This window comes from Equus caballus, chromosome 5 (assembly GCF_041296265.1).
Source record: "Equus caballus isolate H_3958 breed thoroughbred chromosome 5, TB-T2T, whole genome shotgun sequence".
Taxonomy (NCBI): domain Eukaryota; kingdom Metazoa; phylum Chordata; class Mammalia; order Perissodactyla; family Equidae; genus Equus; species Equus caballus.
In genome coordinates, this window is record NC_091688.1 from 79,065,648 (window position 1) to 79,137,736 (window position 72,089).

General features: G+C 41.7%; 1 long non-coding RNA gene across 1 annotated transcript; it reads left to right on the top strand.

Moving 5' to 3' along the window:
- Positions 1-27,068: 27,068 nt before the first annotated feature.
- LOC138924126 (uncharacterized) lies at positions 27,069-43,118 on the top strand. Its single transcript, XR_011438819.1, has 2 exons — positions 27,069-27,161; positions 41,154-43,118. It is a non-coding gene; the product is annotated as an uncharacterized lncRNA (long non-coding RNA).
- Positions 43,119-72,089: the final 28,971 nt, after the last annotated feature.

Here is a 72,089-nt window from a genome sequence, read left to right on the forward strand (position 1 = left end):
TTTCATAGGCTCATCTTCTATATAAAAAGTCACTAATAACCCCTTGGTGTAATCAGATGATGAAGCTTTGCCATAAGGCAACACCTGTGCAATTAGAACTGCAGATTCTTTTGCACGTTTCATTAATTTCCGGATTTTGTAAAGGCACAATGACTACACTAATAATCTAGTCTACTTGACTCCTTGTCTACCAGAAACAAAGTGTCTAATTAGATAAAGGTAATTAATTAGAGATAAATGGAGCTAATCAGGCTCAGTTAACACTAATTCTCTGAATTAAGACATTTTGGGACACCTACTATCCTGCTGACTTTGATATTTTGCATTAAGAATAAGTTCTAGAGGAGTCAGAAAATACTGGCATTTGAAAATTGAGCAGTCTTTTGAGGGTGTATTTAGGCATCGGAAGCTAAAGGAGAGTTTTCTTTCACATTGTGCTGTTTCGCCACCTTTCTATTGCTGCTTAAAGAATTCACTTTGTAGTTATGCCAATCTGTGCAAGTCTCCATATAAATTTTAATAACCTTTGCTATCATTTTTATTATCATCTGTCTAGCCCACCAATGGAAGAAAATCACAAGTTGTTCTCTCTTAAATAAAGACTTAACTTGTTACATTAAGGAAATGTCAAGACTCATCAGCCTATATCCTAAAATTCTGATCCTTTAAAGAGAACAAACACCTAAAATTCTGATCCTTTAATTCAGATTCTTTAAAGAGAACAAACCTCTGCTTTGCAGCGTTGGACTGAAAATTCAGTGATGTGGGGAAAAGAGCATGGGCTTTGAAGTCAAAAGACCTGAATTCAAATTTCTGCCCTCTGTCCTACTAAATGAGTAATCTTAGAAAGATGCTTAACCTCTCTGAGTTACTTTGATTGTAAAATGGAAATCATACTGATACTAATCTTACAAGGTTGTTGTGAACATTGAGTGAGGTAACTCTGTGTAAAGGATGGTTGTTCTTACCCATTAGGCTGGGATTAAACTCATAACCTAGCACCATATGGTGACTGACTACAAGATTAAGTATCAAAAATGTTATACTTTTATCTCAACCCCATGATAATCTTTTGGTACATTTATACATGTAGAAAGGGACAGATTAAGAATTTTCTCCCAAATAGTCAAATCAGAAAAAAAAAATCCCAAAAATACTTTACTTGGAGAATGTGGATTATCTGCCTTGGTTTTCTACACTGATATAATTATCCCGCTTGGCAAATTGCTCCACTCTGGATGGTTTGTCCCAGAATTGAACTCTGAAATGTAGCTTAATATGAAGTGAACATTTGAATCTTTCTTCTCTAATGTCTTTGGGACATGCCCCTCCCTCTTTCTGGTCTCTGTCCTGACTTATCTGGACCATTCCTAGATTGCTCTAATAGTCTCTTAACTAATATCTCTGCTTTCATTTCTTCTCTTGTAATTCAGTGTCCTATAATTCAGGGTCACCAGTTTAATCTTCCTCACAGAACACTTTCCTCCTCCTCTCTCTTGTCAAGATCATAAGAAGATTCCTTGTTAAAGTAAGATTCTATCACACAGGCAGTCAAAGCATCTGTATCTGGTCCATGTTATTTATCCAGCCTATCTCCTGCCCTTCCCTGCCGATGGAGCCTTTTGTTCAAGGCAAGCCAGCCTTTCTGTTCTTCACCACGCTTGTCTCTCCTTTTATGCTCTTGTCCTCATGTGAAAACCTCTCTCTTCTTTCAAGACTTTCCAGTCTTCTTTCAAGACTTATTTCAAATCCTGCATTTCCCCTGAGGCCTTTCTTGACAACTCTGGCCTACCAAGAGCCAGAGTTGAGAGAACTCTGTATAGACGAGAAACATTCTCGTTTCTGAAGGCCCACAGCAGCTCTCAATGGCACACACTGATGAAAGATCTGAGGTCAACAGCGAAGGCAACCCTCGATGACCATCTTCTTCCCCAAACGCTAACCTTCACACAGTGTGGCCCTCCAGGGGACTCGGAACAAAACAATACATGTGTGTAACTTATCTGTGAGGTGTGGCTTGGCCTGGTCCTTGGCTAGTCAGGTCTACATGACTTGTGCAATAACCCTGGGGCTGTTGGCCCATTTTGGGCTGAGCCTTCCTGTTTGGAGACGAGACCACCTCTTTAAGAGGCCTGCGGTATGTCCCTGAGGCTTTGTGTCTGGCTTGCGGAGCATTAGGCTTTTATAACGTGCAGTGAGGGAATGCCAGGAAGTGACCATTAGTATTTCATGACAATTAGAATGTCTAGCAAGCAATGATACTACTTCTCCAGCATACATTTCAGAAAGGGCTGAGCAAGCATGGGCTGAGGTAGCATTAATTATAGACCTTTAATAGAGCTTCTTGGTGAAAGCTCTGTGTGAGAGGTTTTCCATGGAGAGTTCATGCCAGAGAAATTGAAACTCATATGCATTAGATGTCCAGATTGACTGATTGTGGTTGTTGCAAAAATGTCCACAATTTCCTTGCTTACATATGCACTGTTTGGTAGCACCCTCCGCAACACTGACTCTGAACTTGGCTGTGTGATTTGCTTTGGTCACTGAGACAGTAGCAAACATGTGACAGGCAGAGACTTAAAAAATGCTTGGGTGTCAGAGCTTGCCCTCTGGCTGCTCTGGGAAACTTGAACAGCTCTATGAATGAGCCCAGACTAGCCTGCTAGATGGTGACAGACATGTAGTCCAGAATCCCCTTTTCCTCTGCCAATAGTGAGCCAACCCTGGAAGTCAAGCAGCCCAGCTGACCAGCAGCTGATCACAGAAACACATGTGAGTCCACATGAGACCAGCAGAATGACACACAAAATTGAACCAAATAGTTATTGAATTAAACTTTAAGGTCTGGGGTCATTCGATGCACAGCAATAGATAACTGATACACTGTGTAGGCTATCCATTTCACTCCTTAAACTCAGAAGAAATCTAGAGGGCATAAAATATTTGGTCTCTAATCTTGGGAGATATATAAGCAGGAGAGTGATAGTACCTTCAAGAGACATAGGGAAGCAAAGAAGGCTTCTCAGTCTTGGAAAATAAGAAAATGGGTTTCGTTTTTGTCATTTTGGGTTAGTATGGATCAAAGCTCTAGTCAGGACTTCTAGAGAGGTATTAGGCTGAAGTTGAAGATCTGCATGTATGGGATAGGATGAGAATGCAGAGAAAGAAAGACAGGCTGGGGATAAAACTTGGTGGGATTCCCGCTTTTAGTGGCCTGTTAGAAAAGAGGCAAAGGAGTCAGAGAAGGAGAGGCAGGAGGCACAGGATGGTGTGGTGGAAGCTCAGCCTGGGGACAACTGCGGGAAGAATTGAGTGGTGAGTAGAGCCGATCACTAGAAAGGGCAAGCATGACAGTAACTAACAGTTGAAATGGAATTTATAGGTTACAAAGCCCATTTACCTACATCTCATTTCAATTTAGCGTCATCAATGGAGTCGGGATCATTATTATACCCATTTTGCAGAAGACAAAATAGGCACAGAGCCCTTAAGTGCTTTACAAAGATTACCCATCTGGTAAGATGGCAAATTCCAAATGTCTTAAAACCCATTCTGGTTTCACCTACAAGAGATCTGTAGAGCTGTAGTTGAATCTGGCAAGAGGAAAATCAGCAGCAGCCTTGAAAGAAGCAGTTTCAGGAGAGCTGGGGGTGGGGAGGATGGTAGTTGGATAGGAGCAAGATTGCGTGGAGATGACAGAAAGGGTGTGGGAGCTAAGGAACAGAACGCTGTTGAATGGAAGAAGAATGACTTGAGAGGAAGTAGAGGGGACCCAAGGTTTGAAAGGAGGGTCAGAATGACCAAAGCAAATTTGCAGATAGAAGGGAATGATCAACAGAGAGGGAGAAGTAGAACGTGAAAGCAAGAGAGAAAAGAAACAAAAGGGAAAGTAAAGGAGAATAAAAATAAAATAAATAAAATGAGAAAAATTTTAAAAAGCAGTGCCTGAAGGAGTAGATGCCAGTATCTGATGACTTGGGCGGGGCTGAGAGGCTGGGGGAAGGAGGAAGAAGAGAAACGACAGTGGGAGATTTTCAGGTAAAGAGGAGGGGAAGTGAATCAGTTTTCACCAGAATCCTCAAATCCTGAGATCATTTCACTCCAAGAAGGGCAGTGTGCCCTCTCAGGAAATGCCTGGCGTGGTCTGCCTCTATAATGAGACAACTGAAAGATTTCTGGAACTGCCTTCATAAGGCGTATCGTCCTTCCTAGGCAGAGATATTTAACTGGCAAAATTAATGGAAAAAAATTTCTTAGGATAAGGATTCTGTACGACTATTCTGTGTGTGTGTGTGTGTGTCGGTGTGGGGGTGTGTGTACACAATGGGCGAGAAGAGGTACTCTGGGCAGGAAAGAGGAAGTCTGAGTCCTGGGAGATGGGGCCCAGGGAGTGAGGGGCAACAGAATCAAACTAGTTATTCACTGCTTTGCTTGGAATCCAGGATGGTCCTGAGAGGTAGGGCGGATGCCCTCTTACATAGAAGAAATCCCGATTAATAAGTACCTTTTCAGGGCCAGCCCCATGGCTGAGTGTTTAAGTTCGCACATTCCGCTTTCATGGCCCAGGGTTTGGTGGGTTTGGATCCTGGACGCTGACACAGCACCGATCATCAAGCCATGCTGAGGCGGTGTTCCACATGCCACAACTAGAAGGACTCACAACTAAAAATACAACTGTGTGCTGGGGGTACTTGGGGAGAAATGGCAACAGTTGTTAGCTCAGGTGCCAACTTTAAAAACAAAAAACAAAGGAAATTGTGACCCAGTTCCTGGAAATTTACCGTCAGGACTTCCTCCCAGTGACTCAAGGCTTCTGATTACTGCTTCAAGACAGATGCTTCTGGGAGGAGTAACCCACTAAACCCTATGGCTTGTTAGATTTTTCCTGAGAGCAAGTTTTGTTACATGATGAGGATGAGGGCAGACAGGGAAGAACTTGCCTCTGGATGCAAACAAAATATAGAAAGAGAACAGAAATCACCCAAGCCTACTACACTCCTCCCATCCTACTGCTCATGCAAGAAGTTCTCTGCATCCTCCTAAACCTCTCTGACCTTAATACCCACCACCGGCAGAAGCGCTCAACTACTCTCTCAAGGTGCGTCTGCAAGGTGCCTGGTGCATCATCGGTGCTCAATAAATATGTGGGTGAACGAATGACTAGCTTCTTAACTGGCTTCTGCCTGTGGGTTTGGTCTCCCGCAACCCATTCCTCAGCATGCTGCCTTCCTAATGATGCTTCTAGAGCCCAGTTTGGCGTATTTAAAGCCCTTCATGGCATCTTGTTACTTACAGGATCAAGTCCAAACTACTTAGCTTGGAATATAAGGCCCTTTGTGTTCCAGCTCCTGCAGCCTCTCCCTTTCCCAATCTGGCATCTCACAGAAAACCCCACGTGTACAGGTACACGTTGCCACCCCCCCTGCCCAGGCTCAGTTCAACTGAATTGAGCTACTACTGCATCCATGATCACCTGAGATGTTTGCCACTATACCTTGCCTTAGTTGTTTCTTTCTGGAACCCTCTTTACCCTATCCTGTGTCCACTTAGTAAATGTCTATATGTCCTTTCAAGGTCAGTTTAAATGACTCCTCCTCAATGAAACCTTCATGAGCTCCTAAACTGAGGTACCAATCTCTTTGAATTGCCCTCCCTATGTCTATTTCTGTTATAGCACCTGTCACAACTGAACAGCATTTGTTTATGGACAGCAGTATCTCTCCACCAGATGATGGTGTCCCTGGAAAGCAGAACCATTTATATCTTATTTGTCATTATATCTTGACACCAGGCATCTGCTATGTTCTTAATAAATGTTTAATTGAGAATTTACGTGGAGACTGCTTAAGGCCAAATTCCCTTCCTTCTCTCTTTTCCCAAGAATTGTCCTGGTATAGCATTATCTCAGTTACTTTCTTTGTAAAACAAGAGCATGATTATAACTGAGTCTGTTAGGTTGCCTAGCTAAACATCTGGCCCCAGAGTGAAACCCTGCAAGGGGCCATCCACTTCCACTCTCTGCCTCTGGAGACGCCCTTAAAGCCACATCTAACGCCTGGGAGGCTATAGGAGGCACCTGCACCCTCCCCCTGCAGGGGCTCTTGGGCGGGAGGCAGCCTTTGTTTCCCTCACAAGTGTGCTCTGACATGGTTTGCATCTGGCCTTGGAGGGGCAGGCAAGCGAGGCCCACTGGAAAGATGCACAGTTACTGTGAGGATCCTGCCCACGGCATCATTTCTGTTTTCCCTTGTCTTGGAGGTTTCTGTTTGCTTGAGATGTTTCCAAGTGGGCTTCCTTCTGCTATAAGTTCAGTCTACCATCTGGTCCACAATCCACTGAGTTTACAGACACAACTATTTTCTAAAGCTGCCCAGCAAGGTGTCCCCAGCATAGAACCTCTCTCCTTAGAGACAGCAGTACGTTTTCCATTCTCCTCTGGGTTTCCTGAGAAGCCAGTGGGCTGGCTTCGACGTGACCTGCCTGTTCTACTGCCTATTTGGGAAGGAGTGCTCACTCTCCACATTACTCATGGAGACAGAGTCAGCTTTTCAAAGGGGAAGAGAAGCACAATGAAATAGCACGGGGTAGACGAATGTCAGCAACCACTGCCTTCTGCCCTGGAAGATCATGTTCTGAATTCTCTTCCACTGGGCAGCTTAATCCTTCTTATATCTAAAAGTGACATTGCCAAAGGCAGCAGCTTCCTAGCTACTGAATCAAAGTATGTGCTAGGAGCCAAAGTCACTGCTTCCTGGATGGTTTCTTTTCTTTTTTGGTGAGGAAGATTGTCCCTGAGCTAACATCTGTGCCAACCTTCCTCTACTTTGTATATAGGTTGCTACCACAGCATGGCTTGATGAGTGGTGCATAGGTCCGCACCTGGGATCTGAACCCACAAACCCTGGGCCACCGAACTGGAGCACGTGAACTTAACCACTACACCACAGGGCCAGCCCCTTCCTGGATGATTTCTACAAAACCCAGTCCTTTCATCCTGGTCTAGTACAGACGTGTGCTTCAGTGAGCAGCAAGCACCTTTCCATTGATGTGGACTGATATTATCAAGGGCCTAGTTTTAAAGGCCAGGAAATGCCTGAATCTTGAAACTCGCCGAGGCAACTGAGTCAAAGCCCCAAATACCGGATTAGAGCTGAAACGACCTTTTGGTTTTGGTTTTACAATTTCTTTTGGTCATGTCCTGTCAATTACTATACAAGATTTGTGACTCAGTTATATCCTCTTATTAAGTGAATGTTCCTATTGAGCTATTGGTTATTTAACAAGCCACAGACATCTAGCAGAAACAAAGGGTTTATTTGATAAATTTCTTCACAGGAAAAAGGCATTCTCCTTCTAGCACACTGAAAGAGTTTGCATAAGTGTTCTACTTATAGGCCAACTGAGCAAGGGAAAAGATTGTTGTGAGAGAAATTTAACTGCGTTGCAGTTGCCAAATATTTAATACTTTAAAGAGGAAGTTCTAAAATTTAATAGTTGATTTTATTATTACTCTTTGGATATAATTAACTAGGGATGCACTTTAAACTGCTTTATTCTGGCTATTGAAATGGATTTTATGGTTTACACTGGGGGAGAAAAAATTCTGTCAGACCATGGGCCTCTCCCTTGGTGCACATTATGAGTCTTTTTAGAGACAAGCAAGCAATTTTGCTGTCATTGGTCTTGTTCAAATAGAGTATGTTTATCTATGCAATACTCTTGGGAAAGGGTGTCAAAAAAGGATCACCGGTTAGCAGCTGACATAGCTCCTGCATACACGTCGAAAAAGCTCCTCAAATAGCAATGAACACATATATTTCATTTTTTATGTGGCTGATAAAATGTTGTATCATTAAGTCAAAAGAACATATTTGTCCCATCCAAGTTGAGTTTAGAACTAGCTCTCACTTCTAATACAAATGAGGGCCCCGCAGCCCCACAGAGCATGCTCTGCAGAAACCAAACAGCCGTTCAGGACTTGAGGGAAAGCAGACCGACTCTTTAATCTGCTGTCGGCATATTCCCGTCAGTTCCCAGATACTGAAATATCAATATATCTGGGCTACAGAGAAAGCTAAGTCTTTCTGAATGTTTGGTTTAAGTTGTGGGTTATTTCAAATGCCAAATTTTCATCTCTTTGCGTTATCCAGTTGGAGCATGCATTCACTCATTCATTCAACAAATAAATATTGAACAACAAACAACAAATATGCAACAGGCACTAATCTGGACTCTTGCAAAAAAGTGTACAAAACAGATGGTGCCTGTGCTCAAGGAACTTACAATCTTGGGAGGATGATAAATGAACAAGGATGCAGAAAATCTAATCACAAATCAGAAATGCTATGAAGAAAGAGATTTAGTGTTGAAGTCAGAGAGAACTGAGTCAGAGAGAACAGTTTTCTCACATATAAGATGTAAATAATGAGACCTACTTTACAGAGTTTGAGGATTAAATGAAAGTGTAGACACATTTGTGAATGCAATGCTCAGTATGAGATAAGAGATGAATCATGGCTGAGTACACAGGGAGGACCCATGGCGTATATGTTGGTGACTGAAATTGGGTGAATTCCCCCAGGGCTGAAATTCAGCCTTCACATTTTGAGGTGTTGTCACAGCGAACAGGAGCTAGTCATTCTTGCCATTTATTTGGAAGTGTAAGCATGACGGTTTACCACTTAGCTTCTCCTCAAGTATTCACCTGGTGTTTGGCTTACAAATTCTTCCAGATCTTTGGAATGGCATAGTTGTCCTTGGGGCCTTTTCAAGGAACCTCCCCCCGTGGAAAGTCACCCTCTCACTCCAGTTTTGTTGGAAGTTTAGGTTCTTTTACTATCTGATTCCTAGGGATTTTTTTACTTCCTGAGACCTAGAGAGATCCTTGAATTGGGATACTCTACCTACCAGAGATTTATTAACCACTTGCTATGTGCCCCAATTTAATTTAATGCTTAAATAGCCTTGTGAGGTAGGTATTATCATTTGCATTTTTTAAAGATGAAGAAACAGAAGCTCAAGGAGGTTAAGTAGCTTGCCCAGGGTTATAAAGCTAAAAGTGACATAGACAGAATTTGTGCTTATCTCAATTATTTTATTAACCCGTTTATTGAGTACCTGCTATCTTCCATGCCTATCCTGGAATAGATGATGGATTAAAGGAGACAGATGGGGGGGAAGCAGACAGTTAACTAAGTAATCAGGAGTGTGAGGATGCTGTGAAGGAGAGACAGAGGAGAGTAGGAACATGTGACAGGGGACCTACAACTGGAGGCTTCTGTGAGGAATACCATTGTGATCCAAAGAGTGAGGCAGCAAAAGAGGGTTGCGGGGTGAGGGGGTCACTGGCTGGGGAAGAGGCTGTCCTAGGCAGATGGAACAGCATGTACAAAAGCTCTGAGGCAGAAAAGAACATGATATGTTTTCAGGGAACTGCTAAAAGGGAATTGTGCCTGGATTTTAAAGACCAAGGGGGACTGACATAAGATGAAGATGTTGAGAAAGTTTAGGGGCCAAGTCACATGGGACCTAGTTGGCTTTGTTAGGAATAAGGACTTTATCCTGATCTCGAGAAGTCATTAAAGGACGTTAAGCTGGGAAATGGTTTAATAACATTTCATTTTTTTTTTTTTGAAAGATCTTGCTGACTTCTTGTGGAGAATGGAGTGGGAAGCAGGAAGACTAATTAGAAGGCTATTGCAATAGTCCAGATAGGAAATAATGGTAGTTTGAACCAGAGTGGTGATGGAGGAGATAGAGAGAAGTGAATGTTTTCCAGTGATATTTAGGAGGTAAACTTTTTGATTGAATCTTTAGGAGTGCTTTCAATTGCAAGTAATAGAAACTGACTTAAAAAGTAGAGGGAATTTACTGGCTTATGTAACTGCAATATGTGCAGGTAGGACTGGGTTCAGGCAAAGCTCAATGAAGTCTCTAGCAGACTGGTTTCTGTTTGACTCTCTGTTTTACCTTCGGCCATATATGCTTTATCATAAAATGACCACCCTCATGCTCCCATGGTGGCTGCCAGAGGCTGTAAGGCTACGTGCTTCTTCCTTTACATCCTGTTGGAAGAAGAGAGTATCTTTGTTCTAGCATTCCCAGCAAACGTCTCAAGTCTCACTCTGATTTGACTCTTAAGTCTCATACCCATTTCTGAACCAGTTGTTGAAGCTAGGAAGATGGAATGAGCTGACTGACTAGCCTAAGGCAGGAACTCTGCTCCTAGAGCTGTAGAGTCCGCTTTCCTGAAACCGCGTGGTTCACCAAATGGAAATGGAGACTGTTGAGAAAAGAGAAGGGAGGAAAGTATGCTTGGATCCAGCAAAGGTCTTCTCTTTTAATGGACTGGAAGTCAGGGTCTGGAGAGATGGAGGTCCAGAATGCACTCTTCTGGTGGTATTGCTCATTGAGGTGGGGAGCAAGAGAAGCAAGTTTATGGAGGAAGATGATGAATTCAGCTGTGTTTGCAGGGCCTGAGAGACTTCCAAGGAGAGGTGTCAACTAGGCAGGTGGATGGGCCGGCCTGCAGCTCAGAACAGAGGTCCTGGCTGAAGAGAGAGATTTGGGTATTGTTAACTTACCTGATCCCCAAACTTGTGCTCTAACCAGAAGGCATATTTTACCTTATTTTTGAAGTTTGTTCAATTGCCACAGCAACTCTCAGTGGCCAGGGAACATTTAATCACATAATGGTTACATATGTCTCACTTATATGTTCTTTAATGTTCGTAACTATTGCTTTCCCATTTTATAGATGTGAAAACTGAGACATAGAAAGGTTACATCTAAGCTCATAGAGCTAAGGAAGAGTAGCACTGGGATTTGAACCAGGACAGTCTGACTCCAGAGTTCTTATTCTTTAATCTCTGGACATACTATTCTGCCCTCAGTTATGGAAAAAGGAGGGAAATGGCTAAGATGGTCACTCACGCAATCAGTTTCTCACGCAGAGCAGAATGGCTGCTCCCCTGGGATGCTGGTCTTTGCGTCTGAACTGCTTTTGAGGCAGCACAGCCCTAGAATTGAGCATTCCTTTTGCACTGATCGTCTTGGACACCAGCATGGCTAGTGGGGAAAGAAGTCGTCATAGTCAGAGATTTGAACAGCTGAGCAAAGAAAATGACATAGGCAACGACAAGTGGCTTTATGATAGGGGATTCTGGTCTTCTAGAACCTTCTTTTGTCCCATTCTTGCTAACTCCTCATCCTTCCTAAACTGCTTTTGACAGCATGACAGAGCTGGGAAATGCTGAAGTGAGGGTGTATGGTTCTGTTTTTCCTTAAGCAAAATAGAAATGATAGTTCTATTCTGTCATTTTGTATTATCTGTGCCTCTTTGTTCCCATTAGTATGGATAATTAAGAGCTAAGGATAAACCGTCTTTTTTGTTATAATACTTTTTTTCCACTGAAGCATAATATCTATAGCTTTTTCCTCCCCTCAATGAATGATATAAACAAGCACGGGGAAAACAACCCTACACTGTGTATTAAATAAGCAAACCTCTGAACTACCCAAATTATTTAGTGAGAGGATTTTCTTTCCCCCTGAATCAGATGTTGATCATAATGGTCAAAATAATCCTTGGCACTTCCTCTAAGCTTGCTCATTATCATTCAATATGTTCAGCAGAATTATTAAATTTAAAATAATACGGCGCACCTGGTTGAGATGACAGTGAGAGATTTGGCTTCCTGTCTCTTCGTTAAGGATGAATTCAGCCCAAGGGTGTACTATGAACTTGGCAAATAGCATTATAATAGTGAGAGAATATTGCCTATTGGGTAGCAGGAGTTGATGATTAAATTTAAGTGTATACTGTCCACATAAAACAAATAATGCTCTTTTTTTAAACTTTTACTGTGAACATTCATCACTGATGCTGAAGATGCACAGTTGCTAATTATTGTGTTTTTAACTTGTAATATACTGTAAATTTTGTATAATACTACTGTGACCTTATACAGAATAGAAAAGATGACAGGAGGCCTATAATTATTGTATGGGGAAGAAATGCCTATAATTATCTACTATTTTTAGGACCAGTGTGCATGGCCTCTTAATTTACATAAGCTTTAGACATTCACACATTTTCTGTCTTTGCTTGTGGATGATAAATTTTGCTCAAATGAAATCAGAAGACATACCGTTAGATGAGGAGTTAGCCAACTGGGAGTTTGATTACAATGAACAACACGAGCTTTGGTGCCAGCTAAAAAAGGGAGCATTTATTTGGATGGGATTTATTTAAGGCAAGATTCAAAACATTAAAAAAAACCACACACAACACCATATTACTATACTGGGGCCTGATAACGTGTGATTATTTTTTAGAGAATTGGTTAAATTATCTCTTGGAAAAGCATTAACCTAACAAAGAAAAAAACCTCTAGGATATTTATCACATGGAGGGTGATTATGACAGCGTGTTCTTATTAGAGATGAATATTTTGTGCTCATTAGGGTTACCCCTTTGAGTGCTCAAGAATGCAAAATGCAATGCAGTGAAGTACTCTAGTCCTATTGTCCTGTGAGCACTTGCTCTTGGCTGGGGGGCTTCATTGCAAATTAAAGGGCGTCCTTTAAAAGACCCAGCCCACCAGGGCTTATATCAGAGCCACTGGGCAAATCAAAGCGACTGGGAGGTTTTCAATTCAAACACTCCAAGGATGTATCTGCAACAGTTGAAAGTGATATTAGCAACCCTCAGGCCTCCTGGTGTGGGGTGGTAGGTGGGAAGGGCATGGATGGCCCTGGTCCCTGAAGAGTCTACAGGGGAGCCCCACTTAAAGGAAATTCAATACACAAGATTCTAAACGGAAACTATAGGCAAACTCAAACTTGAACTCTCTACTTTATAAAGGGATTTTTCACTATAAAAATAATTAAAAGTGACTTCCCCCAAAGTAGCAAGTATTCTTGAAGCGCGTAATATACAACTATTTTTGTCTTATATGCTTTTTAGAAAATGATTATTACTTTTATTAGCTTACTGGATATTACACACATGCAATTACAATATAAAAGGTTGCATACAACTATTAAAAATACCCTAAGAAAGATATAACTTCACCCTTCCCTCATATTTTTAACTCTAAGGCATGGCAGAAAAGCAAGTTAAAAGTTTTGGGGGCTGGCCCGGTGGTGTAGTGGTTAAGTTCACACACTCTGCTGCGGCCAGCTGGGGTTCGTGGGTTCAGATCCCAGGCACCGATCTACACACTGCTCATCAAGCAATGCTGTGGTAGCATCCCACATACAAAACAGAGGAATATTGGCACAGATGTTAGCTCAGGGACAATCCTCCTCAAGCAAAAGGAGGAAGATTGGCACAGAGGCAGCTCAAGGACAATCTTCCTCACACATGCACACACAAAGTTTTGGTTGGTTTATTGGGGTTTTTAATGACCATGTAATGGATAATTCTAAATGATCAGGAGTTGGCAGGATGTTTAGATATGAATCATGTCCAAGAACTCAGAGGCTGTACACACCTGGGCTAGTCAATCTATAGCTTTTGCAATATGCATCTTTAAAAGATAAGGACACTTTTTAAAAAACGGAATCACAATGCTATTGTTACACCTAAAAATTTTAACAATTCCTTAAAAGCATCATCTATCAAGTCAGTGTTCAGATTTCTCTGATTGTCTTATAATGTCTTTTTCTGCGTTAGATTTGGTTTTTTTTACTATTATTATTATTATTTCATTTGTTTGAATCAGAATCCAAAGAAGGTTCACCTATTGCTTGGGTAGTATATCTCTCATGTCTCTTAATCTGTGGGATCCTCTTACCACTCTTTTTTTCTGCCTTGTAATTTACTTGTTACATAAACCCGTTCATTTGTCCTGTAGAGTTTCCCACATGCTGGGTGTTATTAATTGCATCCTTGTGGTACCATTTACCATATTCTTCTATCCGCTGTATTTCCTGTGAGCCACTACTTAGATCTAAAAGCTCAGTTAAATTTAGATTTGAATTTTGTTGTTGTTGTTGTGGTTGAGGAAGATTAGCCCTGAGCTAACATCTGTGCCAATCTTCCTCCACTTTATATGTGGATGGCTGGCACACAACATGGCTGACAAGTAATGTAGGTCCCAGCCCTGGATCCACTGCTGAAGCAGAGTGTGCTGAACTTAACCACAATGCCATGGGGCCAGCCCGCAGATTTGGATTTGGATAAGACTTCTTCATAGGTGATGTTGTGTTCTTCTATCAGGAGGCATATAATGTCTCTCTCTCTTTTTGTGTCTTTTGTGACGTTAGCAACTGTTGACTATCGTAGCTTAAATCCATCATTTATTGAGAATTGCAAAATGGTGATAATTCTATCATTTCATTCTTATTTTTTAGCTAGACTACTTCTATAGTAAGAAATTTTCCTTCACCAAGTATTTGGTTACCTAGGGTATGACTGGCTTGACCAAAATTCCATTTGCAGGCTTCTCCTCCTTTGTGGTAAAATACTTTGGATTTTTGTAGATATAGAAATCTTCATGGATTTTCAGTGAGTTGCTGGAATGTAGAGATCAGCTTCCACACACTCAGATGATCGTGTATTTTCCTTGGGGATGATGAATCTCAACCCCCTTCAAACTTTACTTACCATCATTTCTACCATTGAAATGGCAATGATTACTTCTCTGACCCTATATCAGAGTTGCCTTTATACCTGCCTATCTCCTCTACTGGATGTAGGCAAGAGCAAGGTCTCCTCTGATTCTTTATTTTTTAAATCCTTCATACCCAATGCAGTGCTTGACACATAGTAAGATTACAGGGGCCGGCCCCATGGCTTAGTGGTTAAATTTGGCATGCTCAGCTTTAGTAGCCTGGATTTGGTTCCCGAGTGTGGACCTACACCACTCATCAGCAGCTGTACTATGGTGGTGACCCACATGTAAAATAGAGGAAGATTGGCACAGATGATAGCTCAGGGCAAATCTTCCTCAAACAAAAAGGGGAAGATTGGTGACAGATGTTAGCCCAGGTCGAATCTTCCTAAGCAAAAAAAAAAAAAGTTCACTAAATATATGTTGTCTGAAAGAATAGATGAATGGTGAAGCCTTGGGGAAAGCATCGTTAGAGACATGCTGTTGGGACAATCATCAGCAGTGTGGTCTGGTAGAAAGCAGATTAGTCTGGGACTCATTTGGACTTGGGCTTGAGTCAATAGTCTTCTACTTTTTGTTCTTGGTCTAAATGCTCCCAGATTCTTGTCTATAAAATAGCACCTGCCCTGGCACTCTCACAAACTTGTTGCCAGGACTAGCAATCCAGCAGGGAGCTGTGGTTAAGGGCAAGAACTTGGCAGGCAAACAGAGATCAGCATGATGGGTGCCCACTGTTTACCCTCTGTGAGCCTGTGAAGTCATCTGTAAAATGACAATAACAACACTAGCCTCTCAGCATTCTGGTGAGAATTAATGTATGTTAAGTAAACCTTCAGTAAAAGATTTGTGTTATTTTTATGTGAAATTGCTTTGGTAAATTAGATTGTTTTGGTAAATTAGAGATGGTATGCAAATTTGTTATTATGAAAAGTAATATTTTCCATGACCTATATATTCTCAGTCTTTGGAACTATCTTCCTTTTCAATGCACTTAAGAAGTGATTAAAAAGATAGAATTGTTGGTCTAGTGCTCACCAACTGAGGCTCGTCACTGTCAGGAGGCCAGTCTGGTTTGACTTGCTTGCCCCGGCCCTGGCACTGGCTGAGTGCTGGCTGGAGGAAAAGCCCTGGATGAAAGATATCCTGGCAGTGAGAACATTAACACCCACTCTTGAGCCAGGAGGTAGGTGTGAATGTCTCTAGCTGGATTCCTAGCAGCAGAGATATTTAACGCCTTCCTTCAATCCAGGAACCAGGCACCCTCTCTTTAAACCTAATTTGTCAGGTAAAAGGGAGAGAGAGCATTTTCAGTTCAGCTGTTGGAAAGTACAGAAAACTCTGTGCCACAAAGACAGAAGCCAGTTATCAGAGGATGAATCCTAAATGGAGAAAGGGGTCTTCTTTAATTGGGCTGTCTGGAGAATGACTCTGGTGGGACTTTTCCCAACAAACCTTCCCCAGTGTGGGCCAGTGGGGATGTTAGGAAAGTAGTGGCTGTGGGACAGGATGAAGATGTATGAAGTTCAGCACAGGGTGGAAATCCATGTCTGAACGCAGCCTGAAATATGATACTGTGACCAGCATAGTTGCTTGAATGATTCTGTTTCCAGGAGGACCAGGAGTTCTTTCTGGGGAGCAAGGTGTAAACGGGGGAACTCAGAAGATCCAATTCCTCAGGAGTAAGAACAGGGAGGAAAGTGCCTCAACCAAGTTGCCCTTTGAAGCTGAGCTCAACTGGTTTGGGGTCACTTAGAGGATATTATGGATTTCTTAGTCACAAAGTTCATGGTAGAAGTCAGGCCACTCCAAGAATTAATGAAAGCTGCTTTTTTTTTTGTCAGGGTTTGACTGACAGCAGTGGTGAATTCTGACTTAGACTAAGCTTGAAATGTGCTTGTTTCCTATACAAAGCTGAGGCCCATTTGCACAACAAGCAAAAAGACAAGGTAAACAACTTCTGTTTAGATTTTCCAAGGTCTGCTTCTCTGGTTGACATGGCAAGAACACTATGACACCACCTCACCCAGGAGTGAACCCAAACACTGGGGCTCCTTTCAACATCCAAGAGAGGTCACTTCTTTGAAATGTGATGACTCCCTAGAATGACTTTCTCATTTAAATTACATGGATATCAGAGGAGCCCAGGCCGGGAAGTGAACAGAGCAAACTCACACTCTTAGACTACAAAAGAAAATGCATATTTTTGATGAGCCTGCACCAGTGCCTTCTCAGGCTTAGAAGGATGTTTTCTTCCCCTTTTGCCTACGAGGAATGTTGTAAGTAGGCATAAACAAATGCCTTCATTATTTATCCTAGTCGTGTTGCAATAAATCATTCTACATGGGAAATTTGCTATTTTGTTTGGCTGGCAACTGCTTAGCTAATAAGCTATGAGAATCTTCTTTAGGGTTAGCACTTGGAATTATTCTGGTACAAGTGAACACCCATTAGATTGAAAGTTGTTATAAAAACTAGACGCATGAGATTGGGTAAAAACCTTTCCATCACCCTGACCTCTGGCACCTGGTAGCCCAGGTTCTGTTGTGAATGTAAGGACAATCACCTCTCCACTTGGGCTGTGGTCAAGTTTGCCACAGAGTCCTGAATGAATGTCTCTATTGGAAATCAGACTAATGGAGAGTCCACTTTCTAAGTTTTCTTCAGAATGGTCATCAGTAATGTAGGAGAAATGGTAAGCAATAGCAGATTTTTCCAAATGAAAACTCTGGTTTGGTTGATTGTTAAATACTGTGTTTTGTGCCATGATGAGCAAAGTCATTGAACACTCTGTCTCCATATCCTTTCATGAAACTCCCAGAGACTAGGCTAGAGATCCAAGTGGAGTGGACATCTAGCTATCTGTCCCCAAGCCAGGAACCTTCCTGATTTTCCTGCTTCTGTCAATGGCATTACCATTGTCTTAATTACTCAGGACTATGGACACCTATTCCAGAAGGTTCATTCTCTATTGTTCCTTCCAAATATGGCTGAGCCTTTTCACTTCCTTCTGCATCACCCTAGTACAGGCCTACAATCCCAAATGACCGTATGCATTCCAACTCATCTTTCTGCCACCACAAAGCAGGCAGCACGATACCTTTGTATTTATTTACTTACGTGGGCTGGGCACTATGCTAAGTGTTTTACATGGGTCATTTTATTTAATGCAAACAACCACGCTAAGAGGTAAGTACTCTTTTTATGCCAATTTTCAAGTGCCTTGCTTGTGGCCACATGGTGAGAGGAGCTGAGATTTGAATCCAGGTGTGGTAGACTGATTGCATTTTGGCCCAAATTCTTTACCCCTTCCTGTATCTTGTCCTTTGCCATGTGACTTTGTAGTTCCCCTATCAAGAGATAAAATCCATGTCCTCATCCCTTGAGGCTGAGCTCGGCCATGTGACTTGCTTTGGCCAATAGGATGATAGCAGATGTGACACAAGCAGAAGTTTGCACATTTTTGTTTGTGCTCTTGTCCTCTGCCATGGCTGTGAGGAAAAACATGTCTGGGTCAGCCTGCTGGAGGGTAAAAGACCTGTTGATCAGATCCAGTTGTCCCAACCTTGGTCATCTTAGATCAGATTACAGCCCACCAAGACAGCAGAGCTGCCTAGGCTCCAAAATCCATTACACAATAACTTTTGATCAAGTCATCTTCCAGTTAAAAACCAACCTACCAACCAATTAATCAACCTACCCATTCCTCTTTCATTATTCCATGATGCCTAAAAGGTAAAGTACAGAATTCTGGATTCTAGTCCAGCATGTAAGGAGCTTAGAAGTCATCGCTTTGTTCAAACAAGTAAAAAGCTGAATAAACTGAAAACTCAATAACTCTTCTTAGATCTGTCAGAGAAGTGAGGTTTTAGGGCAAACCACTGCCCCCCAAATTGGAGAGACAGGCAGGTAGATACAGAGAATCAGAACTTACCAGAGCAGAAATGCATGAGCAGAAACCTCCATAGAAACCAGTGCCTGGATCGGAAACTTGAACTGTAATTGACAAATTGCTGAAAGCTCAGTGTGGTCATGTCTGTGAGTTAAAAACTCCAGGGGAATCCCCACACTTTTGTGAGCTTTACCTCCTAGAATTCCATAAGTTCTCACAAAGAAGACTGGAGAAAAATCAAAATTCCCCTTATGCTTCTGGCAGGGGGAGGGGAAAAGTGGCCATTTGAAATACACCACTTTCTGTTTTTGTTAAGAAGGCCTGCTCTTAAGAGAAACTGTTTTACTGGAGCCTAACCTATTGGGGTTTTGACTGAGCCTAAACAGCCTAGTGGGAGGGAAATACCCCACTTCAGCTTCCTCCAGCCATCCTATCCCACATCAGGTGGGGGAAAAACTGAGAGACATTTGTGAAGTTGACAGCCTGGGGGCAGAGGCTCACTAAAAGACTGTGACCTAATCATAGGACTGTAGAAGGCCTCCCCTCTCCCGACACCTCACCACCACATCACTAAAGGCCTGTTTACTGCAGTTCCTCTTACTCAGTACTTCATGTTCAAATTTCAACAAAAAATTATAAGGTATACTAAAAGGAAAACACCCCACAGTTTGAAGAGACAGAGCAAGCATTAGAAGAGGACTCTGATATGGAGGGATATTGAAATTATCAGACTGTGAATTTAAAATAACTATGATTAATATGCTAAGGGCTCTAATGGAAAAAGTAGACAATATGCAAGAACAGATGGGTAATGTAAACAAAGAGATGGAAATTCTAAGAAAAGATAAAAAAGAAATGCTAGAGAACAAAAACACTGTGACAAAAATAAAGTCTTCGATGGGCTGATTAGTAGACTGGACACAGCTGAGGAAAGAGTCGCTAAGCTTGAGGATATGTCAATAGAATCTTCCAAAACTGACAAGCAGAGATAAAAGGCTGAAAAAAATAGAACAGAATATCCAAGAACTGTGGGAAAACTACAAAAGGTATAACGACAATACTATAAGGAGAAGAAAGAGAGTAAGGAACAGAAGAAATATTTCAAGCACTAATGACTGAGAATGTCCTCAAATTAATGTTAGGCCTCAAACCATAGACACAGAAAGCTCAGAACACCAGACAAGATAAATGTAAAAGAAAAACTACACTTAGGCATAGCTTATTCAAACTGTGGAAAATCAAAGCTAAAGAAGAAATCTTGAAAGAAGCCAGAGGAAAAAAACTAACTATAGAGGAGCAAGACAAGAATTACATCTGACTTCTCAAAAACCATACAAACAAGAAGAGATTGGAGTGTTGAGAGAAAAAAACCCCGCCAATCTAGAATTCGGTGCCTGTGAAATTATCCTTTAAAAAGAAAGGAAGCGTAAAGTCTTTCTCAGATAAACACTGAAGGAATTTGTTGCCAGCAGACCTATCTTGCTACAAATGTTAAAAGAAATTCTTCAGAGAGAAGGAAATTCATATAGGTCAAAACTTGGATCTGTGTAAAGAAAGGAAGAGCATTAGAGAAGAAATAGGTGAAAGTTGAAAAAAACCTTTATTTTTCTTATTTTTAATTGATCTAACAGATAACAGTTTGTCCAAAATAATAATAACAAAAATATATTTAAGTATGCTTATGTGTGTATGTATGTATTTATGAATAAGTGAATTGAATGACAGCAATGATACAAGAGACAAGAGAGAGGAATTAAGAATATATTGTATTAAATAGTACTTGCACTACCCAGGAAGCAGTATAGTGTTATTTGAAAGTGGACCTGGATTAGTTGTAAATATACATTTCAAACTCCAGGCAACCACTATAAAAAGTTAAAGAAAGAAGTAGAATTGATATGTTAAAAAAGGAGAGGAAACAGAATTATATATAATGTTCAATTAAAACCACAAAAGGCAGAAAAAGAGTGGAAGACAAAAATAGGAACAAAAAACAAGGTCAACAAATAGAAAATGGTAAGATATTAATCCAACTATATCCATAATCACTTTAAACATCAGTGCTCTAAATATACCTGTTAAGAGACAAGGATTGTCAGAGTGGATCAAAAAACAAAACCCAATTATATGAGTCTACAAGAAACTCACTTTAAATATAAAGAAACTTGAAGATTGAAAGTAAAAAGATGGAGAAAGATATACTGTGCTAACACTAATAAAAAATGCTGTAGTGGCTATATTAATTTCAGAGAGAGCAAATTTCAGAGCAAAGAAAATTATTAGAGATAAAGAGGGGCATTACTTAATGATAAAGGATCAATACTCCAAGAAGACATAAAATCCTTAATGTGTATGTGCCTAACAACAGAGTGTCAAAATATGTGAGGCAAAAACTGATAGAACTGCAAGGAGTAATAAATGAATCCACTATTATAGTTGGAGACTTTAACACCTCGCTATCTGAAGAAGACAGATCCAGCAGGCATAAAATCAGTACAGACATAGTTGAACTCAACAGCACCATCAATCAACTGGATATGATTGACATCTATAGATGACTTCATCCAACAACAGCAGAATACACATTCTTCCCAAGCTCACATGGAACATACACCAAGACAGACTACATTCTGGGCCATAAAATACACCTTGAAAAATTTAAAAGACTAGAAATCATACGATGTATGCTCTCAGACTACAATGGAAGTAAACTAGAAATCAATAACAGAAAGATAGCTGGAAAATCCCCAAATACTTGGAGATTAAACAACACACTTCTAAATAACACATGGGTCAAAGAAGAAATCTCAAGAGAAACCAAAATGTATTTTGTACTAAGTGAAAATGAAAATACAACTTATCAAAATTTGTGGGATGCAGCAAAAGCAGTGCTAAGAGAGAAATTTGTAGCATTGAATGCATATATTAGAAAGGAAGAAAGATCTAAAATCAATAATCTAAACTTCCACCTTAGGATACCAGAAAAAGAAGAAAAATTAAATCCAAAATAGGCAGAAGAAAAGAAATAGTAAAAATTAGACCAGAAATCAATGAAATTGAAAACAGGAAATCAGTAGAGAAAATCAACAAAACCAAAAGCTAGTTCTTTGAAAAGATTAATAAAATTGATATGCCTCTAGACAGACTGACTAAGAAAAAAAGAAAGAAGACACAAATTACTAATATCACAAATGAAAGAGGGGACATCACTACATATCCCACAGACATTAAAAGGAATACTATGAACAACTGTATGTCCAAAAATTTGATAACCTAGATGAAATGGATCAGTTCCTTAAAAGACATAATTGGCCAAAGCTCACACAAGAAGAAACAGGCAATCTATATAGCTGTTAAAGAAACTGAATCAATAATTAATAACCTTACAAAACAGACAGCACCAGGCACAGATGGGTTCATTGGTGAATTCTACCAAACATTTAAGGAAGAAATTATACTAGTTCTCTACAATTTCTTCCAGAAGATAGAAACAGAGGGGATACTTCCAAACTCATTCAATGAGGCCAGCATTGCCCTAATACCAAAACCAGAAAAAGACATTATAAAAAAACTGCAGGCCAACATCTCTTATGAACATAAATGCAAAAATCCTCAGTGAAATGTTAGCAAATCAAACCCAACAATATATTAAAAAAATTGTACACCATGATCAAGTGGATTTATCCCAGATATGCAAAGCTGGTTCAACATTCAAAAATCAATTAATGTAATCCCTCACATCAACAGGCTAAAGAAGAAAAACCACACGAGCATATGAATAAATGCAGAAAAAGCATGTGACAAAATCCAACATCCTTTCATGACAAAAACTTTCAGAAAACTAGGAATAAAGGGGAACTTCAAAAAACCTACAGCTGACATCATGCTTAATGGTGAGTAACTTGAAGCTTTCCTGTGAAGATCAGGGACCAGGCAAGGATGTCCCCTCTCATCACTCCTTTTCAACCTGGTGCTGGAAATCCTAGCTAATGCAATGAGAAAAGAAAAGGATATGAAATGTATACAGATTGAGAAGTAAGAAGTAAAACTGTCTTTGTTTGCAGAAGTCACGATTATCTTTGTAGAAATTCTGAAAGAATTGACCAAATCCTCCTGGAACTAATAAGCGATTGTAGGAAGTTTTCAGGATACAAGGTCAATACACAAAAGTCAATCATGTTCTTATGTACCAGCAATGAATGAATGGAATTTGAAATTAAAAATACAATGTCATTTGTATTAACACCCCCCAAAATGAAATGAAATACTTAGGTGTGAATCTAATAAAATATATATGAGATATACATAAGGAAAACTACAAAACTGTGAAGAAAGATATCAAAGAACTCAATAAATGGACAGATCTTCTATGTTCATGGATATGTAGATTCAATATTGTCAAGATGTCAGTTCTTTTCAACTTGATCTATAGATTCAACACAATTCCAATAAAAATTCTAGCCAGTTATTTTGTGGATATTGACAAACTGCTTTTAATGTTTATATGGAGAGGCAAAAGACCCAGAATAGCCATCAGAATATTAAACAAGAGGAACAAAGTCAGAGGACTGACACTACTCAACTTCAAGACTTACCATAGGGCTGGCCCAGTGGTGTAGTGGTTAAGTTCACGTGCTCCCCTTTGGTGGCCCAGGGTTTGCAGGTTCGGATCCTGGGTGTGGACCTAGCACCACTTGTTAAGTCACACTTGGTGGCATCCCACATACAAAATAGGGGAAGACTGGCAACAGATGTTGTTAGCTCAGGGCCAATCTTCCTCACCAAAATAAATAAATTAAAAAAATAAAAAACAATCTCTTTGGAAGACAATGCCAAGGGAGTGAGAAGACAAGCCTCACACTGAGAGAAAATATTTGCAATAGACATATTTGATAAAGGATTGTTATCCATAATATATAAAGAACTCATAAAATGCAACAACAAGAAAACAAACAAGTCAATTAAAAAATGGACCAAAAACTTTAACCGACACCTCACCAAAGAAGATATACAGATGGCAACTAAGTATATGAAAAGATGCTAGACATCATATGTCATTAGGGAAATGCAAATTAAAACAACAGTGTGATACCACTACATGCCTATTACAATGGCCGAAATTTAGAACACTGATAACACCCAATAGTGGCAACAATGTGGAGCAACAGGAACTCTCATTCACTGCTGATAGGAAGGCAAAATGGTACAGTCACTTTGGAAGGTAGTTTGGCAGTTTCTTACAAGACTAAGCATGCCCTTACCATATAATCCAGCAAACACACGTTGGTATTTATCCAAAGGAGTTGAAAACTTATGTCCACACAAAAACCTATTCATTGATGTTTATGGCAGCTTTATTCATAATTGCTAAAACTTGGAAACAGCCACGGGGGCTGGCCCTGTGGCCGAGTGGTTAAGTTCGCGCGCTCCGCTGCAGGCGGCCCAGTGTTTCGTTGGTTCGAATCCTGGGCGTGGACATGGCACTGCTCATCAGACCACGCTGAGGCAGCGTCCCACATGCCACAACTAGAAGAACCCACAACGAAGAATACACAGCTATGTACCGGGGGGCTTTGGGGAGAAAAAGGAAAAAATAAAATCTTTAAAAAAAAAAAAATAAACTTGGAAACAGCCAAGATGTCCTTCAGTAGGTGAATGGATAAGTAAACAGTGGTATGTCCAGACAATGGAATATCATTCAACATTAAAAAGAAATGAGTTATCAAGCAATGAAAAGACATAGAGGAACCTTAAATGCATATCACTAAATGAAAGAAGCCAATCTGAAAAGGCTATGTAGTGTGTGATTCCAATGATATGACATTCTGGAAAAGGCAGAAAACTGTGGAGACAATAAAAAGATTAGTGGTTGCCAGGGTTAGTGGGGAAGGGATGGATGAACAAGCGAAGCACAGAGGGTTTTGGGGGCAGTGAAACTACTCTGTACAATGCTATAATGGTGGATACCTGTCGTTATACATTTGTCAAAACCCATAGAATGTACAATACCAAGAGTGAGCCCTAATGTAAACTATGGACTTTGAGTCATAATGATGTATCAATGCAGGTTTATCAATTCACATGACAACGTGGTAGGTTCATCAACTGTAACAAATGTACCACTCCAGTGGGAGGTGTTGATAGTGGGGGAGGCTGTGCATGTGTGGGCATGGGGAGTATATGAGAACTCTCTGTTCTTTCTGCTCAAATTTTCTGTGAACCTGAAACTTATTTAAAAATAAGTTTATTTAAAAGGAGGGAAATAAATAAACCAATTAACTAACTAAAAAAAAAAGAAGATAAAGTACAGATCCTTAGCCTTGACAGAGTGGCCCTTTACCCTTGAAACCTTGCTTTCTCAGTGTCCCATCACAAAATTTTGCTCTAACCAAAGCAGCCTATTCAAGGTTCCCCAAATATTCCTATTCTTTCCCACCATTATCCCAGCTCACGATGTCTTCTCCCCCTCTCTCACACACTAGGTCCTACACCTTCCTAATTCATCCTCTCTAGAAGTTATGTCTCTGACCTCTGAACTCCCCTGCATTTGTGCCAGTCATCTGGCTCTTAGCATTGGCTGCCCTGTGGTGTTAGGTAGAGCGTGTGGTTGTTATGTATGTGTATTAGCTCTCTAGTATGCAAATTCTTGCAGGACAAGGACCTTGCCTTATGATTTGTGGCATCTCCCTCAGACTTGCTTGTATTAAATTCAAGAATTAAATCAAAGTATCAAAACCTACATTAAAATTTCAGAGTGATAAGTGGCCACAGAGCTTCCCTACTGGGAGATGCATCTCACAGTCCCTCAGTGTCACGGTGTCATTGGGGGTAAGGACAATCCAAAGTAGCATTCAGAGTCATCTTCTGATCTCCAAGCTGCTGGACCCCTGGGAGTTATTATTCCTGTCTTGGTGGTGAAGGCTGCAGGCCCCTCAGTACTGGCCCAGGGGGTGACTGTAGTATGGAAAACCTTACATGGCTATTACCAGAGGGGCCACCCCTCTCTGTGATCACCTCTAGAGAGTGAAAATGAACCTATTTCTAAGACTAATGATCTGAGAGCCTTTTCCTGGGGCAGCAAGCTCTCTGCTCTGCCATCTCTGTTGTTCCTCAGACCTCTAGAGCAGTGATCCTCAACTGGGTGTGATGGGGGAGTGTCCATACTTGATGGTGGCGGTGAGAGAGGATATTGCAAAAGCTCCTCAGCTGACTCTGTGGCTCCCTTCCCTACTCAGCCCCAGCCACACCCCACTGATTGAGAACCGCTGCTCTAATAGTTAAACCTTCAGTGCCAGGGAACATCTGTCCTCCCAACTAGGTATATTCTAGCAGGGGATCAGAGTCTTTTTCAATGTATCTTAATTGTACAGATATTTCAGGTAAAATGTTCTCTGCTCTTGCCCCAAATTATCCAAGCCATGATCTCAATCTGACCATTTTCTTTTAATGGTTTCAACCTTAGAGTATTCACTTCTACCTTGTTCTGTAGAGACGTCCATGTGTCCATAAAAATACACCACGTTTCTTTGTCTGTCCTTGTGAGTCTGAATAATGATACTGGATTTTGATAGCGTGTGTGCCATGTGTATTTATTGTGCATGCAGATACATACATGCATAACATACTAATTGAATTATTCTAAAAACACAAATATTTTGCAGGGCTACAGAAACACATACTAAATATCTAAATCTACAAACTGCTGATAAACAGCACCTTTTCTAACAAAAGAGAGCAGTTTAATAATAGTGTTAGAAAGCTGGCAATATGTTTGTTAAAATCTTTAATTAGGGACAGGCTTTCCCAGAGGCCTCTGAAGGCAAAAGGTGTAAATGGAGAAACTGTCCCAGCCTGCGCGCTCTGCGGTGGCTCTGTTCTGAGCACAGATGGGCTGGTGAGGAAACTGTGAATGGACAAATGATAACAGACTACTCTGTAATTCCAACATCAGCTCATTAGCAATCTGTCAGAGATTTAATATGTGTACTGGTGAAAATGCAGAAATCTTACACGATTGTTACAGGATGGTGCACGTGTCTAAAAAGGCCATTAGAAACGGATTGGCATAATGGCTATTAACAAAATGATAATGTCACATTAGATGCTTTGTGCTCCTGCAGGAAAATGATGATTTTTGTGTGCTCTCAGGCCATCCCAGGAAGCTGACATAACAATGGTTTCATGATGGAAATCATTAATAAATAAACAGCTAGACCAGCTTGGTGAGAAATGTGAGGCACATGAAGCCATGTGGGTTTCCAAAGAATGAACAGTGACATTTCTTGGTTCTGAAAAAGACTCTGTGTCAACAACTTTAAATTCCTTGGATCACAAACATGGTTTCCAAATGATTTTAAACTTGCTAGTTAGTGGTTCAAATAGTTGCCACTGAAAAATGTTTATTTAAAAAAAGAGAAAAATATTTATTTAGGTTGTGTGTACACAACAGGCTGGAATTTGATGGATAATCAAGGTTTGGTCGGTGAAGGGAGAAAGAGAATGAGCATTTATGGAGCACCTATTATATGCCAGGTACTTTACATTTGTGATCTTACTTCATTTTCACAACAAGTCTATGAGATATTTCCCCATTTTCCAGGTGTAAAAATAATGAAGCCTGAGAGAGCATGTGACTTCATGAAGACAGTATGAGGGTAAGTGGGGATGATTCTATTTGAAACCAGTCCTTTATGGTTCCAAAGCTAATCTTTTTCCCATTGCGTTATACTGCCTCTCAAGTTGTCTCTCATGCACACTGAAAGTAGCCTTTTAGGATCCCTATCACTAATTATGGACAGGCAAGAGGGTCCCAGAGATTCAGCTGGGCTCAACTTAGATGAAGCTGTTCAATTTTAATAGCACAAATGGACCCTGACTTATTTAAAGTATATACTTATAAATTTCTTTTTGGGGGATATCTCTGCTTCAGTACTGGGAAATGTCTGTACATGACGTTAGGAGTTAGACTAATGATCTATAAAATCTAGTCAAAAATAACTCTGAAAGAAAACATGTACGATTCCAATGATATAAAGCTCAAAAACAGGTCAAACCAATTAAAACTGTTAAAAATCAGGATGGTGGCTATCTTTGGGGAGAATAGTGACTGCAAGCTGGCACGAGGGGATGTGTAGGGCTGGAGTTCCTCTATTTCTTGGTCTGGACGCTGGTTATACCAGCATGTTTACTTTTTGAAAATGTGTTGAGATGGTAAACTTATGATTTGAATACTTTCTTGTGTGTATATCATACTTCAATAGTATTTACTCTAAACAATGGAAGACAACATTTTTCCTTACGTGATTCAAATTGGATACTTACTTGTTCAATTTTCCTATTTTGTCACCTTGGGCAAAATTGTTCTTTATGTGAAGCTTATAATTGGAACACTTCTCCTTCTGGAGTTTGGAGATTGTAAGCAAGGGAATGAGTGCCTGCCTTTTTTCCTGTGAGTGAGTGTGTGTACCCTCTTAAGCACGCTCATATCCCAGAAATGGAGAAATACCTTCATTCTTTCTTACTCTCATCTCTCAAACTCTTGAAAAACCTGGGAACAGAATGTTAGTCAAATGTGAATTTTATATAAGTGGAGCTTGGGGATGGAGCTGTCTCGTTTGGTGACCCTTGTTGGCAGCTGTCTCTTGTGCCAATGGCAGTGGCAGTCACCCTCCCCTCTCAGGAACCAAATTCTCCAGCCGAGATGTTGGGCCACTCTTATCTTATGTCTTCGCCCGCTTCCTCCTCACTCTGCTGATTGCCAGGCTCCAGTGGAAGAGCCAAGGGGTTGCTTGAGGAGGATAATGCATCCCACAGACACGTGAAGGGTTGACTCTGAGGCTCTTGGGCAGACTTACCCTGTTCACCCGTGTCTCAAATGTTCTTCCTACCTTAGAGCATTCACCTTCCTTCGTGACCTGATATTTTTATCAACGAGATAACTACAAATGAGGTAGATTGTTGAAAAGCAGCATGGCATAGCCTTTGCCAAAATGACAACTTCACTTCTAGAACTTTATCCTAAGGACATCATCAGGCATATTTGCAAAGATGTATATTTCTTAAAAGTGTGGTTTGAGAACTACCAGCATCGATATCACTTGTAGTCGTTGGTAAAATGCAAATTCCCAGATCTTATGCCTTTCTTATTGAAGCAGAATCTCTAGATGTGGGGCCCCTGCATTCATATAATTAAAATATCCCAGGTGATTCTTAGTCACATTAAAGTTTGATGTATAGGGATGTTGTTGCAATATCATTTAAAAGGGACAAAAGGAGGGGAGCCTAAATGTTCATTAGAAGAGGATTAGTTATAATAATGATAATACAAGAATATTCTGCAGCTTTGACTATGTGATGTAGATCTGTACTTACTGACATGGAAAAATGTTCACAACATATTGCTGAATGACAAAAAGCAGGGTATACTACAGTGTGTATCACCCAATAGCATTTTTGTTTCTAAATACGTGTGTGGGTGATGCCAGAACATGAACAGTGCTTATCTCTGCATGATATCCTTATTTTCCATTGCTTTCCTCCAGAAGACATCTCTAGACTTCTGGAAGACATCTATCTGTTGGTCCATGAATCAGCCAATATTGCCACTGGAGAACCTTCTGAACACAACAGTGGCTTTATGGCTGATGTTTTATATCAGAGGGATTTTTACTCATCAGAACTAGTGCATTTTGTAGAGAATAAGAATTGGTGAGGAGGGCTGTGAAATGCATTCTCTGATTTGGGGAAGCGAATCTGGTGCTTAAAGAAAGGCTGTCCGAAGGGCTGGCTTGGTGGTGTAGTGGTTAGGTTCATGTGCTCTGCTTTGGGAGCCTGGGGTTCATGGGCCTGGATCCCTGATGCAGACCTGCACACTGCTCATCAAGCCATGCTGTGGCGGTGGCCACATAAAAAATAGAGGAGGATTGGCACAAGTGTTAGCTTAGTGACAATCTTCCTCAAGCAAAAAGAGGAGGATTGGCAATGGATGTTAGCTCAGGGCGAATCTTCCTCATCAAAAAAAAAAAAAAAAAAAACAAAAGAAAAGCTATCTGACTCTCATCTATAGAAGATTTGCAGCAATGGAAAAGAGTGCTGAGGAAAAGGACGGGTCATTGAATTTCAGCTGCGTCCTGCTTTTTATGCTTTCTTTCAACCTCTTGCCCCTAAAAATGATTTTCTTTTTCTTCTTCTCTTCTTTAGCTTATTCTTGTAATAAAAGAGAGGTGAAATGAGATCCACTGAAAATTCTGGTATTTTGCCTCTCAGACCACAATCTTGAGAGTGTATTTTTCTTAATCCAATTCTGTTTCAAATGTTGTCAGGAGGTACCATAATTGGTTGTGGTAAATGACACTGGAACCACATTGCTACTCACTCTGGAAATGATATGAGCTCAGCATGCTGCTGATCAAATGCATTTCTGCATTAAAACTATTACAGGCAGAATGCCTCAATGGGATTCTTTCCTCCTAATAGTTTTCCAGGGTTTATGCTGAAAGGGTTTTGTCAATCAAGTCTGAAAATCAGCTTAGCACCCTGACTCGGGTTAATAAAACTCAGCTGCCAGGATCTCAGCTCAGAGGCCACTGTTCCCTGGTTCCGACATTATCAAGCCCCACTAAAAATGCCTCATTATAATTGATACTTACTCATAATACGTCCCCCCCTTTTTTTTTTAATGCAAAGAATGCCTCCAGAAAGAGTCTTTACCTTACACAAGGCCTGCTAGAAGAGAGATCCATATCAAAGACAGATAGCTAAGAGGGAGTAGGACAGGCTAGACGTATTTTCACAAGGACCATGGAGACAGACTTGGTGCAGATTCTGACCTTCTTGGGTAGCTTGGAGTCAGGACAACGCACCAAGAATCAGTACGGAAATAGGGATACGGCCCAGATGATATTGTTGTGAAGGGGGCTCTGAGCGCTCTCTCACCAATAATGGGAGGATGAGAGTTCCAAATGAAAAAATGTATTTAACTAAAGAAAACAAGATGTCACAATGCAGAAAGCCTGTGACAACTTATATACCAGTTAGAAGAGCACAATCTTCTTGAATCACTGAGTCATGCCTGGCTGAGTAGTCCCCATATCACTGTCTCGCAGTTCTTCTAAGACTGAGAGTTCTAGGCAGTTGATTCCAGTTCTCTTCAAGTAGAAATATTTCTCTTCCGGTTTCTTGGACAGCGGCACCCACACTAAAACAATCCACATAAAAGGACATTAGAGGGGTCAGAGTGCTGAAGGGAAGCTTAATGGCTTTCAAACGAATTCTACTTTGTGGAAAGTTTCTGCTGGCTGCCTCTGAGGAAGGAGAAGGTGGAATAGACAAACACAGCCCGGGGTGGGGGGCAGGTATTCCATCCAGTGGATTCTCAGCATGGGGGGATATCATTAAGGTGCACAACAAAGAGGAAACTGAGGAAGGAACTTTATTAATTATACTTCAGTGCTATTTATTTGAGAATCTCTACTCAGAGGCAACCGGGGTGATTTCACAGGAAGGGAGAAGAAACAGCTTTTCATGGGTGGTAGAGCTTTTGTTGGGAAGGTTTTAATGAGGCTCTCTGGGCAAGGTCTTCTTAGCACAACTGAAGTGGCTCTGGAGGCTGGGGGGCCACGTGACACTAACATGAGGGAATGCTTGGCTCCATCCTATTTGCTTCAGATTTCCTTTCCAAACATCAATTGCCTGGATTTCCCTGGTCGTGTGAAAAGAATAAGCATATGCAAATTTTTCATTTGATTGACTTCTTACATTGGCCTGTATTTCTTCCAGATGCATTCTGTTCAGGCTATATATTCCAGCACACGTTCCCCAGTGCAGGCGGGGGGCAGAGCGGCCGGCACTCTCTTCAGGATGGATTATGACTGGCACATAGTGGGGACTTGTTCTTTGCTGTGCCTTGTACTGAGCTCTTTATAAACCTTATCTCCACCTGATCCCCACACACCCCTGTGAAGTTGGTAATGTTCATTTTATTCCCAGTTTACAGGGAAATTGAATAAGAGGAAGGTTGAGTAACTTGCTCAAGTTCATCCAGCTTTTAAGTGGATTCAAACCTGGGCTGTCTGTCTACAAAGCACTGCTCCTTCACTGCTACGCTTTATACCTTCTGGGCCAATGATGCTCCACACCGAGCCGCTCCTGACAGAATATGAGTTCTTAGAGTCCTATAGTTGGCAGGAAAGGCTGCTCTATTCCTGTCCCTGGAAGCCCTGGTTACTCTTTGATCCAGACCTGCTTTGAGAATTTGTTGCCAGTGAAGAGGAGACAGCCTACTGAGGGAAGAGCTTTAGGGTGAAGGTCAGAGAGATCCGGCTTTCAGCCTTGGTTCTCATACTGACTAGCTGTGTGAACTAGGCCAGATAATTTAACCTCTCTGAACTTAACTGCCCAGCACTGTATTTAATTTAGAAAGAGCTACAAAGTTATTGGGGTCTATGAGCCCTGGATTGTACTCAGGCTCTGTGCTTCTAGAAAGGTGACATTTCTAGGGGTAGGAAGTGAGAAGACAGTGAATATAAAGGATCTAAGGAAGAAAGAAAAGAGTGAAACAAACTTGAGAATTGCTTCTTCTCATTTTGGTTTTTTAAGATTTTTTTAATAACCCTTTCACATGAGTAGAGAGTGGGTCTCATGAGAGGAGTGACATTCTCATTTGGAAACTAATATTGGTGGCTACTTTCCATAGATTATCACCTGTAAGCCTTTTAACAGCCCAGTATGGTAAGATTACGAGCCCCAAAATACAGCTGAGGAAATTAAGGCTCAGAAAAGTTAACTTGCCCAATACCACAGAGCTATTGAGTGGGATTTAGAACCTAGGACCACCTAGCACCAAATACTATCCTTTTTCCACAGTGCCATTCTGGACTCATGCAGCACTGAGCTCTAGGCCTGCTGCACATAACCCGGGCCCACCTCTGCCCCCTGCCTCCCGAACTTCCCAGCAGCTGGGCCCACTAACCTCTCTACCTGCTGGGGTGCACACAGCCACAGGGGCTTGAGGCAGCGTTCCCTGCAAAGTGTTGTGGGACATTCGAAACTGGGAAGAGGTCACTGAGAGAAAATCCACTTAAAATAGTTTCCCAAATTCTATAGTAATTTTAAAAAAATAAAAACGTTGGATTGAGACCTTATCTTGAAAATGAAACTCAGACTAAAATGAAACGAAACTAAAATGATACTAAAACAGGTGTGTTCCAGGAATTAAGTTCGTGTAACAAATTACCCCAAAACTTAGTGGCATAAAACAATCAAGTACTACGCTCACTGATTCCGTGGGTCAGGAATTTCGACAGGGTTCAAGTGGTTCCCCACCATCACTTTCATTGACTTCAAGAAATTTCCTCTCATCTACTTAACTTTGTAACTGTAGGAACTCAGATAATGAATATTTCAATAAGGAGTTTTTCCTCACTGCCACCCACTTCAACCCTGCCTCTTCCTTCCCCGAAAGCAATGCCTCATCACTCAGCATTGTGCTTCTGATTTATTCCCTATAGTTCTGCCCCTTGCCTCCTGCTACCCTCTGTGCCTCAGTGAGGATAACTCGGCTTCAATGACAGAACTCATTCTAAGTTGCTGTTTCTGGTATCTGTCTAGATCCCCAGGGTCCTGGGGTCTGGACCCTGTCAGAGCCCCGACTCGATGGGTTGAGCCTGCCCCCTGGGGAGAGATGGTCTTGACCCTGTCTGCCAACCAGAGTTGAGTTTCTGCCCACCTTGGTCTCCTCTTCCTGTGCTCTATCCATGGATTGGGACACTTTGCTTCAATGAGCTCGAGCTGGGAAAAGCACCTAGCTCCGTGCCTGATACGGTGGGCACTAAGTAAATACTAGAATCTCGTTCTTCAGCTGGCCCTCCATGTCCCTGACTGGGAATGGCCAGACTCCTTGGACACCAGGTCTTGACCACTATCAGAACGTGTTATCTCTGTATTCCCCCGTCTCCATCTTCTCCTGTTCATTGAATTTTGGCTCAACCTTTGCCTTCATATCACACGCGTCACAGCTGAGAGTTCTAGTAAAGGTAATCAGAGATCTTCCTTGAATACTTTGAAACAAAAGCCTGGAGATCCCAGAACAATTTCGCACTAAAATTTAAAATTCTCTTTTGTTCAACAAATATATATTGATGGGCCTCTGAGGTTCCAGCTTCCTCTGAGGTTTCTCTGAGCCTAGGCTAGATGCTGGTGATGACATGGTGAAAAGGCAGGTGCAGCCTTGTGTGTCCTGTTACCTTTTAACTCCCACCTCCCTCCTTCCTGGGAGCCACCATCCCTACAGGAGGTGCATCCTCTCCAGTCTTATCCTCTGCCATCTTTAGCCAGACCAGCTTTCCCTCCAGTTCCAGTTGCCTTTCCATGTCCTCGTCCTACAAACACACAAGTTATGAGTGCGTCTTCTCCCCCTCCACTGAATCAGTGATGGGATGACATCCTTTTAGAACACCACTACTGCTTCCCAAACATCCTTCTAAAATCCTCAGGTAGGACGTTGTTTATTATTCATTTACTTATTAAATCATCCACCAGTCAATTATATGTTGTACCCTGCCTATAAACTACACAGCATAGGGTTAGAGCATGGACTCTAGAGTGAGAGGGACTCTAAATCTTGGCTCTGCTGCTTACCAGCTGGGGGGCCTCGGGCAAGTTGCTTTTCTTCTCTGTGCATCAGTTTCCTTATCTATAAAATATGGAATAGTAATGTTACCTACTTCACATGGTTATTATAAGGACTAAGTGAGTTAAGCCATGTAAAGTACTTAGAACAGCACTTTACACATAGGCATTCTCAGTGAGTATTAGTTACTACCACTACCGAGTGCCAGCACTGGGCTAGGAGATAGGATGCAGTGGTGAACAGTACAGAGACAGTCAAACAAACAAATACAAGAAAGAAGGAGGATCATTATAGGCTTGGTACCAGGTGCTAGAGTGTACAGTGGGAGGAAACTTCGGAATCACCTTGGGGGCTTGTTAAACACAGTTTGCTGAACCCTGTAACTGAAACTGTAAATGTTCTCTATTGCTGCTGTAACAAATTATCACACATTTAGTGGCTTAAAACAACACGCATTTATTGTCTTGCAGTTATGGAAGTCAGAAGTCCAAAATGGATCTCACTGGGCAAAAAATCAAGATTTCAGCAGGGCTGAGTTCCTTTCTGGAGGATCTAGGGCTGAATCCGTTTTCTTGCCTTTTCCAGCTTCTAGAGGCACCCACATTCCTTGGTTGCTGTCCCCTTTCATCTTCGAAGCCAGCAATGGCTGGTCAAGTCTTTTCTATGGTGCTATATCTCTGGTTCCGACTTCTCTGTCTTCCTCTTCCCCCTTTAAGGACCTTTGTGTTATATTGGGCCCACCGGGATAATCCAGGATAATCTCTTTATTTTAAAATCAACTGTCTAGCAATCTTGATTCCACCTGCAACCTTAGCTCCCCTTTGCCATGTAACCTAGATATTCACAGGTCCCGGGGATTAGGACATAGACATCTTTGAGGAGGGCCCATATTCTGCTTACCACACCTACTTTCAGAGTTTTTGATTCAGTGGGTCTGTGGTAGGGCCCAAGAATTTGCATTTCTAACACGTTCTCAGATGCCGCTGATGCTACTGATCCAGGAGCATGCTTTGAAAACCACTGGTTTAGAGACTCTGGTCATTCATGTCTTCATCCATTCAACAAACTTTTTAGACCTATAAACATGAGCCCAACACTATACCAGATGCTGGGAAGGGTGTCTCCCGATTAAAAAAAGAGCCCATAATCTAACAAAGGAGCCAAACAATTTCAATTTGGTGTGATATATAGTCTAATAGAGCTATGTGCAAAGTGCTAAGCATTCCCAGAGAAGAGAGCAACCAACAGGGGCAAGGGTAAGCTTCATAAAGGAGGCTATTCAAACCGGCTATTAAAGAATAAAGAGGAGATTTCAGGGAAGTTAAGGAGGGAAGGATATTGCAGGTATTGGAAATATGTGAAAGAGAGCATGATGTGAGTAGGTAATGGGGAGTCATTCTGTGTAGTTGGAGTAGACAGTGCATTGCATCAGGAGAGGAATTGGAGTTGAGATTAGAAAAATACCATATGCCATATTACGGAATATAATGGACTTCTTTGAGTTGCCCAGTCCATTCTGTCTTCTTTGAGAATATTCTTCTGTATAACTCCAGCCAAAGATGTGGACCTTAGGCTGTCATTTTTTGTCTACATGACCTTACTTGACCAATGAGCTAAGCCAATCAGATTTCCTTTCTCAATAATTTCTTCTAAGAGATATGAAGGTTAGGTAGACTTGGATTAAGAATGCCTGCAGGGGGCCATGTACAGTGATGAATGTTGTGGGGGGAGGCATGATGAGAGTGTGTGTTGGGGGGGGGGGTGTCTTCAGGAGAATGAGGCAAAGTCACAGAAAGAAGCAGAGGTGAGATACTGAAGGCAGTGAGAGAATTGTCCCTGACAACTGCCCTGCTACCTGGTTATACTTCATGAAACTCCCCTGTTTTCTTTTTCTCTCTTCCTTCTTCTTTCTTTCTTTCCTTCCTCCCTCCCTCCCTTCCTTCCTTCCTTTCTTTTTGATTCCTTTTCCTTTTTAAAGAAATACTTGATTTTTCTTTTTTGAGCAATTTAGGTTTACAACAAAACTGAGAGGAAGGTACCAAGATTTCCCATATACCCGCTGACACCACGCATGCATAGCCTCCCCCATTATCAACATCACTCACCAGAGTGGTACATTTTTTACCAAGGATGAACATATACTGACACATCATAATTACCCAAAGTCCATCCCTGATTCTTTATAATAAATCTTCTTTTTCTTAAATGAGATGGAGTATATATATATTTTTGCAACTGATGACCACTAATACAGAGTTTAGATTTTATCTTGGCAGAAATGAGCCAGTGGAAATGTATGAAGCAAAGGAGTAACACAGTTCAAGTTCAGTAACACAGTTCAGAAAGATCTCTGGCTGCAGAAAGGGGTCGGGGGAGCCAATGAAAAGCTCAAGCGTTAGTCCAGGCAATAGAGTATGAGAACCTGAACACAGGGAGCAGCAGTGAGGATGGGAGGGGGCCTGAGGGGCTATTTCAGAGCTAGAATTGATAGGACTTAGTATCTTGAGTTGTAGGGAGCCCAGGGCAGAGAGAGTTAAGGACAGTTCTCAGTTTCTACCTCGATGAATTGAAAGAATTGCGAAACTGCTAACGGAGAAAATGAAGACAGAGTTACATTTTGGAAGAAAGATATTAAGCTCAGTTTTAGACACACTTTTTGAGGAGACCATGGCGACATCCAATAGGCGTTGACACTTTATTCCTGGAAGTCAACAGATGAGTTAGAATAAAGATGCATATAGGTAGTATCCACTTGACTGGATTAAATTTCAGAAAGAGTTTAGCATGAGAAGAAAAAAAAAGAAAAAGAAAACTGAGACAACAGAAATGTAGAGAGCACTAACATTGACTGGCCAAAGGAGGGACATGAGTGAGCCCAGGAATTTGAGAAGTCATTGTCAGAGGGGTAGAAGGGGAGCCAGGAGAGAGTGAAAGGAGGAGAGTTTTAAGCAGGAGGCAATGACCCTACAGGTCAAATTGTGCGGTGAGGTTAATTAAGTAAGATAGAAGCTGAAAGCGGTTCATAGTATTTCATGTCTGAGGCATTGCTGTCTTTAAAGAGAGCAGTTTTGTCAAAATGGAGACAGTGGTAATAAGATGAGGTCATCTTGGGTGAGGAGTGACTAGTTGCTAAGGAAGTAGGCAAAGCAAGAGACAGCTACTCTCTCTAGAAGTTTGGATATGAAGGAAAAAAGACATCTGGGCAAAAGCTGAAGGATGAAGAGAGATCTAGTAGACTGATTGCAAAACTGACCCTAATTCTTCATCCCCCTGAATCCACACCGGTTACAATATGACTTTGCAGCTCCTCCCATCAAGAAGTAGAGTCCATTTCCTTGTTCCTAGGCTGGCCGTGTGACTTGCCTTTACCAATAAAATGAGGTGGAAGTGATATTGTGCCAGTTCAAAAGGTCTTGTGTATCTCTGCTCTCTCGCTCCTGAAATCCTGCCCGGCTACAATGAGAACAGGCTGGGATAACTTGCTGGATAAGTGACCAGTGGCCCAGTCAGCCACTTCACCATAACTAATGACCTGCTAATTGCTAGGCTTGTGAGTGAGATCATCCTTGACCAACGTGCCCCAGCCAACAAGCCAGCTGACTGCATACTCATGAGGATGTGTGGTCAGTATTTCAGGCCCAGCTAAAGTCAGGGAAGCTGGTCCAGCTCAGTACAGTTGACTCATCAACTTGTGAGCAATAAAAATGCTTATTGTATTTAGCCATTGTTTTTGGGGTGCTTTGTTACACATCAATAGCTAACTGATTCAAGAGATTATTGGAAGGTTTTCATTATCTTGCTTTGGCATGGAGGGGATTTGAGCATTATCTGCATGTTGTGGGGAAAAGACAGATTTAAGATTCAAGAAAGAGGGAATAAGTGATGGGAGAAGGAGATGTGATCAAAAGCTCAGGTGGAAGATTAGCCTGGGACAAGGCAGAGGACCTCCTTCGCTTTTGAGAGAAGCGAAGGAAGGAGAGATGGAGAAGGATGCCCTGGACTGAAATTCAGAGCATCACGGGGCCTTAGCCCTAAACCGTGAGCTGGGTGGCAGCTTTTCTAGCTGCATCTCTGATGTGCTCACATTTAACATCCAACAAAAATTAACACCCCAAACTCATGCATTTCCACATCTGTCAAAGCTAAAAGGGGCATGTGAGACAGATTTCCTTTTGTTTTCACCTGTGTGTCAAATGCTGCAGTGACAGCAAAGAAATAATCTTCAGTTTGTGTATAATGAGGTCTGAAATTTCCGTCTCCAGACATTGATCATGAATCTTATTTCACTAGATAAACTGACAGCAGAGTCTCAGGTACTTAAACAAAATTTTGAAAAAAACCCACAACCACCCACATCTATGGTTTTTTCCTTGGTGTCTTTTTCATGGTCCAGTTATTTTGTCTACATGCACTTGTTTCCAGTTCTGTCTGGATTCCTCAACAGCCAAATCATTCCTTAATCCTAGACATATACTCCCTTACCCTGAAAAGATAATTTAGTAGAAAGACAACTGGTTTGGGAGGCAGAAAAATGGTTCTAGTCCTGAGTGTGCTGTTAACTAGCAAACTTACCTAGGCTAAGTCACTGAACTTCAGTTTCCTAATCTGAGAAATGTTGTTCTACAGTGAACATTTATTGAGTACTTACCACGTGCCAGGCACTATTGTGAGTGCTTAGGAGACTTCAGTGAATAAAAACCAAGACCCCTGCCCACAAGGAGCTTACATTCTGGAGGAGTCAGACAATGAAAACAAGTGCAATAAGCAGGATAATTATATCTGTATCATATCATAGATGGTGAAAAGTGTTATGAAAAAAATTAAAAATAAAGTGGGGGTGGGAGCAGGTTGCAGGTCAGGAAAAACCCCTGAGGAGGTGACTGGAAGGAGGTGAAGGAGTTACCATGAGGGTATCTGGAGGAAGAATGTTCCTGGCAAAGTCTCTAAGAGTATTTCCTCAGTCTTTCTTTTCTTCCACACTCCATTTCTGCTGTTGACCTCAGAGAAGGTTTATAATGCATACAACCCATAGGCCAGTCTTCCCCACTATTCCGTACATTTCTTTGAGCAGCCAACAAATGACCAACTCTTCCCTTTGAGCTATCCCCATGGGCATTAGGTGCAAGAGTCTGCTGCCTTGCATTTATTTTCAGGGACCTCTGTGGGATATTTTCCAGCCAACTGAAAGGCTAGATCTGTATTACGCCAAACATCCCTGCTCTGCACAGGGCAGTTGAAGCCAGCAAATGTATCTTAGAAAAGGACATGGGGGGCCAGCCTGGTGGCATAGTGGTTAAGTTCATGCGCTCCACTTCAGCAGCCCAGGGTCTGTGGGTTCAAATCCTGGGCACGGACCTACACACCACTCATCAAGCCATGCTGTGAGGAAGCATACAAAAATAGAAGAAGATTGGTATAGATGTTAGCTCAGTGACAATCTTCCTCAAGCAAAAAAAGGAAGATTGGCAACAGATGTTTGCTCAGGGCCACTCTTCCTCACAAATTAAATAAATAAATAAATAAAAGGACGTGGCCTTGAGCCAGCCCTGATGACCTACCAGTTAAAATTCAGCATGCTCTGCTTTGGCTGCCCAGGTTCGGTTCCCATGCATGGAACCACACCACCCATCCGTCAGGAGCCATGCTGTGGTGGTGGCTCAGATAGAACAACTAAAAGGGCTTACAACTAGACTATACAATTGTATACTGGGGTTTGGGGGCGGAAAAAAGAAGGACATGGCTTTGATAAGGTAACCACCATTTCTGAATACCTCTATGTGCCAGGAGCTTTATGCACGTTATTTCCTCTAATCCTCACAATACCCCCACCTGTCTCTGAAGTTAGCATTTTCACACTTTATGGGTAAGGAAACAGAGGTTCAAAGAGTGTAGGAAACTTACCCATGGTCACATAGCTGGTAAGTTTCATGGCCAAGATTTGATTCCCAAGAGTGTGTTCTTTCAGCCATACTGCATGGCTTCTCTTCTTCCTAAGTAACTTTTAATCCAGCTGGGAAACCAGATATATATGTAGATATAGATATAGATAAATAGATAGATAGATATGACATTTATACAGATATATATATTTGACAACCAGAGAATCATTTTAAGGCAGAGCATGGTGGTTAAGAGATTGCCCTCTATAGTTGGACAGCATGAGTTAAAAATCCAGTTCTGCTGCGTTATAACTGTGTGATCATGGGTAAGTTACTTTTCTGAGCCTATATTTCCACATTTGTAAAACATATATAATATGAGTACCCATCTGATAAAATTGTTGGGAGGGTTCAATGAAATTATTCATATAAAGTGCTTAGCATAGTATTACATGACTTCTAATATATGCTAACAATTATTCATATATATTGTTGATGGACTTTTAAAAAGCACATATATATGTTAAGATACCTCTGGAAAGCTCAGGATCCGGGGAGCTGGAACAAGAAGACCTACTTTTCACTTTGAGTGTTTGTACATTCTGTGTACATTTAAATGTTGGGCCATATGATATTACTTATTTAAGTAAACAATTACATAATTTTAAAGAAATGCCGTTATTATTATCATTGTAAGGAATTTGGAATAAGGAAGCCATCAGTGGGGTAGATGGATCTGGAGGAGGTTTCTTGGAGGAGATGAATTGAGCAGGGCCTTGAAGCAAGTACAGAATTTTGATGATAGAATAAAGCACTGGGAGGCGCTTTAAGTGAAAGATTTTTGCAAAGTAGGGCATAAAGGCAGGAAAGGATAGCTGGTAAATGCAGTCTGTCCAATGATAATTGTCTGGTGTTGTGGTGACAAATCGTCCTGGTGATGGAGAGCGGGTTTCAAATACCTAGAGTGGAAAAGAAAGGGTGTAAGTGAAAAGTTGCCAAACACTCCACCTGGAACACAAACATTGAGAAAGATTGCTGGTTGAGGCTAATTCCAGGAGCCCTGCTGCCGGAATTATTCCGGTTCATCAATCCAAATTGAGCTGGAGGAACCTTTGACATCCCCCTCTCTCTGCCTGCAGGTCAGCTGTCTCCAATCCTGAGGTCGTCACTTGTCAAGAGGGGATAATCCCAAGGACAGCAGGATCTGCTTCGTCACTTGGATTTAGCAGTGAGAAACCCATCAGGCCACTAAACAGTAACAATGACCCACCATTAAACACCCTGAGAGAAGAGCATGATGAGAAGATTGTACAAGAAGAATCCAGGAGCTTTTGCTGACAACGCCTATGGAGACCCTGGCCACTGTGAGCTCCGCCCATTGAACTGTAATAAAAAATCTCCGCCTCCCCAGAGATGCTTGGATGTGGGCACAATATTAATTCAGACAATGGTTTCTGCATGGATGTAGAGTGAAAAGAATTTGGACTGTGGGGGTCAGACAGACCTGGCTTTGAATTGTTATTCTGTCACATTTTTTGTTTTTGGGGAGGAAGATTGTCACTGAGCTAACATCTCTGCCAATCTTCTTCTATTTTTTCCGTATGTGGGATGCTGCCACAGCATGGTTTGACAAGCAGTGTATAGGTCCACACCCAGGATCCAAACCTGCAAAACCTGGGCCGCAGAAGCTGAGCACGCGAACCCAACCACTACACCACCGGACCAGCCCCTCTGCCACTTCTTTGTAGTATGCTTTGGTAACATTTAAAAATCCCTCTGAGCCTCAGTTATCTTGTCTGCAAAATGGAGCTAATGCCTACACAGGGGCTTTTAAGAGGATCAAGTGCACCAGTGTTTGAAATGCACACACTGGGTACTTCTCTTTACGGAAAAAGAGCAAGATGTGGGGCCAAAAAGGAACTAGTACAACAAAAGCTATTCTCAAAATTATCCTTTGTCCTAGGCTCTTAACCTCAGAACGTGTGCTTATTTCTGTAGCTCAGATACCAAGGGAAAAGAGAGAGAGAGAGAGAGAGAGAAAGGCAGGAAGTCAAATTCTGGCTCTCACACAAGAAAATTCACTCTTGATAATTTTCAGACAGTGTTGCTCTCCTTCCTCAAACTCTGGCACCACAGGCATTATGCCAAAGAAGTCAGCAGCCTGGCAGATATTTCAAATTGATTCTGAGAGCAAACGACAGGCCATTTGTGCCATATGCCACTGACACGTTAATCTAGGCAAGGATGCTAGGCACCTGGGGACATCCATGCTGAAATGCCATTTAGGCAGGGCACACCAACTCCAGTGGCAGGAGTTCATCAGTGCAAACAGTGAGGGCGGCCAAGAAGATGGAAGTGGAAAGGAGGAGTGAGAGGGAGGCACAGTGTCTAAGCCTGGAGAGATTTTCTGAGTTGCAGACAGTTCATTATGCTTCTAGGAGAGCTGCAGATTCAACAGAACATCCAAACTGGGTATTTACAGACTGGACAAATGAGTGTCTGCTACTTTTGCACCTATTATACTACGTGGCCACCAACCCCGTGAACCTTCTCTCCATTGGCAAATACTGAGCGATGCTCCAGTCCACTGGAATGACCTTCTTTATCCTGCAGTTTCACCGTAAAAAGCAAGCAGCTGCTGAGCGATTCTAGGAGATGCCCCAGTGTCAGACTTTCCAGGATCCAATTTGGTGGAAGCACTCTGGGCCTTTGGTCTCCATCTCCCCTTTGCCCAGCCTTGTTCCTTGGTTACTGTGAGCAGTAACGAGCTTCCCCACCCCAGCGTGAGGACAGGCTCACAGCCAGCACATGAAAAAGGCTGAGCTCGTGTGGGGCAACTACTTTATTTCATGGGCAGATCACACATCTCTTCTTTTCCTTCTTCTGTGATGCAACTACACTAATGATTTTTTGTTTTTAAGTAGGAATGAGGCAGTACTATGGCTTTCTGGGGAAAAAAAGTCCACAGCAGGATAACTGCAGCAGATATCAGAAAAGAAGCTCAGAACGAGATGCCCGTCCGCTCTCGTCGTTGGCCCGAATGATTTTCCAGGAGCAAAAGGATCATTCTAATTTAGGGGATCTTAATAAACAAATAGAATCACTGCCTTAATTATTTTCTTCTAGGCAAAAGAAACTTTAAAAAATCAGCTCTTCCTGTTAACGTCAGTTATTTTCCATAATCCGAAGAATCTGAAAGATCATAAAAATAAGACTAGGCCACCAGAGAATGTAGGCATCCCCCAGCGTTCTCCATGGCGAGTAATTCAGAGTTGTCCTTGTTGAGCGTGGGCCCTGGAATCAGCCCTTGATTGAAATCCAGAGCTCTGTCCCTTCCTCACTGAGGACCATTGGCGAGATCCCGCCCCTCGAGCCTGTCTCCTCGTCTGTAAGCCTGCACAGAGTAACTCCATCTTCCAGGGTTATTATGAGGATTAAAAGAGAAGATGTGTAGGTAGCAAGGAGCACACTTTCTGGCACGTGGTCAGGGTATCTACATTAAAGTGACAGGCCTGATCTTGGGAACCACATGTCACTTAATTTTCAATGGAGAGACGTTATTTCTATGAATTCTTAGCAGAGACTAAATAGATGTTTTAACCCGCAAATCACAGACGTTTTCTGAGCCTTCACCACTAGACCCATTGGACTGTGTTATGCATTATAAAAGATTTGTAAGCAGTAGAAGAGTTGGGTTTTTGCTCAGGAGTAGCTTAAAGTCAGCCCTGAAGAACCGTAACCCCACTCTTAATCCAAGACCTACACCACCAGCCTTTGCTGTACGCACCCAGGAAACCCATCTTAAATGAGATGTAAACACTCAAGTGCAGGATTCTCTTAACGGGTGTCCCTGCACTCGCCCCTGACCCCTACAGCCGACTCCTGGAGCACCGGGAGCTCTACATAAGGTAAGAGCTGTCCCGTCATCTCAGAATCTGCTGACGGCTCCCTCTCTCACACGGAATGAAAGCCAAACTCCTTGCTCCAGAGCCCTTCATGGTCTGGCTCCAGTGACCTTCCTGCTCACATCTCTTACCACCCTCTCCTTTGCTCACTCCCCTCCAACCACGTAGCCCCCTCAAACACACCAAGTGTGCTCCTGCTTCTGAACCTCTGGACTTGCTACTTTCTTTCTGGAAAGTTCTTCCCCATGTGCCCATATGGCTTGCTACTATACTTCATCTAGGTTCCTGCTCAAATGTCATGTCATTGGAGAAAGCTTCCCTAACCGTTATTTTTTAAATAGCCATCCCACCCTGCTGTTCTCTATCCCCTTACTCTGCTTTATTTTTCTTTACAGAGCCTTCAAGACTTCATATAGGAAGGTTAATGTAATGAGCTCTAGTCCCCAGCCCTACAACTGGTCCTAAGGCCATAACTGATATTTATCATCTTCATCTTCCAGCACTTGTTCTAGATTTCCCTCACCCTTTGCCAACACCTCAGCTGGTCTAGGTTGCTTTCCAGGTGGGGTGCTTCAGACCTGCCTCCCCAGGGTGTCTGAGTTGCTTTAGGCCCTTTGCACTGAGGTTGCTGCAGTTCCCGTTTAGTTATAATTGGGCATGGAGTTATCATCAAGAGAGGCCCCACTGGATCCCTGGATCCTAGACATACTCCTTTCTGCCCTACTACCTCCATTGTGGGGTAGCAATCTTAGTTCCTCTTGGTAATCAGGGTAAATTGCCCTTAATAAAAATTTCACAGGTGGGTCACTGAGAATGATGGTGAAAGGGACCAGTCCTATTTCTACCCACTGATTCCCGGATCCATATATTCTAGCTATTAGAGAATGAGCACTGTCGGGTCTGTGCAGATACGGCATGCTGGAGGATGCAGTCCAATCCCATAGGATGTTATACCCAAGCTAGCACCTTAACTGAGACTTTAATAGGCCATTCCATTATTCTACTAGGGTGGCTACCTCTGGATGATGAAGGACATTGTACAACCAACCAATCCCATGGTTATGTGCCCATTGTCACACCCTTCCCTACCATCACATGGGTCCCTTAGTCTGAGAAATTGTTCTGTGGGATCCAATATCAGTAAAGAAGGCATTCTCTCAGTCCTCAGATAGTGGTGTTGGCAACAGCACTGAGGTCAAGGGAGGGAAAACCACATCCAAAGTAGATGTCCATTGCAGTAATGGAGTTGGGTCTGATATAGTCAACTTGCCACCAACTGAGAGGCTAGTGCCCTTAAGGATGGTGCCTTATCTGTGCCAGTCTGTGCTGCTGGCAGGATAGGTATTCAGCCATGGCAGGAGCTATATCAGCCTTGATGAAAGGGAGTTGACACTGTTGTGTCCACGCCTAGTCTCTACTCTTGTCACCAGGTAGTTCAGGGCAAATCTTCCTCAGCACAAAAGAAAAAAAAAAAGGTGGACTGAGAGGATATGAGGCAAAGCCTAAGAGGTATCTGATACACCCACAAAGCCTGGGGAGGCAGGCAGGATTGTAAAAGCATGTTAAATTATGTATTCCAAATAATTAGATAATAGGATATTTAAAAATATGTGCTAATTGTATGGTGCTGCCAGCAAAGGCAAAAGTTGTTAGCAGAGGAAGAGATCAATGTGGGCTCCAGTTGGCAGGAAAGGAGCTAGAGCCTTGAGGCATGGCCGATGGGAAAGCTGAGGATTCTGGGTAGAGTTCCTCCATGTTGAGGAAGCTGAATTGAGAATTCCCTGGAGAGGAATGGGAGTCAAGAACAGGAATGAGGTAACCCAACTGCTGATAGTACAGGGATTCTCTTGGTTTAGATAGGTTTTCTGTCCTGCTGCCTCCTACAAGATTAGACTGCCATCTTTGTTGTGATACAGTGCAGCACATGCTTAAATAAACACGCTTTGGGGTGAGACAGATCAGCTTTGAATCCTAGCTCTGCTGCTTGGGTAAGATCCTTAACCTCCTCAGTCTACAGTTTCCTTATCTGTCACATGGAGATAATAATGGTACCCACGCTGGTTCCCTCTTATCTGCAGGGGATACGTTCTAAGATCCCCAGTGGATGCCTGAAAACTTGGATGGTACCAAACCCTATATATATATATACACTATGTTTTTTCCTATACATACATATTCCAGTTGTGATAGCAAAATTAGCATGAATTTCTTTTTCCTTCTTCATCATTTCATGTGTCGAAGATTCATTCATCATAGATCTTAGCAACTTCAGTGTGCCATTTTTTTTCTTTTCGAGAACTGTTATCTTTTCACTTGAAGGAAACACTTTACGGCTTCTCTTTGGCATATCTGAACTGCCAGTGTCACTCTTATGCTTTGGGCCATTATTTAGTAAAATAAGGGTTATTTGAACATAAGCACTGCAATACCATGACATTCGATCTGATGACCCAGATGGCTACTAAGTGACTAAGGGACAAGTAGCATATACAACGTGGATACACCGGACAAACGGATGATGAAGGTCCTGGGCGGGAGGAAGAAGGATGGTGTGAGATTTCATCACGCTACTCAGGATGGCGTGAAACTTAAAACTTATGAATTGTTTATTTCTGGAATTTTCCATTTAATACTTTCGGACCACGGTTGACCGCTGCTAACTGAAACTGTGGAAAGAGAAACTGCAGATAAGGGGGGACTATTGTACATCATAGATTAATAGTGAGGATTAAATTAATTAATCTATGTAAAACACTTGGAATAGTGCATGGCTCATAATAAGCTCTAATAAGTATTAGCCATCATTAGTGTTATTAGGAAAAGTGCAAACAATGGCTTTAACAGCCAAAAGAAACCTAACTAGAACAAAATAATAAGAATAGGAAGCATTGGGCAGTTAGGAGAAAATAGATAATCCATGTTTCCATGCAACAAAGTTTAGAAAAAGTATTCAGTCATTTTCTGCAAAAAGGGCTCTGAGATGTCTGCAGCCTTTCAGTAATGTTCACTCAGCAGAAATTCCTCCTTGCCCTAGAGCGAAGAAAATTAATGAAATAATAATGGCCATCTTGACATTATCAGAAAAAGCAGTGGCAAAAAACCCGTTGGTAGGCTCATCTCCTTTTGGAATCTATAAACGCTTATGGGTAGCTTGGGCCGTTTCTCATTTCTCCAGCGTATGGCTGGATTAGCCAGGCAAGCGCAATCTGCCTCCACATCAGAGGAAGAATATTTCCATGCAGAACGGGCTACAGCTGTCGCTGATGCCCCCCCATGCATTCTGGGAATAGAATGGTTTGCTGCAGGCAAGCTTTTCGGGGAAAAAAGACTTCTCTTTGTACCTGAGCTGCCTACCAGGCTTCCTTTGTGCTGCTTATGTTTTGTATGAACGGGATAATGTGTTGAAGATTCTGGGCCCTGAATAGGGTTGAGAGAATATCAAAGCATTTGGATGTTGGTTTGACAAGTTATCCAAAATATCATGAGGAGTTGCCTTTTTGGTCTTCTGCCTTCAAGGTACACTCTCTCCGATGCTAAAGTTCTTTGTGACTCTGCCTTGGCAATTAGCGTGAAGACATAGATGACCTTTGGTAATCATTAGCTCCTTAATCATCATCTGCCTTCCTTTATTCTCCAACAGATCCTGACCCACTTCATTTTCATGTTATAAAAACCTTCTATTATTTTCTAGGTTCACAAAGGGCCTTTTTAAAATTTTTTGTTTTATTAGGAAAGTAATATTTGCTTATTAGGAAAAAAACCCAGATAGTTCAGAATGGTACAAAGTGAAAAGTAAAAGTTTTCCTCCCCACTCTATCAAGAACCATCCTCATCCGACTCCCCATGAGTTCACCATTGACGACAGCGAATTGTGCATGCTGCTAGACGCTCCCCTTGTTACAGAGAGGATTGTACCCCCACCACACACACAAACATGTGCTCTTGTGCAACTTACTTTTTTGTTGAACCATATTGAGAATGTCTTTTCATGTGTCCACATAGATTTACCTCCTTCTTTTTAGTGAGTGCAGAGTATGCTATCATGTGGTTTTATCAGAAATTAACCAATCCTCTTTTCATGGACACTTAAGACCTTTCCAATTTTTCTCTGTTACAAACCACGCCACCATGAACACCTTTACACGTATGTCGTCATGTACTTGTGAAAGTGCATCTCTAGGATAAACTTCCAGAAGACAATTTTGCTGAAGCTGATGCTGTGTATACTTAACATTTTGAGAGATATTGCTCAATTTCTCCTTAAAAAGTTGAAGCAGGGCCAGCCCCAATGGCCTAGTGGTTAAGTTCAGCATGCTCCACTTCAGTGGCCTGGGTTTGGTTCCTGGGCATGGACCACCACTCTGTTAGCAGCCATGCTGTGCTGGCAGCCCACATACTAAAAAAATAGAGGAAGATTGGCATGGATGTTAGCTCAGGGCCAATCTTCCTCAGCTGAAAAAAAAAAAAAATTTAACCAGTTTACACACCCATTAGCAGTATACGAAAATGCCTCCTATCCTACTCCCTCCCAAGGGCACTTAATATCCTGAGGAAGTAGCCTGGGCTTTGAAATCAGGCAGACCTGCTTCTGAAGTTGGCTCTGCCATTCGTGAGCTGTGTGACCTCTTTTAAGTTACTAGGCCCCCTGTGGCCTCAGTTTTATCACCTATAAAATGGAAAAAAATAATGTTTTATGGGTAGGTTTGCTGTGATAATTAAATGAAATAACGCAAGTGAAGAGCCTAGTCCAGGGCCTGCCAGGCTTTCCCTTTACAGTTCAGCACCACGCCATTCTCTACACCTGCCCCTGCCCCCAGTGCGGTGTCTCCTCCTCCGGGAGAGCCCTTTTCTTATTCTCATGGTGAAAGTTCTCACAGGGGAGTAACAAGAGACACAGATGCTGGGGTTTGAAAATAGTTTTCCTTTTCTTATTTCTTCTGTGTTTTCCACGCAGGTCGTCAGAGACCTGATAACATTTCTCTAGGGCATCGTTTCCGGGAATTTGGGTATTTTTAATTACTTGGTTCCTGAACTGAATGATTCCTTTTGAATCATTTTTGTGCCAATTCACCAACCCTAAAGGTTACAGAGAATTGAGTAATGAAGTGACTCTTGTGGGCTATAAAGTCACTGAAGTTTCTCCTTTAGAAAAAGATTTCTGAAGAATTCCTCATAGAGGGTTATGTATAACCCCCCTGCTTGCCCCCCAATATCTCTGGTCTGATACAAAAAATACCAAGAAATAACTGGCAGCTTCTGTTCATTCTCAACCTATGTCAGTTCAAGGAGTAGCTGTTCAATTATTGGGTGATGCTCATAGCTACATTATAGTATGTACCTTCCCTGTATAAAGTTATAGTTTCTTCTGGTTTCTAAGAGCTCCTGGCCTGAACCATTGAAGACTAGGGATTCTAGCTTGGCTGATTCACTGCCCAGCAGCTCAGCCCCACTTTGACTATTTGATTTTATTATTAAGATCTGGAAGAACAAAGAAAACACCACCCCAACCAGATCTTTTAACTTTATAGGAAAAGATTTCACCCAGAGAAGAGGCAAGGGAGGGAGACCCATTCAAAGACGCTTCCTTCTCCATGTGATGTTTACTCTTCAGGGTCTTCCCCAGCTTCTGGAAAGAAATTCAGCTCCTAAAGCTCAGATGGCTTCACATTGCAGGGAATGAGATGTGATGCTGTCTGCAGCAAGGCCGCCTCAAACCTGCCCAGTTAAAAAGATCTGTGTGAGCTTTGACTGCAAGGAGATTTTAGTTTTAGCATGAAAAGCCAGTATCAGATCATTTGAATTTATTTTCCACTTCATTTTGCCCATCTGCTCCAGGAAATCTGATTTAAATACATTTTATCAGAAGCCTTCCACCCTGCACCAAGTTACCTAGCAACTCCAAGTTTCCTTTAGTGAGTTGTTTCTGACATAAAGAGTGTTCACAACTTGGGGAGGATGTGTTTTTAGCCTTCAAAGTTTACGAAGCAAGAATTAAATATTGAAACTGCCATTCTCACTCTGCATGAATGTAGAATCTATTTAAATTACAGAGTGTCAGGGGCTGCATTTCTAAAGAGAAATTTTTAATTAACCTACATGACCATAAACTTGAATGAAATAGTTCTGTTTCATTTGCAGTAACCAATCCAAGTGCAGCATTGCTCAGCTCTAATTTAGGATCTTCAACAAAATCTAAATTGGTGCTTTGCATTTTATGCCCGCTTTGGTACGTCAAAAGGATTTAGTTTTCCTGGACCTTGGCAAATACATCCCATAGCTCCGTTATGAGGATATAAGCTCAGACTTCTAGGTCAAGAGAGGGAGCTGAACACATGCAGAAACATCATGCTTCTCCAAATACATAGGAGTGATAGGTAAAATATTGAATATATATATTTATTTATTAATATCTAATATATGTAATTTATTAAATAAATATTTAATATTTATATTAAATATATATATACAAGCTACATAATCTAAAACAAAAAAGGAAAATCTTTGTGGGTTAGAAATTGAAAGGAAAACCCATTGGTTAGCAAGGACTAAAGCTGCATAGCCCGTGGGGAACCGAGAATGGATAAGGCCACCAGAGGAAGTCTTAACACCAATTGGGAATTGGGACCTAACACCCTCTGCATGTGGTAGGAAGCTGGGACTGGTTTCCCCACATGGAGCAGGAAGCCAGACCCTCTTTTCTCGCTTGTGAACAGGAACAACAATCACTTTGCCCATTACCTAAGGGTGCAGCCAGAAATGTACTATTTGTCCTGCCCAACCAAATCATTATTCCCGATTAAGGATGCAATATAATATTTTCAGACAGACAAGGACTCTGAAAATTTACAACCCTTAGATTCTCACAAATATAAATCAGTAGTACAATAATATAACTGTATTAGAACTAATAATTTTTGTGCTTAAAACAAGTTGGAACTAAAATTCTAGACAATTACATGAGCATTAGTTGGGGGTGGAAGGAGGGTAGTTTTGAGGAAAGTTGCATTGTTCTAAGGTTTTTGTCTTGTTTGGAAGAATAACAGGATCTAATTTAATTTAGACACTTTAAAAACATTATAAAACACACGTAGAATTTTAAAGGGTATGGGCTGTGTTTCTGACTGAGGTCTTGAAGCCTACGACTCCAGCTCGTACTAGGGAGACGTAGGATTGAGGAAACTTTGAGCAGAGTCATTTTCCATCAGCAAAAAAAGGAAAAGTAGGAGATAGAACAGTGACTTCAGATGTATAGAGAAGCTGAATTACCAGCAACAGGGCAGATTTTGAGCCAACAGTACGAAAAGGCCTAGAGCAAGGCATTGTGGGTTTCTGAGGTGAAGTGTTAGGGTTCAGGTCTGTCAGAGTCAAACACCCCTGTTAGTAGACTGTCCAAGGCAGCAGTTCTCGAACTTTTTGGTCTCAAGACCCCTTTGCACTTCACATTTTTTAATATTCTAAAGGGCTTTTGTTTATGTGGGTTATATATAGATTGATATTTACCATGTTAGAAATTAAAACAGAGAACATTTTAAAACTCAGTAATACACAAGGACACATGCCATCAGCTCTCAGAGTAATGACAGCATCACATATCATGTAGCCTCTGAAAAACTCTTGTAAATGTGTGAGAGAATGGGAGACAAAAAGGTAAATAAAGTCTTGATATTATTGTGAAAATAGTTTTGACTTCATAGAGCCCCCTGAAATGGTCTGGGGTATCCCCAGGGGTCCCAGAGCATGTTTTGAGAACTGCTATTCTAAGGGATAGAATACATCATACAACCTTTCAATGTCAACTTGTATGTCCCCTTTAAGGGCCACCTCCATCTGATTAAGCTCCAGATGTGTGTTTCTGCTCTTGCCCTTTTCTGAGGTCATAGAACTCATTGCCAGAAACACACTTGGCATTTATGTGGACCATCCTTAATAGTCTTGTTTTTTTTGCAATTTGATTTTTTTATAGATGTTTTCCCTCCTCAATTTGATCAGAACTTCTATTGGGCAAGACATGAATACTCTAGCTCTTTATTCCCAAAGGAATGATTATGGGATACTGTGAAATCAATAAGAATTAATAGCAATTATAATGGCTCTGAATTTATGAGTTAGTTGTAACTATGATAGCGACTCATAATGATTTAGGAAATTATTTTATCATAGATAAATAAGGCAAAAAGGATCAAACTGATTCTAGTCCTTTTCTATTCCTGGTGGTCAGTAATATTTGAATGTGACCATTGTCCAAGGCCAGAAACATGGAGTCATCCTCAGCTTCTAACTTCTCATTTCACATCTAATCCTGTGAAATCCTGCCAGTAAATCCTGTCAATTCTACTTTGGAACTGTCTCCTGAGGTGGCCCCCTCCTCCTCATTCCTACTGTCACTACCTTTGTTAAGTATCCAACACTTATTACATTGAGTACAGGAGCCCTTATAGGGCTCTCTGGGCCTGACCCCTCATCTCTTCTCCTCCCGGTACATATGCCACACAGACACTGGAGTTATCTTTCTGAAAAAGTACTTGATCTTGGCATTCTTCCTGTGTAAAAATCACCAAGAACAACCAATTTTCCTCTGCTGGATGCCAGAATATACTAGATTTTACTTACCTAATGAAATTGGCTAGAGGATAGTCTTCAGAGTGGATGCCCTGGTCTCATGTGGCCCCAGGCTGACAGCCAGGAATAAGGCCACCTATTCACATAGTCAAAAGACTGAGTCTACCTGGGAGATAAAGGCTACTTGGCAGAAAATTTTTGAGTTCTTCGAAGTGATCCGGAAGGGCAGCCTGCGTCAGCTGCTGCAGATTATGCTGGAGTGGTGTTTTTTGCCTCTCCAACTCACTCTGTCTCTGTACCTACCACAAGAGGTATGGTGGCTTTCAACTGGGGCAGTTTGACTCCCAGGAGACATTTGGCAACATCTAGAGGCATTTTTGGTTGTCACAACTAGGGTGCAGGTGATATTGGCATCTAGAAGATATGAGCCAGGGATGCTGCCAAACACTCGGTAATGCACAGAATAAAGAGTTGTCTTGCCCAAAACGTCAATAGTCCTGCAGCTGAGAACCCCTGCGGTACACAGTGTAGCTTTAATACTTTCTTTATATGCCTTTTGTAAGTAACTTAATAGTGTATCACTTCCAGAAGCATTTGCAACCTCATATCACTGCCCAATTCGAGTCAGCCTCTCACATACCTACAGAATAAAGTTCAGACTCTGACATGATGTTCAAGACCTTCCAGATTTGCTCCTGCTCTCACCAGCTTCATCCTCCTTCACTCACCACTGTGTGCATCATGCTATGCTACATTCAACTTCCCACAGTTCCCTGAAATGCCACACCCTTTCACATTTTTGTGTGGACTCTTCTCTGACTGGACGACCCTCTCTTCTAATTCACCAGCAAATTTCTACTTATCCTGGAAGACCCAGCTCAAATAAAGCTTTCCCTGCCCCCCTCTCCTCTTCCATGCATGCCTGCCTCTCAAATAGGCTCGTCCTATTTTGTTTGTAGTACTTTTTATTTGTCTACCTCTCCCACTGCACTGTGAGTTTTAAAGTATTTATATTAATTTGAATTGATGGCAATTAGCACTGGGTCTGGCACATGGTAGTTGCTCAAACATTATCTTTCAATTGTGTATATACGCAGGTGCTTGTATGTGTGTACATGCAGGCACACACACAGCTGCCAAAGAAAAAGGCCGGGTGAAGAGAGATATCATCACCGCTACTATTCAAGATTACTCCTCCCAGACACTTGCATGATGTTCCTATGGTAGAAGTTTAAGTCAGGATTCAAAGGACCAAACAAAAAAATGTCTACGCAGACACAGGTGTTCAAATGCCAAACCAACAGATTGCTGATGCAGCATAGTACATCTCCAGCCAGTATGACATTTCAGAATTGCACATAGAATGGCATTTCATCAAAAGTACAGCCAAAGTTGCCCATGTTTTTCCCAGTGTGACCAGGACTGACAAATCATCCCTGAATCCACTCACCAACTCAGAGCTGGGAATGCTGAAGCACAAGTAAGTGTGTGTTCTGTGTGCACGTCCATAAGAATAACACTTGGTGATAAATCTGTTAAAATCTGATTTCTACACCCACTGGTCATTTGTCTTTACTTAAACTCATCCAGTGTTTATCAAATTGCTGGATAAACAAGCCAGGTGTTAATACTGACACACGACTGGGGAGCTGTGGGGCAAGAGTCCCTTGGTCTGGTATTTCCCATCCACAAAATGAGGATAATAATTCATACTCTCTGGCACCTCAAGAAGTCATAGGAAAAGTGGATCATATGCAGAACCCTTATTCTGCTTGAATCCAGAGTTAATCGGAATCATATATATAATATATGTACATATCACATGATGGAGTTCTGGCAGAGTCAGAAGTATAATGTTGCTGTCGTGAGTCTTATTCATTTCTGAGTTGTTACCCATGGTTTTTTTTAGGCTGGATCTGATTCCTCTTTGCTCCTTTTTCATTGTTTTGGAAGAGAAAGAAAGACCTTATACTTAGATGTTCGTTGATGGCTTGGTAAGAGAAGAGAAAGGAGAATATTATCTAATATTGAGTATTCTTTAAGAAACTACTACTGGAGATGAGCAAAAATAATTCGAATTTTCAAAAGGGAAAGATGGTGGGTTCCCCAGACTATGAAGTAAAAACCAAAGATTTAGTTTGAGAACTTGGAGCCTCAGTTTGGTGAACACATTGACATTGACGGTTTGTCACAGGCCATGGGGGTTCCCATGTTGGAGGTCATTCGACTCTCTACAGCACCAGAATGAATCACGAGGCCCGGAGTTCAGATACTCTGCTAATTAAGTATAACTACTGTACTTCTGTGAAGGGGTTCCATGACCTTAACAGGGATCAACAGGAAAAGAGGCTTCTGTGACTCAACAGATGATCAGTGTAGATAAAACTAGATTATAAATAGAAAAGGAAGCCAAATAAAGCTGCATAACATCAAAGGAAAGAGTATGTGTGGTTGGAAAGCTTTGAAGCACCAACTCATACTGCTATTTTGCAAAAATACATCCAGGGACTGCAGACATAAGCCCTTCTTAGTCCCTGTGGACTTGTCACTGTGGAAACCAATGGACTTAAGGACATGGAGAGTCACAGCTTGTTGGTAAATAGAGGAACTTCTCTATTTGAAAGGATGTAGAGCAGAAAACATTATGTAGGGGCTTAAAGAGCTGAACCAAAACCAAGGAGTGGCAATTACTGGGAGCTGGAATTTTGGTTCGACGTAAGAAAATATTTTATAAAAGCCATCTCTGCTGTAAAAGGAATGGCTTCCCCTAGTGAGCAGTGAGCAACCTGTCCCTGGAAATGCTCAAGCAGGGGCTGCACACGGACGCCGAGCTGAGTTTTGAGCATCAGATGGGCGAGTCACTCAATAGATACCCGTTGAGGTCTACCAGGTGCCAGGAACTCCTCTGCATTTGTAGTTTCTTTGGCCCTTGAAACCTTGGGTTTCAGTGATTCCAGTTTGCGTGGAATCTTGGTCATCCTCACCTTCCGCTATTTTGCCCTCCATCACCTTGTCCTATTAATCATTGGTCGTGCCTCCTACATTTTTGAGGGCCTGTGAAGCCACAGAATAAAATTTTATATTTGCATATGTAAATAATTAAGAGCTAAAACTGAGAGAATGCCAGGGGAGCAGGAAGCAGAGGTGCCTCTCTGTCAGCTGCCGGCAGCTCCTTATGGCAGTGTGGTATAGCGGTGAGGAATGCAAACTTTGTGTCAGCCCTGCTTAACTTCTCAGAGCCTCCGTTCCCTCCTCTGTAGAATGGGGATGATAATGCATCACAGATTGCGGTGTCTGCAAGTTGCTTAGCTTAGTGGCGGCATATGGTAACTTGTTGCTCAGCTGCATCGAGACTATTAGGCTCTGCACAGATTCTGCCCAGGGTCTTAATTAACACAGTGCCTGGTACACAGTAAGTGCTCAATAAATCGTAACTCTTAGTAGAAATAGTAACAGCAAGGGTAGTAGTAGTGTTAGTAGTTATAGTAGTAGTTGTAGTAGCAGGTAAATCAGGACTTAAAACACATATCCTGACTCCTAGTCCAGTGTTCTTTCCAAAACCTGGCAATGTGATTTAAAAAAAAATTATTTTATTGAGGTCACATCGGTTTATAACATTGTGTAAATATCAGGTATACATGATCATATATCAGTTTCTATATAGACTGCGTAGTGTCCACCACCAATAGTCTAGCTTTTATCCATCACCATACATATGTGCCCCTTTACCACTTTTGTCCTCTCTCACCCCCTTGCCCTCTGGTAACCACTAATCTGTTCTCTGTATCTATGAGTTTGTTTCTTTGTTTATCTTTGACATATGAGTGAAATCATACAGTATTTGTCTTTCTCTGTCTGACTTATTTCACTTAGCATAATACTCTCAAAGTCCAGCTATGTTGTCACAATTTTGTCTTTTTTGTGGCTGAGTAGTATTCCATTGTATACATATCCCACATCTTCTTCATCCAATCATCTGTTGATGGGCACTTGATAGCTTTAAAATGTGATTTTTGTGTTTGCCCTCATTTTGCTTCGTGGTGGTTAGATGTGTGACTCAAGACTTACAATGTCCTTCCCTCTTAAGAGTGAGGAGATCGGACTAATACCCTGACATTCTGGAAAGAAGATTTGACCTCTAAGGCTTTCGTACTCTTTTCTTTGAGAAGGATATTGTGAAGATGATGTGAAAATGATAGGGAGGCTTGGAAATCCCAGTTTACCTAGAAGAGTGCAAGTTTATGCCAATTTTAGCAGTTAATTATTAATAGCCCCCTTTTCACTCTCAAAATTGTCATAGTTTGGATGACAAACTGTAAGGTCACTGTAGGCATAACACTCACCACTCTTTTTTTTTGCTGAGGAAGATTTTCCCTGAGCTAGTATCTGTGCCAATCTTCCTCTATTTTGTATGTGGGTTGCTTCCAGAGTGTGGCTGCTGAAAAATGGTGTAGGTCCACACCTGGGAACTGAACCCCGGCCGTTGGAGCAGAGTGCACCGAACTTAACCACTAGGTCACTGGGCTGGCCCTAACACTCACCACTCCTAACTGTAGGCATTTACACTTAGACCAAATTGCACAGACTCCAAACTACATTCAACTAATATTTTTTTTTTAAGTGACTGTCACTTTTAAGTAATTATGTGTCACTCTCCTGGGCATAGATAAATATGTCCATCAAAATTGTCCAAATGGGACCATTTACAAAGAATTTCCCTATTTCTCTGAATATCTGGAATGTGAAATTGACACCATTCTTTCCTGCAGGAATCTTTTACAAATAGTATTTACCATCTATCCCTCTGAGAGCCTAGTGAAAAATGCGTGGGGGCTGGAGGAGCCCAGGTGACTCTCTTTGCACACAGAAGATTTAGCAAGGAGCTATCCCCCAGGCTTCTTTCCCTGGGTGTGGACGGGAAAGTGAACAGCAGTTCCACAGCCAGCCTGCGGTTGGAGCGGTTTGGGAGAGTCCTACTTTGGCATCAGCTGCTCCACACTCCCCAGATCAAATGTCAGCTGCCAGGACCAACTGGTGCCTCCTGGAGGTCTTTAAAAAATGATTTTCCAGCTGTGAAAGGCTGCTCCATTGTTCGGCTGTTTGGCCACCTTCTCTCTGGCTGGCCCATTGGCAGCAGCCACGCAGGGCAGCCAGAAGGAGTCAAATCAAAGGGTCGACAATACAGCAGCCGCCCAGCCACGGGCCGCCTCTCTCAGCTGTCTGATGTCAGATCATCAAAGGCCCTGCATATGGCCCTGTGCTTGCTCACCATTCACCTCACAGGCCTCGAGAATTTTCACAAGTCAGAGGAGGCGCCAGGAGAAAATTTGCGGCCCCTGAGTGTGCCCTAGGGGTGGTTAATAGCCAGGGAGGGTGACAAGAAAGGGGGAAGTTTAGTGTGCTGTGGTTCCTGATTGTTTGGCTAACAGCCGGAGGTTGACCTTGTGTTTGCGTCTGCCACATGGCAGAGGCACCAGCCGGGCAGCACGTTCTGAGGGATCAGGAATAATGGCACTTAAAAATGCAAATGATTTTAGTGAATACTCCTCCTCTCCTCCCCACTATGCCTTAGTTCCATGTGCAAGAAGAAATGTTTCTCAGCTTATAGGGGAAAGTCACTACCTGTTGTAAGTCTAGAAGTACAGAGACCCATTCTGCCAAGGCCTCTGCTCGCTGTCTGAGTCTTACAGGCTTGACTTTCCTGGATCGTAGGGAACACAAGGGGCCCTGTGCCGTGACTTGAGCCAAGCTCGGAGCAGCGGCCAAAGGAGACTAGAGACAAAGAACTTTTCATGAGAATGATTGTCTGGTACTTAGAGGGCGAAAGCCCGGCAGGCCATGGATTTACCTGACACGGGCAGTGGGCCTGTGGATAAGACACTGGTCAGCTGTGCGTGCTCCTGGGGCTGGTTCGTAGCCTTGCTCTCCTGGTCCAGCTAGAACAGCGTACAGAGCTTGGGTGGATGGGAGGGGCAGGTTACAGGAATGCCCGCCGCTCTGCCTCACGTCACTGACTCAGCCCAGGTGCCTCCTCCCTTCCAAAATGCAGCTTGGGAGAGAATCAAGGGGCTTGCCTCGCATCTCCTTGATGCTGCTCCTGGATAACTCGATTCAACCTCCTCCTCTGTCAGGCAGCTGACCATGGGGGATTCATTCTTGGCCTTAGAACCTGAGCCCCAGCATCTTTGGGCAGCATAATCGACATGTAGGAAAATAAACTCACTCTCCCTTATTTCCCATATCTCAATTCTGACCCTGGTGCATGGCTAAATTTCCTGTACCTGCAAGGAGGTTGTGTGTAGGCAGGCAGCTCTATGTATTAAGAAAATGTGTCAGGCAGAGCAGGTCTACGAAAGCAAATGCCAACTGTCATGATTTTGATCTCAGTATCTCCCAAAGTTACCAAAAGTGTTTTGTAAACTGTAAAGTAATATTCAAATGTACGTGGTTGTTGCTATGGTTATTTTATTTTATAAAATGCCTTTTTAAAAAAATGCAAAAGTGATCTCTCTTGTAGAACTGGTTGTATGAGAAAAATCAGATGAGCACAAAAAGCACTAGCTTTGCCACATGGCACTTGTTCCAAAGCTCTTTCCAAGGGTCACGCTCGCGCGGTGCTGTTTGCCCTGAGATCCGCTGTAAAGGCAAATGAGAGGGAGGCATCGTCTTAAAGATGGGCTTTCGAAACACAACCAGTTCGGACCAAATTATTTGAGAATGTGATACTAACATTTTACATTGTGAGATACAGAGACTGAATTAATTAATGGGAAACTATGATTAGATGCAGGGTATTTCACCATACATTAACTACTGTGTCCTCATAAACAAGCCGTGTCTAGGATGGCTCATTTATAGGCAGTTACAGCTTGCACATAGAAAGGAAAAAAACGAAAGAGGCTCTTTGAATAGAGCCCAGTGCTGAAAATCTCATTTACCGTTGCTTTTTAAATCTGCATGTCTTTTTCAAATGCTTAAATTATTTTTGCCAAACTGTAAGCTTAAGCAATGAGCCCGGATTTATACAGTTGTTCTTGGAATGGGCTTTGAAAGCATCATCTGGTAATTTTTTCAAAAAGGAAAAACTTGGTTATGGAGCCTTAGAGCATTGTCCTGAAGGAGAAGGAATGAGTCAGTGTTTCTGTAAAGGTGGTTAACCCGCAGGCAGAAATAACTGCTGGGGATATTTTGCAAATTTACATTTCCGTTTGTTGATTCCGTATTAAACTGAAGAACCAGGCACATAGAAGGTAAAGCCCTCTTTTAATTAACCCTCTTGGTGTGGGCCCATGTGATTAAATATGACGGAGCTGCTCCTGGGGTTTCTGCTACTGAAAATACTAACAATAATCATTTGTTTTGTTTTTATATTTAAACACATTATTGCATAGCTTGGTGCAGAGATAATTACCAATTTTATCTCCTGTGTTTTTCTAATGTTCATTAATAACAATAAAGGGTTGTAGGTTAAAAACTCATTTAATTGCCTTTATGTTAATGACATTATGAATAGCCTTAGCTACGAGATTCTAATTCTGTCCAGTATCTTCTTTCTCAGTGGAGCCCCAGGAGGGCTGCTCATTTTATCAGCATTACTGATTCAGAGTTTTTCCTTGCAGGTGGGTTTTTGTACATAATCAGAATTAATGCACAACACATTTTGCGAGGAATGGAGTAGAAGCACTCTGAATAAGTAATTAACTAGAGTGCCCAAGGAAATATGCCCGAGCGTTTTTTTAGCATATTCATAAAACATTAAGAACAGTCATAAACACAGTAGAAACAATTTCCTGGTAATGTGCTTTTAGACTATTTTCTGGCTCTTTTTTTTTTTTTCATTTCTCACATAAGGGAAAAAATTTTTTTTAACTGAAAATCCCAGGGATGTAGATAAAATGTCCAATGTGTGGCGCTTTGGGATTAGATGCGCTTTTGTGCTGCTGCAACTAAGTTGGTGGAACCTGAGTACCATTTCCCTTCTCTTTTTCTGCTCCCATCTCCATCACATAATTTATCAGGCAAGAAAAGGAGTGAATGCAACTTGCAACATCCAGCAGATGCGGTTACCCATGTTCCCAGTCTCTAGCACTAACCTCTTGGCATGGGAGAGAATGCCAGGGAGGAGGGAGGGGGGCAGGAAGCAAAGGACTACCGTAGCTAGCGGCTGTTGCCGTGTACCACCCAGACACCCCCACCTTAGACGGACACACTCACGCCTCCAGCTCTTGATGGCTATAAAGGCAAATTAGACTCTCAGCCGAGTCACTCTCCTCAGGTCATGAAGGTCATGTCCCCACCCCCACCCCTAGGCATCCTGCATCCAATGACGCGTCAGTAGGAGAGTTTAAAAGTCTGGCTGCCCTTGCCTCAAAGTGGGATAATTCAGGAGGCTGTCCTGATATTAGAGTGTTCTGGGGGATTGGCTGAGGCCTTTATCCTGCATCCCTCATCCCTCTTCACAGATGTTGTTCCAGAGAGCAGTCCCCAATAAACCCTCTGTGCACAAATCTCAGAGTCTATTTCCTGGGGGCCTTGCCCACGACGGACAGGTAGGCCACAGTGATCAACTGGCCCATCTCCATGCTGTTGGGCACTGAAGCAGCAGGTGTTCCCTGGTCTTTTGACCTTGGTGTCCTCTTAGTGCACTCTGGGCACAGAGCTCGATGCCCTGAATGGAGCCAGGAGCAGGGTACAGACACGTTGCCCTCACATCGAGCAAGCAGCACGCGAGCTAAGGTATATGAGAACATTTTTTAAATCACGGACCTTGGAGTTGGGTGGGTGCGTTCACGTACTGGTGTGGTTTTTGGACAAGTTGCTTAACATCAGTGAGCCTCAGTTTCCTCATCTGGAAAGCAGAGCTAATGGCACAGGTAATATTTGTATGGTATTTAGCCCAGTGCCCAATAGATGGTAATGCTCAGTAGATTCAATAGTTTACTTTTTCCCCTTCTCCATCTTTATATCATTATTTATATGGCGAGTATGATTTTGGATGCTGAAAATAATCTTCACCATCAGCCAGACCAGTTTCTTCAAGACTGAGATTTAGAACAGCCCTGGTTCTCAAGGAGTTCAGCACGCAATCTAAATGGGAGTCCACAGTGGAAGGTGCCATGGGCCCAGCAGGAAACTCCTGGTCAAAGGAAGACCCCAGGTGTAAGACCCCAGGGGACTTCCAGCAAGGCCACATGTAGTTCTCCCAAACACTGGTAAGGAGAAGCAGGCAATGATATTAGTTTGCTGGGTACCTGGAACCTTTAATGCATTATCTCATTTAATTCTCTTGGCCTCCTTAATTAGGTACTGTTATTATGCTCACTTTACAATTGAGGAAACTTAGGTTCAGAGAGGTTAAGTAGCTTGCCCTAGGTTACACAGCTAATAAGTTGCAAACCAAAACCCTTGCCTTTAACCACAGGTTCTTCTCTCTTTATAACAGAAGACCCAAGGATTGGAAATTTATTTAAAATTACCCTCAATTTTAGTATTTCCAAGCCAATTAGACGTCCTATTCCTTTTTAGTAAAAGTAGCAAAAAATTCAAGTTGAATCCGAAGACTATTTTATGGTGGTGCCTGGTGCTAATGACATTTCACAGTGAAGTCAAAATGTCCTGGTGTTTTAATGAATAGAGGCCATGCTTTGCCTGTGGCGTTACAACTTGGAAGCACAACTCCCTTGGTCTTAAAATTAAAGATATCTGCTTTGAAAGCCCGGTTTAAGAGATGTGGAAGTAATCATTGTTCAAAACAACGTCACATCAGATTTTGGTTAATCTCACTGTACGTTCAAAAATGCACTGAGTACAAGAATATTATTTCCTTATAATACTATAGATTTGTGTGCTACATACAGGTTTATCAAATGCTTTTATGCTTATTTGGCTTCACAACAACTTGGTGGAGTGGACATCAGAACCTCATTTTCCAGATGGGAAGACTTCACTTCTTTAAGGAAATTGCGCAGATGCCAAACGTAATAGTGATGAGTCTTGATCCCCGTTCTCCTGACCCTTTGCTACTCAACATGCGGTCCTTGGGCCAGCAATGTCAGTGTCACCTGGGATTTGTTAGAAATGCAAACTCTCAGGCCCCACCCAGATCTCCTGGATCAGAACCTGTCCTTTAACAAAGTCTCCATAAATTCATGTGCATATATATAAATCTTTGAGAAGCACTGTCTCCTCTCACTGTCTCCAATCCTCTCTCCTCTAGAGTCTAGACTGTAAGCCCCATGAGGGCAAGGCCTGCATCCTGCTTGTCCACCACCATATCCTGAGCACTTGCATGGTGCCCAGGCCAGAGTAGGCATCCCATTAGACACATCGACAACTGCATCGTTGGGTAACTTGGCATGCCAGCCAGTCAGTTAGTATCTGTATCCCTTCCTGGAGGAAACAGCATAATTTTCCACCTTCCTGAAGGTCCCGCATGAGCACAAAGGTATTGCCTTGTTCATTTGAAAAAGGTGAAGTCATGCTTGAAAGATAGACTGAAGCCTATGGTTTGAAATCTTGTTTCTCAGCCTAAAAACCAGTGCCTATAGGGAGGGGGAACATTGTACTGTGTAATTATTTAAGTGAAAACAACATAAATGAAGAGAAAGGGCTCTTTATATCAAGTGCTACTAATTAAATGAGAAATAATGGGCCCTGCTGAGAGAGGATACAGTCAGAGAGAGCAAGAAAAACTTCCTGCCACTAGAGACTAGCAGACAATGGGACAGTTTTCCTAGTGGGATAATTATGACTCCTGGAGAAGACTGTCCAAGGCAAGATGATATAAGTACCAGGAAAGTGTAATGTGCTTCCGACCCTGTTATCAATGATGCTTTCAGGCACCAGCTCCGGGTCACAGATTTCGAACACACTAAATGCTTAATTCGGTGCTGCCCTTTCACCCAAAAGATCTCAAGGTAAGAGAAAAATGTGTGCACCAGTTCAGTGTTCCCTGCTTTAACTCTTCACTGAAATAACTCCAGGAATAAATGATGGGGGAGGAAATTATAAACCCCACTTTGCTCTCCCACCCAGAAAGTGATTTCCATTTCAAACAGCTGATAGGACAACACTGCAGTCATCAAGAAGCTTGTGAAGATGATTCTGCAGCCCCTGCCTTATTTTTCTTCAAGATCACTCTGAAAAAAATATTTTAGAAGCAGGAAGTTGGTGATGTGGAGGCGAAAGTTTCCTATTCAGAAAATCAATGCAGAGGGAGGTCTCGTAAAGAGATGTCACTTTATAAGCTGCTACATTGAAAACGGCTAGTTCATGGCTAGGATGAAAATAAGACAAATAATTTAAAACATATACTCCAGAGCATGTTTGACTTTCAATTTGTCCTTGGAAGATTTTGGGCCTAAGGAAAAGAAAGATTCACAGAGAAGTAAAAAGTCTTCAAGTCACAGATGCCACAGAGCAATGCCCTTAAGGGCTCAGGCTCTGGGACAAAAAGACATGGGTTTGAATCCTGGTGCACCCCATCTTTCTGGCACCTGGTCCAATTGCTTCATTCCTCTGGGTCCCGTGTTCCTCATTTGTAAGGTGTAGGTAACAATAGAAACTACCTCTGTGGTGGCTGGGAGAAATAAGTGACATGGTTCCACTCCACGTATGGAATACACATTGCTAGGGAAACGTTAGCTGCTTTTGCTATGCAAATAGCTTCTATTTGAAAATATTTCCAATTTTACATATACTTATTATATCCCTTTTATAGGATTGAAACAATGAGGATTGAGAAAAGTTATCCAGAGCCTGTTTCTTGCCTTCAAAGAGCTTACAAAAGAATTGGGAAAATGATGAGGGGACATGAAACTATTAAGGAAAATGAAGAGAGAACATGAAAGTCAAACAAGAGATGGTGGCCAAAGGAGGAAAGTGGTGGGGGGTGGGAAAGGCTGGGAGAGATTTAAGGCAGGAGCAGTGGGAAAGGCTTCAAGGAGAAATAAACTGGACGTGGCAGGGCCCTGGGGCACGTGTGGATCTTGAGAAGGGTGATGAGCTGTACAGCAACGAGATCATACTGGACCTGCTCTTGAACTACCCTCGTTGTCTGACAGGCAAATTTTACCTGGGAGTCCCTCTGGGGGCATGTGGTGGCTTGTCTTTGTGACGACCTACGGATTGCATTCTTTGTAGCTCTTGGACGAGATATTCATTCATTCATGTTTATTGAGCACATAATATATGTTAGGCACTGGGTATATAGACACAAACAAGACAAACCGTGATCTTTATAGAGCTCATATTCTAGTGGTGGAGATGCAGAATAAGCACATAAATATATCATATTATATCAGTAGAGATTAGGCAGGGCAAGAAATGGGGAAGGATGATGGATGGCTATTTTATGTAGAGTGTCTGGAAAGGTCCCTTTGCAGGTGTGACCCGTGAGCACAGGACTAAGGGCTGGAGGCAGAGTATCCAGGCAGACAGAACAGCAGGGGTAGAGACTCCGCGGTGGGATTACATTTCCCATTCGGAAAGAAGGCCTGTGCCTCCAGAATGGTGTGAGCACGGCTGGTGGAGTGACGTGTACAGATTTCTTCCACCTCACACCAGTTATGTCTGCCTAATGACACACTAATGAGCAAAGTAAAGCTCAGAGTCACTGATCATTCCTCCAAAAGTAAGTCAACAAAGGGAGTTGAGGGGGTACTAGTGAGGCAATTGGCATTTGTAAGCTGATGAACTCATTTATCTTATGAACACCGGGCACGTTTAAGATGTGTCTGATTGGCTGCCTGAAACTGTAGCCTTAGTTTGAATTACTTTCCATCTTTCTACTTGTTAAAAACCCCAATGATGATGACTATTTAGTAAAAATCCATGAATCAGGTATATTTCTGGATAACAGTAAATGAATGCATTGTGTGCTAGAACCTTCATCTTGGGACTTCCCCCTGAATAATACCATATTATTGTCTAACACCAATAATTCAAGTGACAATGTGTTGTTGCAGGTCTGTTAACCTGAAATCTTGAACTAAATCTGTCAAAAGTTTTCTTTTTTTGCAAACTGGCTAAAACGTTTAGTGGCAAGGAAATAAAATGCCACAGAAGCAGTATATTAAGAAACCTTTGTTTCAACAGGAGGAAAGAGTTGTTTTATTTAATAATTTCTGCCAACAGTCTGGTAACATGTTCCAATTTTGATTTGCCCATTTTCTTAAACTGCTGGTAAAATGTAGACATCTAACATGCAAACAATAATCCTTCAATCTTCTCACTAGAGGGAGAGAATAATTATTGATGTGTATGTATAAATGGTATGTTCTTCAGCTTCTTGATTCCTTAACCTTTCTGTGGAAAAGACCCTTGGGACATCGTTGATGAAAAAGTGGTTTTTTCCTTCCAGATGGATTCGTTGGCTAGGACAATATTTTTAGTTATACCAATAAAATGAAAGGGAGACAGAAAATCAGGCAACTGCAGGAGTGCTTAGTGTGGGACTATTACCAAGGCAGAAATGAGGCCAAAGAGATGACAAATGTGCGCCTCTCACCCGCTCCATCAGCTGAAGCCTGACCTGGATCCTCTTTTCCATCTGAGCTCCAAGCAAGCCACCATTTTTCACAGCAGCACTTAATAGTGGACATTAACTTAGCCCTCCGTGAAAGGGCTGACCTGCAGTCCACACTCGGTGCTTCTCCAAACTGTAATCGCTTCCTCACTCGGTAATTTGATCAAATAGCCTGCACCTTTTCCAGCCACTTATTGGCCAATTAAGCCAAGTTCTCACTGAGGGGGTCCAGCTGGCTTCAAGATATCTTAGATGAATTGATTGAAGACATTCTGCAATCTATGAACCCGGTTTAATGATCTAGGTGATAATACTTGTAATTCTTCTCAGTCAGGGGAATTTGCGGCAGCTGTTGTCGGCAAATCCGTGTTCTGATACACTGAAGTACCAGAAAAGCATTAATCCGCCCTCAGAGTTCCACAGCAGCGGATGCCTTGTGAAAAGGGAAATTCAAAATTCACCTGCCATTGCCAATGAAGACAAGCTTTCTGTTGATGTGTTTTTATTTTATCCCATTGTAAAAAATTGTTTTTAAAAGGTGGACTATGGGAAGAATGCATGATTGATAGTACTCCATCGGGAATGGTAACATGCAAATAGATGCTCATTCGATGCTATTGCTGAAAACTGCACATCAAATGTTTGAGGTAAACAAAAGCACTGCGTTAAGGCAAGAACATGATATTTTCTAAAATGTTAGGGTGGGGCTCCAAGGACTAAAGTCATTATTTTTATATGCAGTGTTTCATGAAAGACACAAATAGGAAGAGTTTGTGCTCCCGCCCCCTGGCTTCATGGCTACTGAAGTGATAATGAAGAAATGTCATCCAGTGACATGGGCCTTCAATGTATCTCCAGACACTTTTCTGCACAGTGACATATTTTTAAAAAGTAGTCATTAAATAATTTGTTTGCTTTCTTTCCTATCCGTGCATTTGTTCCCCGAACCGCTGAAACGTTAATTCTCCTCCCTGTGAAGCAAATACTGTAAATAACACTTTGGAGGGTTTTCTGGGTGTTGCAAATTCAGAATACTTAGGAACACTCCATCCTACAGTGGGCCTGTGAAGTTTATGTTTACAAACTGAAAAGCTGGTTTTGATTTTCTCATGAAAGTGGCAGCTGTGATACTCATTTACGCTGTGCTGAGGAGCCGCCATCCCTCTCTTTCTGGAGAGCGGGTTCCTTTTCACTGAGAGGCGCGATTGAACCTGGCTTTGGGGATGTGTGACTTGCTGAGAAAGGCTGGTGCTTTTGATGAGATTTTAAATTCTTTCCAATGATGCAGGAAAAACAACCGACTAGGAAGGATGTATCTTCCAGTGGAGCGGAGGCTTTGGTGGGAAAACTTAATTGGACTATGGCCATACTTTAGATTTAGGGGTCCAAATTTAACCTAGATAGAAAGCAGGAAACAAGGAGGGATGTTTTCCTTTCATTTTTCCAGCCAGGAAAAGGCAAAGCCAGGCAGAGCTTTGGGGGCTGGTAGGAAACAAACTGAGTTTTCTCTGAGAACAAAACATCTGATTATTCAAAGAACTCTTTTCTGCATTTTTTATTTTTGCTTCTCTGTGCCCCTTTGTTGATGGCTTAACCTAACTTAAGAAGTTCTACCTACTGTAAATAAAAAACCTTATCCAAGTGGAATTAATAATAATAGCTAACAACAAACACTTGTCACGTGCTAGACCCTGATTCTAAGAACTCTACACAGACTCAAACTCAGTTAATCCTCACAACAACCTATGAGGTCAATGCTATTATTACCTTCATTTTACAGATGAGGAAAGAGAAAGATTAAGTAACTTTCCCAAAGTCACACAGCTAGTAAGTGCCAGAGCCAGAGTTTGGACCAAGTAGGCTGGATGTAGTGTCTATGTGTTTATTGACTATGCATTTCCTCTCTGACTTCTCGTAAGTACAAAGCTTCAAGTTATCTCAGTTGTAGCTTTCTAGCCTGTTTCCCATGTTGTCTCTACAGGGAAAGAATTACAGAAGAGCAACAGGATGACTGACGTCACAACAAAAAGAAACCACAGCTATTCCAAGAGGTGCTCATCTTCAGCAGGCTTCACCCAAGATCTATGATTTGGGACCTGTTTAACCTCCAAAAAGCTCAAAGCACTTCACAAATTTACTTGAGTCATAGTATGTTAGCAAAGTGTCAGAAGGGTAGTTATTCTCCTCTTCTTTTTTTACAGATCAACACAAAAAAGTGAAATGTCAACTTGACCTTGAACTCATTTTTCCTGGGTCTTAGCCTGATTTCTCCTTCGAGCCCACTTTGTCTTAAGGAGACATGGATACACATGTCCCTTTCCATATTTATTCAGATTATTCTTAGGGACAAAGAGTCTTTTATCTAAATCCAGCACTGTAATAACTGTTGAAAAAAATTAGGTCATACTATGCACCTGAAGATCTGGTGTGGAGATAGAGATGTAGGAGGGGGAAAAGCTAAATATGTATGAAAATGATCTGTGTCTGAACTTCACAGATGAGGAAACTGAGGCTAAGATCACATATCGACTTTTATTTTTTCCTGCATAGGGCATCTCTTTCAAGAAATAAAAATGTATTACAATATGAAGTCAATTTCATTGAACACATTTTCTTTTAAAATATACATGATCTCTGTTAGAGTTTCATAGGTTAGGGTCTCCTGTTATTCACTCACATGGCCCTCTGTACTCTCTTTCTTAGCATTTATCACAAGTGTTATTAATTAATGCAGGCATAATTGCTTGTTTAACTTTGATTTCCCTAAACAGAAAGTTCCAAAAGGGTACAGAATGCAACTGTGGTTTTCACTAGAATATCCCCCGTGTATCTGGCACATGGTAGGTGCACATGTATTTACTGAATGATATAAATGAATGACTGAATAAGATATTCTTTACTAAGAGTAAAACAATACTTTGTCTTTAATAAACTTTATTTTTTAGAGCAATTTTAGGCTCACAACAAAATTGAGCAGAAAGTACAGAGAGTTCCCATATATCCCCTGTCTTTCACATGCAAGCCTCCTGCACCATAGACTAAAACAATGTTTTAAACTAAAAGTAAAACAGTTCTGTCTAGGTTTCCAGTCTAATTTATGACGAATGCAATGCTGGAGAATAACAAAGCCGTATAAAACAAAGAGGCCTATATTTAAGTGACTTACATAAGATAGAGGTCTGTTTCTCTCTCAAGGAACAGTCTGGCTGGTTCAGGGTGGAGGGTAGCTCTGCTCCATGAAGCCAAGGTGGATCTGCCATCCCCGACATATGGCTCCCAAGGCTGCTCAAGTTGTCACCATTTCCAGCTGGTAGGGAGGGTGACGAGCCAAAATCCAGCCCTTCTTAAGTTGGAGATGACACAGAAGTTGCACACATCTCTTTCTCTCACATCCCATTATCCTAAACTTTAGGCCCACCGTCTCTTCTAGTTGCCAAGAAGGCTGGGAAATGTAATTGCTAGCTGGGTGGCCATGTGCCCAGAAATATGGAAAAGATGGATTTTGAAGGACAGCTAGTAGTCTGACACATCCTCCACGCATGAGAAATGTTTACAATAGTCCCCCCTTATCGGCAGGGGATAGTTCCAAGACCCAGTGGATGCCTGAAACCATGGCTCTGACCCCTATATATACTATGTTTTCTCCTATACATACATACATGCCTACGATAAAGTTTGATTTATAAATTAGGCACAGTAAGATGGTAACAACAATAACTAATAATAAAATAGAACAATTATAACCATACACTATCATAAAAGTTACTGTAGATCTTAGCAAACTCAGCATATGATTTTTTTTCTTTCCTTATTAAGTCAAGAACTTTTACCTTTTCACTTCAAGGAAGCACTTTATGGCTTCTCTTTGGTGTATCCGAATTGCCAACATCACTACTCTTGTGCTTTGGGGCCATTATTAAGCAAAATAAGGGTTATTTGAACACGAGCACAAAGATACTGTGACAGTCGATCTGATAACCGAGATGGCTACTGACTGACTAATGGACAGGTAGCGTATAGAGCCTGGATACACCAGACAAAGGGATGATTCACGTCCCAGGTGGGACAGGGTGAGATGGCGGGAGATTTCATCACACTACTCAGAACAACTCACAATTTAAAACTTATGAATTGTTGATTTCTCAAATTTTCTATTCAATATTTTCACACCATGGTTGACTGCATGTAACTGAAACTGCAGAAAGTGAAACCGTGGATAAGGGGCGACTACTGTATTAAAATAGACAATCCAACGAATTTGAAATGAGAGGAACCAAAGCTATAAAACTTGAATCTTAAAATATCTAATAGACTCTTCTCATCAATAAGAAGCCACTTCATTGGCAACAGCAATATTAGACATGGAAGAAAGGAATGGTGTTAAAGCTGAGCAGCAGAAGGACAGATATTGTGAGGAACTGGTATTTTGCTTATTATTCATTCTCTGAATCATACCTCTCCTTTTCCAATGAAGAAAATGCTATAGAAGGCCATCTCTAAGGCTGAACTCAATGACCTCTGCTTCTTGATGTTCCTACCCTTGGAAGTCCCCTCCCCTTGAGTGTGGGCTGGACTTACTGACTTGCTTCTAACAAATAGAATATGGCAGAAGAGATAGGATGTCACTTACCAGATTAAGTTACAAAAAGATTGTGGCTTCCACCTTGGGACCTCTGTCTCACTCTCTCACTCATTTGCTCTGAGGGAAGGCAGCTGCCACATTGTGAGTTGCCCTATGGAGAGGTTCATGTGGAAAGGACCTGCAGGCAACACCAGTGACAAACTGAGGCCTCTGTCCGACAGTCTGAAGAACTGACTCCTGCCAACAACCATATATGCAAGCTCAGAAGCGGGTTCCCTGCAAGTTGAGCTTTCATATGAGACGACAGCCCTGTTCCAAAGCTTAAAGCAAGCTCATGAGACACCTTGAGCCATAGACACCTAGCTAAGCTGCACCTGAGTTCCTGACCCACAGAAACTGAGATGGCAAAGATTTATGGGTTTAAGCCATTAAATTTAGGGGTAATTAGATGACTAATACAAATAGATGGATAACTAATTCAACACTACATAATTAATACAAAAGCCAATCACTAGAAAACAGATTTTAATTGCTCTACAATTTTTTAGTAGTAATTTTGTGTAATGACCATCTTTAAGTGGTCTAATTAACCAGACTATAATTCAATCCACTGGTTTCCAAAGTCTGGTCTTGGAACCCCTAAGGGTCCCCAAGACTCTTTCAGGATATTCATGAAGTCAAAACTGTTTTTACAATACTACTGAAATGTTATTTGTCTGTTTCACTCTCATTCTCTCATGAGTGTACACTGGAGTTTTCCAGAGACTACATGATATGAGATGATGTCATTGCTCTGACAGCTGGTGAAATGTATGCTTGTGTAATCTTGTGTTTTCTAGAATTTTCTAAGGTAGTGATTTTGGATATAAATATACGTATTTTCTGAGATTAACTCAGTTGTTCTCAGTTCTTCTGTGTGCAAATAGCTATCTTTAGCTATACCCGGTATAATCTCTAACCTCAGTATTGTCCAACTGCTATTTTGAAATCCCAAATTTTTCCTTGCACTCATGCAATATGCAAAAACACAACAAAAAGTACTCTTCTGTTGTCTTTTTTTGGAGTGATATTTTAGAATTTTCTGTTTTAATTTTTAATATGGTAAGTGCTGGGTAGGTATAACTCCCATAAACAAAATTTCTTTGGATTCTCAATAATTTTTAAGATTATAAAAGGGTTATAACACCAAAATTTTGAGAATTACTGGTTTAATCCATCAATTGACAAATGTGATTGAACCTGTATACGTGTTCGGCATTGTGTTAGGTACTAAAAGTGACGCAAAAGTATAAACATAACATTTTCCCTTCAGTTGCTTAAAAGCTAATTGTGGAGATAAGACTAATTTGTGGTCTGAGATTTTTCTGTAAAGCTAAATGTTGTAGTAGGACCATAAACGCGATAGAAGTACATGGAAGGGGGGCATAGTCATTGGGGAATGACTAATGCGAGAAGGCACTTCAGTCCTCCTAATGAGAACCTCCACGAATATGAGGAAAACATA